We start from the raw sequence: 66,391 nt of genomic DNA on the forward strand, positions 1-66,391 counted from the left end.
TGTCTGTTATCTTTCTTCAATGTCTATATTTGTCTGCAGTCTCCATGAATGGAAGCTTTTTTTTTTTCTTTAAAAAGAAATATATATTTATGGTACTATATAGTAATGGTTACTTCAGGACTATTGCACTGGGCTGGCTGATGCCTGAACCTTTTACAGGACTATTCTTTTTAACATCCTCTTGATAAGGGGGTATTTTTCATACTCATCTTACCATTCCTACCTACTTCACTTAGATAAAGATCCTATGGTTCAACTGTACAGTCGACAGGAAAAAAAGTGGTGGGTCTACATGATAAATGCATATATAGATAGGAAATTGAGCAGTGCTTGATGTAAGATTTGAAGTCTTTCCAGAAAATCTTCATTTCAAGGGCTTCTTGTACCTTCAAGGCAATAAGTATACCTAATTCCATTGTGAGCAAACTCTACCTATAGACAAAGTTACTCAGATGACTTAACTGACCTGATTGCAAATTAATAGACAGGTATTGACTGAGGTTTAGTTTTTTAAATCTTAGTTCATAATTCATGAAAACGAATTCTCTATTTACACATTTGTACAATTTGTCCAGCATATTGATTCTAGCTCCAATCTTGTATGTGTCAGAAAAAAGGATACTGGAGTAAATTAATAATTTAAAAAATAATAAATCATCAGGCTGAGATGGTATCCATCCATGACTTCAGAAGCATCTGAAGCATGAAGTGGCTGATTTGCTAGGAAAAATATGCAAACTCATTTAAAAACACACACCGTTTCAAAGGATTGGAGGGCAGTAAATGTTCCTGTATTTTAAAAAAAGTGTTTCTAAGTGGTGATATGGGGAATTAGAGATTGTCACAATTCAGGGCAACTGCACCTGTATTTCTCCTCAGTGGTCCAGCAAGGGCACCCACTGTCATGCTTCCTGCTCCTCAGCCATTGTCTTTTTGGGCCGAGACCCGTGTCTCACTCCCTTCGGGACAGTTCCCTTCTTTCACTCAGTTAGTCCCAGCAAAAACAGTCTGCTTAAACAGATCTGCCTTCTCTCTTCAGATGATTAAGGGGTGTAAGTGCTATAGTTATACCATACCACATAACATTTCCTATGCAAGCTTACTTTTTTCTTAAGGTAAAAAATATTACAGGCAAAACATATTAAAAACAAAAGAACATACACACATGCTAGTAAGTTTACCAGAATCCACCCCAATCCTAACATGGATTCTGGCAGGTGCAGTCCTCCAAGCCCCAACCCCAGGGGATTCCTTGTGATTATAAATTCATCACCACTTCAGTTTATAACAAGCACACTCATGACAAGTTTAGTCCACGCTTATACAATTCAGGGCTCTTTGATCTGGAGTTTCCAAAAACTGGTAATTAGTATACAGTGAGTCTATCTCCTCCTGCATATCTTCAAAAAGTTGGCTTATAGAGAAGAGCATTTGCATTCCCCTCACTCCAAGGTACTGCCTAGGAATCCACTTCACAAATATTGTTCCAGAAGGCTCTTAGAAGTTCCTAATGCCATCCAGAGATTGCATTAATTCTGTCTTCATGCTGGAGAAGTTCCATACAATCTCACACTTGCATTTTTAATACAATGAACTCCAAAGATGTTAAATTTAATTTAACTTTACTGAATTAAATTAAACTTCATCTTAATTCCATAGGTTTGTTCACCATATTACGAATCCATATTACAGGATATTGTCAGTCTGTCAGAGATCAAGAAGACAAAAATAAAACATAATACCTGGAAGATCATGATATGATATGGTCTAATCAGCATGGTTTCTGCCAAGGAAAATCATGTCTCACAAAATTCTTGGAATTATTTGAACAGGGCTTTGGAGCGGAGCTGGAGTGCAGAGCAGCTCCGGAGCAGTGGAGCTGCAGGTTTTTGCCTGGAGCTGGAATGGAGCCGGAGCACAGCTTCAAAGCTCTGTATTTGAAGTAATGTAGTAGGTAAATTAAAAGCAGTTGAGATTTATCTGGACTTCCAAAAAGGGCTTTGACAAGGTGCCTCACAAGAGGCAGTTAAAGAGATTGAGTAGTAGTAATATGAGAGGCAGGCAGAGTGTTGTCATGGATCAAATACTGGCTAGCAGGCAAAAAGCAAAGAGTAGGATTAAGTGGCTAATTTTCATCATGGCAAAAGGTGAGTAGTGGGGTGCCTCCAGGTTCCATACTAGGTTCCAGGTGGTTAAACATATTTATTATGATCTGGAAAGGAGCATGCATTAGTGAGGTAGCAAAATTTGCAGATGACACACAGTTATTTAAGTTAGTGGGTACCAAAAAGAACTGTGAAGAACTTCAGAGAAACCTAAGCAAGAAAGGTGACTGGACATCATAATGGCAAATGAAGTTCGGTGTCACTATATGCCGAGTAATGAACACTGGGGAGAAAAATTTAGATTACTCATACCCCTTAAAGGGTTCAAAATTAACTGTATTAGCTCCGGAAAAGGACTTTGGTGTCTCTGTCATTCATCATTCATGCCCGTCACCCCAACCGGGGTATGGGCCGCCAACAACAGATCTCCATAGTCTTCTATCCTGGGCCATTCGCTCTAGCTGGTTCCAGGTATAGCCCATTTTTTTGCTATCAACCTGAAGGTCCAGGTATTTCTTGGGCCTCTTTTCCGCTTGCCTTGGGGGTTCCACTGCAGTGCCTGTCTGGTGATGTTGGTTGGCTGCTTGCATAGTGTATGTCCTATCCAGCCCCACCTTCTCCTTCTAATTTCTTCCTCTGCTGGGAGTTGATGGGTCCTCTCCAAGAGGTGGATGTTACTGATGGTGTCTGGCCAGCGGATCTGGAGAATCCTTCTGAGGCAGCTATTAATGAAGGTCTGGATCTTCCTGGTGGTTGTTTTGGTTGTCCTCCATGTTTCAGCTCCATACAGTAAGACTGATTTCACGTTGGAGTTGAACAGTCGAATCTTATTGCCAAAGACAGCTCTCTGGAGCTCCAGATGTTCTTGAGCTGTAAGAAGGCTGCTCTTGCCTTACCAATCCTTACTTTGATGTCTGCGTCTGTGCCACCCTGCTGGTCGATGATGCTACCTAGGTAGGTGAAGGACTGCACTTCTTCCAGGGGGCTTCCATTCAGTGTGACTGGGTCGTTGCTGATGGAATTGATCCTAAGAATCTTGGTCTTGTCCTTGTGGATGTTGAGGCCAACCTGTGATGACGTGGCTGCCACTATGTTGGTCTTCTCTTGCATCTGCTGTTTACTGTGCGAAAGGAGTGCAAGGTCGTCGGCAAAGTCCAGGTCATCAAGCTGGGTCCACAATGACCATTGGATTCCATTCAGTGGATGTCTTCATAATCCAATCGATGAGAAAGAGAAGTGGTGACAACAAGCATCCTTGTCTGACTCGGTTCGCACCTGGAAGCTGTTTGTGAGCTGCCCTCCATGGATCACTCTACAGTGTATGCCGTCGTATGAATTCTTGATCAGGTTGACCACCTTTGCTGGGATGCCATAGTGCCGAAGGAGCTTCCAGAGGGTCTCTCGATCCACGCTATCGAATGCTTTCTCATAGTCAACAAAGTTGATGTACAACGAGGAGTTCCACTCCATAGACTGCTCGACTATGATGCGGAGCGTTGCTATCTGGTCCGTGCATGATCTGTTCTGCCGGAAACCTGCCTGTTCATCTCGTAGCTGTGGATCGGCATCCTTCATTCTCTCTAAGAGGACTCGGTTGAAGACCTTCCTGGCACCGACAGGAGTGTGATTCCTCTATAGTTGGCACAGTTGCTGAGGTCTCCTTTCTTGGGGATTTTGATGAGATATCCCTCTTTCCAGTCAGCCGGAATCACTTCTTCTTCCCATATTTTCTCAAAGAGGGGGTACAGCATTTCCACTGAAGCATCCAGGTCTGCTTTCAGGGCCTCTGCTGGGATATCGTCAGGTCCAGCTGCCTTCCTGTTCTTCATCATGGTGATGGCTTTTCTGATCTCGTCTCTGGTTGGTTTATCGCAATTGATTGGGAGGTCCTCGTTGGCTGGGTCGATGTCTGGTGGATTTGGTGGTGCTGGTCTGTTCAGGAGTTCCTCAAAGTGCTCCGCCCATCTGTTCATCTGTAGTTCTATTCCTGTTATAGACTTTCCCTGCTTGTCTTTAACGGGACGTTCTGGCTTGCTGAACTTTCCAGACAGTCGCGTATCGTACAGCTGTTTCATGTTACCGCTGTATGCTGCCTGCTCTGCTTCTGCTGCCAGTCCATCCACATAATCTCTCTTGTCCTTCCTAATATTCCTCTTCACTGCTCTGTGGGCTTCAGCATACTCTTTTTGAGCTTTGGCCTTTGCTGCTCTAGTCCTGCTGTTGTTGACTGCTGCCTTCTTCTTCTTTCTGTCTTCTATCTTTGTCAAGGACTCTGCTGTGATCCACTCTTTCTGCTGGTGTTTCTTAATTCCAAGCACTTCCTGGCATGCTGACCTAAGTGTGTCTCTCACTTTCTGCCATCTGTTGAGTACACTGTCTTCCTCAGACCGATCCTGTAGTACTGAAAACTTATTCTTCAGCGTCAATCCAAAATCTTCCTTGGTCTTATGGTCCTTCAGAAGGTTGACGTTGTACCTTCTGTCTGCTATCCAGTTCTTCTTCAGCTTCAGCTTCAATCTGGCCACCACTAAGTGATGGTCGGACGCCACGTCTGCTCCTCTTCTAACTCTAACGTCCTGCAAGGATCTTCTGAACTTCTTGCTAATGCAGACATGGTCGATCTGGTTTTCTGTCATGCCTGCTGGCGATACCCAGGTACTCTTGTGGATCCGCTTGTGAGGAAAGATGCTGCCTCCTATGACCAGATTGTTAAGTGCACACAGATCCACAAATCTCTCTCCATTCTCATTCATCTCTCCCAGAGCATGGGTCCCCATGACTTGTTCGTATCCTGTGTTATCAGGTCCAATTTTGGCATTAAAGTCTCCCATTAGGATGGTAATGTCTTTGTCTGGGAGAGTCTCTAATATTTTCTGGAGTCTGTTGTAAAAGTAGTCTTTGTCCTCCTCTTCACTGTCATTGGTTGGAGCGTAGCACTGAACAACATTCATCTTAATCCTCTTCATTTTAGTTCTGAAGGATGCTGTGATGATCCTGGGACCATGTGCCTCCCAACCAATCAGTGCTCTCTGTGCCTGCTTGGACAACATGAAGCCTACTCCCTGTGTGTGGTGTGCGTCGCTCTCTTCATGTCCTGAATACAGCAACAGCTCTCCTGTCAACAGTCGTCTCTGTCCAGCTTGCGTCCATCTTGTCTCGCTAATGCCTAGTAGGGTCAGGTTGTTGCTCCTCATCTCTGCTGCAACCTGGTCCTCACGTTCCATGTGCCGATGGTAATCCTCCTGGCTGCAAGAAGGGTGATCGGCTTAGTGGCTTCCTCGCGGCTTTCACCACCCAGCGTCATGCATCTTCGAGTTGAAGACCCTTCTTTTTCTAGGCTAAAAGTCTCTGTTAACTCTATTGTTGGCGTTTCTGTAGCAAGCTGATTTTTACAGGGTGGAGTTGCTAGCCCCACGCCCAACCCTCCTCCTTTACCCTGACTTGGGACAGGCAGATGGCCCCAAAGGACCTCTCTGGTGGAGTTGGTGTCTCTGTAGACAGGTCAATTAAGACCTCTGTTCAGTGCATAACTGTGGTCAAAAAAGTAAACAGGATATTGGGACACATAAGAAATAGGATAGTGAATAATATGCAGAATATTATGTCATTATGCAAATCATTGATGTGGCTTTACCTAGAATATTGTGTGCAGTACCGGTCGCCCCATCTCAAGAATATTGCAAAATTAGATACAGTTCAAGGAAGGGCAATGAGACTGATCAAGGGCATGGAAAAGCTCCTAGGAAGAGATTGAAAAGATTGGGATTAGAAAGGAGATGAATAACAGGTGATATAATAAAAATATATAAAGTAATGAATGGCATAGATCAAGAAGTTCTGTTCTCCTGTTCTTCTTTAATGTCCTCATAACACAAGAACATGAGGACATTGAATTAAAAGGTAGCAAGTTCAAACTTTAAAAAAAACAACACTTCCACATACATTGGTAATTAAACAGTGGAACTCATCGTCACAGGAAGTCAGTAAGATCTAGAATTTAATAAGATTAAAAAAGGAATTGGACATTTACATAGACATGAAGAATATCCAGTGTTGTTATAAATAATGCTAACAAATCTTTTAGAGAACAGGATGATACCTAATGTTGGGGGAAGATTATTCCATGTGTTTTCCTTGTGGGGTTCTTACACCTTCCTCTGAAACTTCTGGTGCTGGCCAGTGTTGGAGATAAGATACAGGACTAGGTGGGCTTTGGGTCTGATCCAGTATGGTAACTCCTGTGCTCCTAATTGTGCCTTCCAAGTAGCTCCCATCAAAATCAATAGGACTTCTGCATGTGGGCCCCTTGCAAGATTGGACCTTGTGCTATTTTTTATGGGTTAATCAGTCTAGTGGAATTATGTTTGATCTTTGATATCTGAGAATACTTAGTGTCTGATTACCAGAATTCTAATACTGAAGAACAGTTCACCCATGAACTTTCTGAGGGAATAATTATAAATTTTCAGCATAGCATGATCGTCTCAGGCCGAACAATAAAAAAGCACATCCTCAAAATGTGAACAGAAAGTTACTTGGCCTTTGAGTCTATTTCAGTGTGACCATAAAAGCAAGAATACATTCTCACAGCCTCATATATTGATTCAGATGTTCCTCTGTTCTGCCTCAAATTCATTACAAAGCAAAGGATTATAAAAATAAAAATGGGTGTACTTGCCTCTTCCAGGAATTACCATCAGAACAGACTCTTTCCTATGGAAATGATATTGGTTATACACTTCTCCTTTTTAGTACCATGCCTTGACAGAACTCAGGACTACTGCCGTGATGAGCTATGTGTCTGAGCCTACCCCCATCTCCAGAGTCAGAGAGAGAAGGTCTGTAACCACCAAAACCCAAACTGGTGCCTCACACTGAGAGGAAAAGTATGTTTTTTAGCCCACCCTACTCACAAAACTCCAGCCTCAGACTCTGAAGTTAGGGGCCATAGAACTGCTTTTCTATAAACCCTAAACTGCTTCCTCAGCATCACTTCCTTCCCCCACGTATGCTGAGAAGCAAATATGTTTTAGGTGACAAATCTGAGGAACTGTCTCAGATTAAGATATCAGAGGAGGTTTTGGAACAAACTGATAAATTAAACAATAAGAAGTCATCAGGACCAGGTGGTATTCATCCAAAAGTTATGAAATAACTCAAATATGAAATTGCAGAACTGACTGTGGTATGTAACCCATCACTTAAATCAGACTCTGTACCAAATGACTGGAGGATAGCTAATGTAAGGCCAATTTTTTTTTAAATGCCTCCAGAGATGATCCTGGCAATTACAGGCTGGTAAGCCTAACTTCAGTACCAGGCATATTGGTTGAAATTATAGTAAAGAACAGAATTGTCAGACACATAAGTGAATACAATATGTTGGGGAAGAGTCACCATGGCAATTAGACCTCATCAATCTATTTGAGGATGTCAACAAGCATGTGAACAAGGGTGATCCAGTTGATATAGTGTACATGGACTTTCAGAGAGCCTTTGACAAGGTCCCACACCAAAAGCTCTTAAACAAAGTAAAGCAGTCTTGGGATAAGAGGGATGGTCCTCTTATGGATCTGTAACTGTTTAAAACATAGGAAAGAAAGAGTAGGAATAAATGATCAGTTTTCAAAATGGAAAAAGGTAAATAGTGAGGTCTTCAAAGGATTTGTATTGGGACCAGTGCTGTTCAACATATTCATAAGTGATCTGGAAAATCCCTACCATTGTGGTGCCCAGTCATCCAGTTTTGTGAGATCCCTTTGCAACTCTTTGCAGTCAGCTTTAGATTTAACTATCTTGAGTAATTTTGTATCGGCTGCAAGTTTAGCCATCTCACCGTTTACACCTTTTTCCAGATAAAACCTGCAGATGGTACAAAATTACTCAAGATAGTTAAGTCCAAAGCTGACTGCAAAGAGTTGCAAAGGGATCTCACAAAACTGGATGACTGGGCAACAGAATGTTACATGAAATTCAGTGTTGATAAATGTGAAGTACTGCACATTGGCCAACATGTAAACAGACAAAATGATGGGGGTGTAAATTAGCTGCTATCACTCAAGAAAGATCTTGGAGTCATTGTAGATGAAAATGCCTGCTCAGGGTGCAGCAGCAGTGGAAAAAAAGCTAGCAATGTTAGGAACCACTAGGCAATGGATAGATAATGAGACTGTAAAAACCATAATGCCACTATATAAATCCATGGTACACCCACACCTTGAATACTGCATGCTGTTCTGGTTGCCCAATCTCAAAAAAGAGATATTAGAATTAGGAAAAGCACAGAGAAGGACAACAAAAGTGATGCATATGGAACAACTTCCATGTGAGAAGAGATTGAAAAGACTGGGATTGTTCAATTTAAAAAAGAGATGACCCAGGGATATGATAGAGGTCTACAAAATCATGAATGATGTGGAAAAAAGTGAATAAGGAAGTGTTATTTATCCGTTCACATAATACAAGAACTAGGGGTCACCCAATAAAATTAATGGGAGGCAGGTTTAAAACAAACATAAGGAAGTTCATCTTCACACAACTCACATTCCAGGGGATGTTGTGAAGGCAAAAAGTATAGCTGGGTTCAAAAAAGAATTAGATAAATTAGTGAAGGAAAGAGCCATCAATAACTATTAGCCAGGATGGTCAGGGACACAGTCCCATGGTCTCGGTGTACCTAAACCTCTAACTGCCAGAAGATGGGACTGGACAACCGGGGATGGATCACTCGATAAATTGCTCTGTTCTGTTCATTCCCTCTGAAGCATCTGGCACCAGCCTCTGTCAGAAGACTGGGCAAGATGGACCATTGTCTGACCCAGTATGGCCATTCTTATGTTTTAGAAATGTAGATTCATAGATTTTAAGGCCAGAAGAGAACATTATGATAATCAAGTCTGATCTCCTGTATAACATAGACCATACAACTTCTCAGTTTTGTGGGACATCTGAACTGAAGTGAATTTCACACTTTGTTGTCCTTGGGGACTAAAAAAAAGTTACTACTAACAGTAGCAACGGAACTTCTTTGTGAAGTACTTCAATAATTTTGATTATCAATACTATACATATTTGTTTACATGTGAAATTTGTTTTATGTATGGCAGGTTGGATCTGGTCCAGAGAGTCTCAGAAAGAGATAGAAAAAGAAAAAAAAGAATATTACAGAAGACTAACATCTGTACAAAGAGATCTTGAATCAAAATATCGTGACATAATCACACAAAATCGTCGCACAGTCGCTCACTTGGAGTTGGAGCTTGAAAAGGAACACAACAGAACCCTGAGTTATCGTGAAGCCCTAATCTCCCAGAGTCGCAAATTAGTAGAAGAAAGAAGAGTTCTAGAACAGGAACGTGAAAAGTTAGAGCAAGAAAAACAGGTTCTGCAGCACTCAGGGGCAGCAGGTGCCTTGTACCAGAGTTGTCTTGCAAAGGAAACACAATGGCAAAAGAGAGCTAATATTGTAATAAAAGAATTTGAAGAAGCACTTTTAGAAAGACAAGATATCTACTGCAGTTTTGTGCTGCCCAGAAACCAGCGGCTAGAAATAGAGAAAAATTTGCTAGTTAGAGCAGCAACTGATCCTGTTGCTATGGATATAGAAATGGAAAATGGTTTAAAAGATATTTTTAAATATGATACACATTGTGGTAATGTGCTGAACACAAACAAACGTCAAAATGGAAGACTAATGTGGCTTTATCTCAGATATTGGGAACTAACTGTTGAATTAAAAAAGTTCAAGAGAGTAGAGAAGGCCCTGTTGGAAAAATAATGTGTGGGGAAAGTGGTAGCATTTCATGCACTATGGCACATGTAGTATATAATGACTCACTGGTATTCTAAAGCTTCTAATTCCCTGTAGTACATTCATCTATTTTTCCCCTCCTCATTGCAACCACATTTGCAGTACTCCCCCATCCATGAGAGTGTCTCCACTGTTGGTGCCTTTCCATTGATGGGCCAACAACAAATGCTCACTAAGCAGTACAGTTTACTCTGAGACTATGTCAACTGAAAGACACGCTTTGTGTTCACAGCCAGGCTAGCAGAGAATGCTCCCAACTCCTGATTTCCTGCATGGCAGTGCATCCTCATCTTTTTGTGCAACAAAACTCTCAGGAAAGTACTCGGAAGTGACTGTAATAGTGAGATTTCTTGGTATATTATTTAGGCGTGAGATGCTTTCTCTGTACCAATGAAAAAAGTGTGCAATCATGTTTTCAAATTAGATTTGAATTGTTTTCCATGGTTGATGTGCAAATGTCACTTTATACTACATTATACATAAAAATATTTGCTTGAAATACAAAGACAGAATGTTATTTAAAATAATACAGAAGGAAAATAAAAACAAAGACTTTGATGTTTACTGATGTTAATGATAATGAGGGCATGATTGGTCTTAAATCAGGATTACATTTGAGTTATAATCTAAAAGTTGCCATTTAAGGGGAATTCATACAATGAGAAAGTAAAACATTTAATCACTTACTTTTCCTTTCAGGTCTCAGTTACCAGTTTGGATTTTGCCCACATTGGTATTGCCCTATTGCATTGACTGACTGATCTCTAATGGGTTGATTATTTTAAGCCCATCTCTAGTAGACAGATAGCCACATCATAAAAGCCATCGTCACACGCAGCAGAGATTTCAAGAATTGATTGGCTGTAGAGACTAAGCAACTCCCTTATCCTTATAAGTAGTCCCCCCAGATCAAGTGGGGGATTATTTTACCTTGGCTCATGCACAGTGAGGAGTTGGGCAGGGAGCAAAACCATCCCCTGGATTGATTTTGGGGAAATAACTGACCAAAAGAAATTATGGAATTTTCCTCCTTGACTTTCCTCATCTGGGTATTTCAGTCATGGGGTAATCAGCCCAGGATTCTGACCTCACTGTAGAATTAAATAGAAGAAATTACTTATTCACAAATAAAAATAACAGTAGAGGAGTGCAGAAAATAAAATATATAGGCTTTTGTTTTTCAAGTCTGTCCTATTTAAAGTGCCTCTTGAAATGTTTGTTCTCTTCTGCAAAAGGAGAAAACATTAATCACTTACATAAAAAATGAGCAAAAGGAAAATTGATATACAGTAACTGAGAAGTAAAGTAACTGTTTAAATTGATTTTGTAGATGTGTTTATATCATTGTCAATTTCTATTAAATATTATTTACATTGCAGCAAGATGAGCAGTAACTGATTATTTCAGAATTAATTGTATTGATCTCTAGCATTAATGTCTAACATTAGGTAGAAAATGAAATATGCTGAAGTGACAAACTTGGGCTAAATTTGACCTATAATAAATGTTTTATAACAACTGTCATTTACAGAAACTAAGACCAACAGAAACATATCCATGGATATTTTCCAAATGCCAATGGTTCTGTCTATCTGTGTTCTTATAACTGCACACTACTATAATAGCTGGCTGCCTCCCAAGGAATAGAGAAAATACAAAAGGCTAATGCACTATACCAGGGTTTCCTTTGTACTTCCCCTGAGGTACTCAGGCAGTGGGTTTTTCATTTGTGTTTTAATTTGATTTGATTTTCTACTGTAGATTAACAGCATTGTCCTACTTCATAAGAACCTGAAAGTTAAACTACTAACATCCAGATTGGATGTGATTTGGGCTTCTGTCCTACATCAGGACCCACTATCCCAGACCCCTTGCATCCACACAGAGCATCACTGGCACAGGCTGAGGGATCCATTCTGGTAGATCTCCATGTAAGACAGGGCCCATTTTTTGTCAAATCTGAGATAAATACAAAGATAAAAAATGAGCACCCATTTCTATTTTGATAGGCTGCCATTTGGTATGAATTAAGACACAATCATACCATACCTGCGGAGTTTAAAATTAAGTTAAAAAAATCTTTGTTTTAATAATATGTTATTTGTAACTTAAGTAAGGATATCAGTTTTCAATATTTTTATCCTGTCAATGACCCTTATATTAATTGTAGGTACCTCTCCTCTTAAGGTTAAAAATAATTCTGTTTTGATAAAAATGAGAAATATATACCCAATACACACACTAAAGCTTTGTAAATCTGTATTACCTTTTTTAAAAAGGCCAAAATGTTTATCATCTTGGTTTACATTTTTCTCTAGTTTTATCACTGATACCAACTCAAACACATTTACAAAGAGGACAGAGCTGAGAGGGCAAAAGATTGTTCAGTTTATATTAGTATTTAAATTGTGTCATTGTTTGGTTTATTCCTAATACAATGTTGTGAGGTAATCAGTGTATCAAAATGCCAATTAGTAAAGTAGAGCTATTTTTGTAAATACAAGATTCTTCAAAGTTACATTTGTTTAACATTAGGTTAGTTAATGAAGGCAGGACGGTGACTCAGAGGGAAAGTCCAAAAGCACATAATAGGTTTAGGAGCACAAGTCCCACTGTCTTTTAATGGGACTTGTGCTCCTAAATCTCTTAGGCACTTTTGTAACTCTCGCTCGCAATAGATAAGGTTGTGTTGGAAGTTCCACTGTAAGCTTTATTTTGTCCCTTACGCTTCAAATTTTGATCTGGGGAAGTAATTGATTTGCAATGTCCATATATAATGTAGGGTATAAGGATCTTTTTCAGAACATTTCATACTATGTCTCTAAACTTCAGTTTTCAATTAACAGTTAATAAAAATATCAACATTTTGCTGCACTGTTTCATGGTGTTGGTTGGTTGTTTGTGGGACAATGGGTGGGGGGTTGATCTCTTGATATAGGACAGGCCATACTTTGAAAACCCTTTGGAATTTTTTTCTTTTAACAAAAAGAGAAGCAACAAATAATCATCACCAAATTGATCCCTGGCAGTTTGATCCCTGGCAATAGATGACATCCACTGGCATGAAAAAGAAACACTTCAGCCAGTCAGTGTACTATTTGTTACAGAAGGCCACTTGCCTTCCACCATGTTTCCTCAAACATCCCATTCCCGGGGCCGGCTCCAGGTACCAGCAAAGGAAGCAGGTGCTTGGGGCGGCGAATAGAAAGGGGCGGCAAGTCCCTCAGACTTGCCGCCGAAGACTGAAGCAGCGCGGTAGAGCTGCCGCAGAAGTGCCGCCGATCGTGGCTTTATCTTTTTTTTTTTCCCGCTTCACCATTTGGAGTGGCAAAAAAGCTGGAGCTGGCCCTGCCCATTCCCCTCCTCCACACACCTGGGCTCCCGTCATGCAATCTCCAATACTCCAGACTCATTCCCATGGATCCCCACATCACCCCAACCCACCCCCAGTGTTCAGCGGCTCTTTGGGGGGCCCCATTCCCTCTATGAGCCTAGTTAATGTCAGACTCAGTGAGCCAAAATAGTCTAACTGAGAAGCCTACTAAGCCACTTTGGGGTGGCAGAGAGGACTGCCAAATACTCTCTGTTCCTTGGCTCTCACCATGTCCCATCCCACACAAAGTGCCCATAGCCTCTCAATATACCAGTTCCTCACAATATACCAGTTCCTCCGTCTTGCTGCCCTCTTTTTGTATCTTGCCCCATCCCCTCTCTCCCTGCCCCACAATGCCTCCTAACACCTTTCCTCTCTCATGCAACCTAACTAGACTGACCAGATCCTCTGAGCCTTCACCCTTAGGCTTCCAGCTGTCCATAGCTCCAGCACCACTCCATCACTTACTCAGTATTGTGACAATTACATAATAGTAGCTAAACAAAGAAACTGAGAGAATAATCTGTATATTGCATACATCATAGAGATGCTGGTTGCAGCTTCATTGTTAACGATGCATTGAGAGTTCATTTGTAAATCATGTTTTGACACCCCGCCTACTCTCATCCCTAAAATGTTATAGGAAGAAGCTATTACTGTAAAATATTGGAAATGAATCTAAGAGAGGAGCAGAATTTTTCTGTTAAATTTGGTATCAGAATTGTTAATGTAACCCCAGCTTGTGATTTTTCTGGGTGGGGGGAGGTGGTTATTTGTTTTATGTCAATGAACTGGTTCTTGTATTGCACTCAGGAACCTTATCTGAAACTTAATAAAGTTTTATGTTTTGTGATATTTAGAGGTGAAGTTACTATCAACATTAACCTAATCCTTCTGTATCTCTATAATAAATAGTTTCTAGATCAGTGTAGGTAGATTGAAATAAAGTGCCTGTGGGTGTGTGGTGGGCTAATATTTTACAATATGATACAGAACACTCCGCTGATTTCTAGAGGAAGTGCGCCCATGTAACTTGGAGCAGAATTTGGCCCAAAGAGTTCAGAGACCAGAATGCATCATGTGCTGAAAGTTGATGTCACTGAATGTGCAGGCAGTACGATGAGCCTGAGGCGTAGGGAGAGCAAGTGTAAACACACATCTTGTCATACATGGTTGCTTGGTTAAAATATTAATCAGTATTTGTGATAGGTTAGTTATCTGTAAGTAAGACAATTAGCCACATTGTCAGGTAGTTCAAGCTCAAAAAAGTGTCTATTTCTTAAATATTAATGGAAATGTATTAAATAACATGGGGAAGGAGGTGCTTTCTTTTCAAAATTAAATGGCAAGTATATTGTTTGGATTTAAATTCCTTCCTCAATCGTCATTGTCTGGTGCTGTCTCCCCCTGCAGCATATATAGTTGTGATCAGTGTAGAGTCAAACATTTCTTCATTTACTGTGCACATTACCATGCACACCTGTGATTCTGTATATACTCATTAAATAAAAATTAAAGGGATGTGCTGCAGCAAACAGGTTATTCATGACCCACACAAATAAGCAAAAAAGACAGGCAGACAGTAAACATGGTTTCTGAGGAAATTTGGGGATCTGATATTGGCAGGTGCCATCTCTGCATTATCTGTCCTAAGTATGTGCTTTCATGAAACACTGAGTCTCTGAAAACAATCTGTGCACCTTCTGGCTCCATATTTACCTATCAAAATACCATATTATAATTAAGTCACAGGTAGCCTACTAACAGCTAACAAAAAAAAAGTACTGCCCAATGCCACAACAGAACTTTGCATTGTATTGTAATTAGAAAAATGTTAGTTTTCCATGTGCATACTGAAAATATACTCAGTTTGTAAAATGCTGTCCCAAACGTCTGCCTGTCTGGTACCTACCTATGTCTGCATCTATTAAATGTAAATAAAGACTTGGAAAATCAAAATAGTTGTTGTGCTTTTGATCAGAAGGGCACTGATATACATAAAAGGCTACATTCTGAAAGGTATCTCAAATGGGTCATTTTTAAGGGTATACCTTTCCAGGTTTGGTATTGTTCTTGAGCATTGCAGTTGGCATTCATCTCTGTGGCAGACAAACCATGGGAAGGTGAAACCAGTGCTCCAAACTGCAGGTTAGAACTGCCAAAGTTGAAGTTACATCTTCCCTGCAAGGAGTAGGGGTCAGTGGCTTTGCAGAGGAGGATGCTAGAAATGGCTGAAACATTTTCAACAAAATGGTTTTTGTTGAAAATGCTGTTTTGTCTAAGCTAAAACGTTTAATGGCGATGTACTGATTTGATGGGAAGGATCCAGGGAGAAGTCTCTGGTCATTTCCAGAAAGACAGGGAGACCTCTGAATTGAAAACCTGACCTTTTCAACACAATTTCATTCTACTAAAATGTTTGAAAGGGTTTGTTTTCGTTACAATGTGGAATGAAAAATTTTAAAACCTTGAAAGTTATAGTGAATGGAATTACTGTTCTCCAGCTAGCTCTAGAGAATGCAGTTTGTGAGGGGAGTGGATCTGGGGAACTCAGTGGCTGCCTCTGTAGACACTTTAACCTTTTAAAAAGTAGACTTTTAACCTAGTCCAAAGGGTAGTATGCCACACATAATGGCTGCTTCCCAGCTTCACCTCTTTCTAACCCCAGCTTCCAAAGCAACAGAGTCCAAGTCATGTGCAGTTGAAGCTGTGGGGCTTTGGTGGGGCCTGGGAAAAAGGAAGTATTAGTAAAGGTACAGCACTGCACTCTTCCTCCTGCCCCTGTGTATTTTGTTCCCCTCCACAGGGTGTAATAGAGGTGACCGTGTAGTCCAAAATATTGACACAGCCTTATCTTCAAAAGTAGCAACTAATTTGAGATTCTTCAGTTTCTGGATGTCCAGCTTGAGGCACCTTGTGCCTGATTTAGAGAAGTGCAGAGCATATGCAGTTCCTACTGACTTCATTCAGATCTGTGTTTGCTCAGCACTTCTGAAAATCAGTCCAAGGTGTCGCATGCTGGGCAGCCAAAGTTGGTGGCTGCTTTTGAAAATATTGTTAACATTTCTTGAAGTATACTGTACGTATACCATCAGGGAGCAGATGCGTAACCTTGTGCAGACAATTAATTATTTTTCGTTTTCCAAGGAGAGACTATCAGTAGCTGAGCAGCTACTAGCAGATAAGAGATTAATTCGCCATTTCCTTTTTGTGTGACCATTTCTGCTAGAAAACCCCAGAAGAATTACCAGGCAATTGTTTGGTAATAAATATCCAACAATTTGTGATGTTTGGTTACCAATCTCATCCCAGTACACTCTAATGAGCTGACATGTCCACCTTATGTGCATAAAATCACTTCTTTCACCATAATTTCTCCAACATTTATCCCCGTTAAATCTCCCTCTATTTTTCAACCTGACTGGTGTAAGGCACCATTCTTAAAGAAATATTCTCTTATTGTGCTACAGCTATTGGTGGTTCTCTTTTCCAGATCAAGCCTCATTCTTCTGGGGTAATGTGTCTGTGCAGGTCCTTTTCCCAGTGTATCTAGCATATATGGACATATTTGGGTTAGAAAAGTCATCTGTAAAGATTGATATAAATTGGTTATATAGTTTTTTGTTTCCTAATTGACCAGACACCTTTGCTTCGATTAAATTTAGCTTTCTGTATTTTTTTCTGTATTTCAGTTTTTCTAGAAATTTGAGAAACATACTGCCTAAATTTAAAGTACTTGTATCATGGGAGAGCAGGCCAATAAAAATGAGCTTTGATCTCTAAATAAGTTAGAAAAAATTCTTTACTGAATAGCTGACCAACCATATATATTCCATTTTTAAAGCTTTCTGGGTCATGAATAGGAGTCAGATCTGGATTATTTGCAATGGATGTTCTTAGCAAGAGAAAAGCATGTACATTATCTCTAGTTCTATCCCAAACCCATAGAATAGCCTTTGCTAAATGATATGTATACATTTCTGGAGGGTGTGATTTTTGTTTTTTCTTTTTTTTATTACTCCATGGTAGCCTAGCAATATTTACACTGTCACAATTTTCATGTTCAATAAACACGAAGCGCTTGGCTGAGTCAGTGTGCCTGCAATCCATTAGTGCTTTGAGGTGGCTGGCTTGACAGTACCATAGAATATTTGTAACAGCTAATCCCCACCCTGTTTCACAGGTCTGCACAAAGTACTACACTCACTCTTTCTTGGTCTTTTCTTATTCCATATAAATTCTAACAACATCCTCTGTAATCCTGCTAGGATTTTATCTGGGATGATCACAGAAAGATTTTGGAACAAGAAAGGTAACTTTGCTAAAATGTTCATTTCGAATGGTGGCTATTCTTCCCAGCCAAGCACTCCAGATCTTTTTTCATTTGCAGAAGTAGTGGTTTGACATTTAAGTCATAGAGCTCTCCTAGGTTGTTTGAGATTTGAATTCCCAAGTATTTTATGTTTGCAATATAGTTGTAGCCGTGTTGGTCCCACGATATTAGAAAGATAAGGCTGGTAAGGTAATATCTTTTATTAGTTCTGTTGGTGAAAGACAAGCTGAAGCAGACTGTGTAAGCTCAAAAGCTTGTCTCTTTCACCAATAAAAGCTATCATACCCACCTTGTCTTTCAAATATTTTATATTGTACTCAAATGTTTTCTAGAGGAATGACTTTTCAGTGTCTGGCAAATATATAGCCAGCATTTTAGATTTTGCATAATTTACTTTTTAATCCTGATCCTTTCCGAAAGTCATGGATTTCTTTAGAAATTAATTTTAAGGCCTGTGGCAGAATTTTATTAATAACCCTGGCCAAGTTGAGATTTTGTAAGAGATAAGCAATTAGAGTGAAATTTTCAACCCCCTGCACAATGACTAAGCATATGGACTTTGTATATAGGAATACTAGACTCTGGGGGACAGAAAATTCCCCTTACAAACTCAGCAGCAGTTTTACAGGTGTACAAGGGTTGGGGAGACCCACTGCAAGGCCTCTTTGGGCATGTCTACACAGCAAAGAAACAAACAAAACAAAACATGGCTGAAAGTCTCAGAGACCTGGTCTACAGAGTTGGGCTCATGCTACAGTGCTGAAAATAGCTGTGTAGATGTTCAGGCTCAGGCTAGAGCTCTGGCTCTGAAGCCCAAGTTGGGGGATGGGTTTCAGCGTTCAAGCCCAAATATCTATACAGCTATTTTTATCCCTTCGAGTCCTACATTGCTGTGACTTTATGACTATGGTGCAGCTTTAAGTTTGTGTTAGAGTTAATTTAATGTCCCTGGTTTGGAGCCTCTAGGCATGCACTTCAGATGCAGACCTTGTATCTGACACCCCTCTTGGCAGTGGGGACCCCACAGTCCAATAACATGGGCTCTGAAACTATACTATGTCCCCCAAGCCTCCCCAGCACCTCTTGCTCCTGCCCCAGAATCCCATGGAGGGCAGGGCGTTACTGCTTTGGAGGTACATGATAGTGAAAGCAAATAGACCCAGGCTTTGCAAAAGGTTTCTAACTCAGTTACTCTTTACTTAAAGCACAACAGAGTACATGTCAGTTAGAAAACAAAAAACATCCTGAATGTAATGCCCCTTACTTTGGCTCACCCTTCACTTGGGCATTCCTGAGGGGGTCCATCAGAGTTCAGGTAGGCAGAGTTTTCTTCAGCCTCATCAGACTCCTGCAGCAGCTCTCCTCACCTTGAGCTGGTAAAAATGACCAAAAAGCCAAGGAAGCGCAACTTCTGCCCTTTTATAACCTTCCACTCTCCTCTGTCATGTGACCTCCTGGTCAGCCTCTGCCTGTAACCACAGACCCCTACCAGACAGCTTTGTTGCCAGGCAACTTCTCTCCTGACAAATCAGTTCTCCTGGGTAGGCGCCAGCCTTTTGGCTAAGGGTGGTTCCATTTCAACTGGAGAGCACTTAAGTTAACCACACTTTATTGTTAGCCCTGTGCCACTACCTACTGGAATTACAGTCCAACATGTATGTAAAAGGACAACAGAGAAGGAAAAAAAAATTCAAAATGGATTCTGCAGTCTGACATATTTAAAAATAAAGAGCCCCCAGTATCAAACAGAATTCATAAACTGAATATTGATAGATTTCCCAAATTTACACATACTCTTTTGACATTTTTTCACTGGATTATTTCACTTTTCTTTATAGATGATCTGTTGATAGAATTGATGTGAAAGCATATGAGGCACCTATTGAGATTTTGCAATAGAGTGATGAAGCTGGGATATGTATTGCTTTTTAGTATCTGTTGGAGATGGAAATGAAAGCTTTGTGGAGCGTGGGCATATGTTCTTGACAGTGTTGCGTGTAGACAATGTGAAAGTGGAAAAGAACACTAATCTTTCCTTTTAACTTATTTCCATTCTTCTAAGATTTTGAGTGAATGAATTCTATCCAGCCGCAACCTTAATTGCCACTACAGTAATTTAAAAAAAAAACCAAAAAACGTTTTATTTTGTCTCCCCTGGGTGATAGGGTTGTTTGATTTTCAGCTTTTTAAATATTTGCAGAATGACTGACTTTCAGAAACACTAACTTGATGCCAAATCCTACTTGCCTTAAACACATGGGAAATGCCATTGAGGTCAATGATAATACTCACATGTAGATAAGGTGAATAGGACTTGACCAAGGTAATTGGCCAAATTTGAACAGTCAGATTTCCAGCATGTAGTAAGTCCAGTTCCATCGGGTGGCAGACTGGTATATTAATGTAGTGTGAGTTTGAGTTTTCTTGGCATATCAGCCACTTCTAAAACTGAAACAAATGTTCTAGATTTGTTCAGTATGGGTTTGGGTTTTGAAAGTAGTAATAGATGTTTTGTACAGTAAAATGTATTTATTTAATTTATTTGTGGTTTAATTCATTTTTATTTTTTAATCAGTTTGTAATGCTGTCATTGGAAAGTTACAATGTTAGTTTTGAGGGCAGCAAAAAAGGAATGCATAACTTTGAGTTATAATGGTTCCATTTTCAGCTGCTGAATTAAATTATTTTATTTTATTTACATGGTTTGAAAATAATTAGAAGTTAATCTCTGATCAGTTTTACACCTTTGTCTACACAGAGGGAGTGAGTCCTGATTAGTTTATTTATCACAAATTTATGTAATTTCAATCTGTTATCAGTAGGCTCAGTTAGTACCAATCTGTATTCCTACCATGCCCCTTTAAGATTTATAAAATGGGTTCCACTCCAAATAATTCTGTTGAAGGAATTGTGGATTGTCAAAGGCTGTGGTATGTATATATATATGGTGGAAATCCCCTAAATTAAAAGCTTTGGGGTAGAACTAACTAAAATACAAAATCTAATTATAAATTAATTTTTGAGTTATCTCTTACTTTAGCATTGCTAGGAGTAGATTTTTTAAAAAAATCCAAGGCAGCATATACTGATATGCTGTCATAATTTACACTGAAATAAAAAGATGAACCAGGAAGTGTACCCCTCTATCAAACTTCTCATGTTACTGAAATTGTATTGGGTTTTATGATGTTTCTTCTCTTTATGTATTTTATCTTTTAAAATGCTTTTAATTGGATACATGTCACTTACTCTGACTTTGCATTTTAAACCCCTGTGAAAATACATCTTTAAGCAGAAGTGCTGCTGCAAGTACACAGTGTTGCCAACTCATATGATTTTATTGTAAATCTTGCAAGATTTGGTGTTTTTCCAAAAGCTTCAACTCTTGGAATCACATGATTATAAGAGATCCTCAGTTTTCATTTAAAAAAAACCCAGTAGTTTCCTAGCACTCATGGTTTCAGAGAAAAACTTGAAAATGAGAAATGAGTGTTCCCTAAATGCTCACACAAGGGAAATAAAAAGAAAAATACATTTATTATTTTTAAAGCTCTCATGATTTGGGGGGCCTGACTCATGATTTTTGAATGGCTGGGGTTGGCAATACTTAAGGATATGATTTAGTCAAGGAGGTCATGGAGTCTGTGACTTTGATGAACCTCCGTGATTTCTTTGGCTTCAGCCTGCGCAGCGTCATAGCTGAGGCTATCTTCCTCCATGGCTGCATCAGGGACTGGAGTTGTCATTCCCCAAGGCTCTGGCAGGGGCTGGAGCTGTCATCCCCTGCAGCTGTGGCGGAGCTGGACCCCCCTCCCCTCCGCCTGCCTGCTCACCACCCCCTCCTCCACCTCCCCCTCTCAGGCGGCAGGGTTTGGACTTTTGTTCCTCTTAGTAGTCAGCGCCTCTCCTCCCCCAGTTATTTTTGGTAAAAGTCAAGGGCAGGTCACGGATTTCCATGAATTGATGTTTATTGCCTGCAACCTGTATGTGACTTTTATTAAAAATAACTGTGACAAAATCTTAACCTTAGCAATACTGATTATGGTATAGTTGGGTGCTGCCCATCTTTCGTTGGGAGCTAAATCAGGCCCTGGGTGTGCTCACAGAGTGCATATTGACCCAACAGTAGGTAGAGTGGTGGTGGCACCAAAGCTTCTATTCTTCACCAGCCTGCAGAGTGGGCTTTCCCCCGTGGGGAATCAAACAGCTTGTACAGTCCCCCTGCACAATGGCCTACTGTGGCAAAGAGGCACAATCTCTTGTACAGCTCCTCACTGCTCCAACTCAGACCCATGACTAAAGCCATAATTTATCCCTACCTACATTTAGTAAAAAACATAATTTAAGTCAAGAAAAGGACATTTCATCACAGACATGTAATCCTTCCCAAACCTCCCCTCTCATCCTGTGTATCCCACTTACCATTTAACTCACCAATCTCTCCTGTCCTCCCTGGCAAAGGAGTGAAAGGGAAGAGGAGAAAGGTGGCTTGAAGTTTTACTTGAAGTCAAGTGCAGTTTGCATACCCAGATCTGAGCCCTAGTTGCTCATGCTTCTGTTGGAGAAGACCACTACAGACAAAGGCAGCAACTGTGAAGACTAAGGACTCAAATCTTCCCCCAATTACACAGGAGCAATGCTCCCTGACATGACAGCAATGGAAGTGGAACATATATAACTGAGGATATAATTGGGCCCTAAAATTTTAAGTCTGAAATAGACTGAACTCCTTCTTTAGATAACCATTTTTTAACAATTAATACTAAAGCTGTGTGGGAACTCTATTTACTGTTTTGCAAAAATTCATTATTTCAATTTATTTTCCATTCTGAAACATAACAAAACCCACCAAAATTGTGAAATTTTCTGTGAAATCAAAAGAATTTGTGATCCAACTTTGACAAAAAAAAATCCCTAGTGGGCTGAGACTAACATGACAACTTCCATGATAGAAGATATATTTTTCAGTGAGTTATAATTCCCTAAAAATAGGTGTCAAGTATCAGAGGGGTTGCTGCGTTAGTCTGGATCTGTAAAAAGTGATAAAAAGGTGGTTTCAAGTGGAAGTCCCCTCTCAACGTTGACTGCAGTACAGCACTGCTATAACACAACCTATCTAAAAAAAATCACTTTAAAAATGCCAAGTTAGAAAAATAATGATTCTGCCATGTAATGTGATAGCTGTAAACAGCAGCTATGTTGGAATAGTTTCAACATTTGAAAGGTCAAGTTAAACAAGATACAACTGGTGGCAAGTTGATCATCTTGCTAATATTAATAAACTCAAATCTGAATTGAAACTGTATTCAAGCACTTTGTTTTAAATAGTATTTTTGTACATATTTTAAAAAGAAAAAGCATTTCACACTTTATCCTTAAAGCAAAAAGGGGGCTATATGAGTAAGTGAGGCAGAGAGTTCAATGGATACAGCACAGCGGTGGACTGAGAGTCATAAGCTTGGGTTCTGTTCCCAGCTCAGGCGGTAACCTATTGTATGATCTTGGGCATTTAACTACTCTGTAGCTCAGAATATGTCTACACTGCACATTAATTGTGGGCTCTCCCTCTGCCCCCACCCCTTCTGTCCACATACAAATCAGTCTGACTCAGGTCCAAACCTTGTAATTTTGCAGTGTGGACACAGCTCAAGCCGCAGACCCAAATCAAAGGTCTGCTCAGTGCAGTATGGACACTTTAGCACAGCTGTGAGACTCGGGTCCAGCAACTGTAAGCCCAGGTTTACAATGAAGTGTGAACACTCAAGCATGGGCTTGGAAACACTGAGTCCACAAGCCAGGGTCCCACAGACCTGGGTTTACAATGTAGTGTAGACGTACCCTCAGTTTCCCAGTCTTTCTAATAATGCTGCTCACTTATCTTTGTAAAGCACTTAATGAGCTGTGGCTAAAAAGTGCTTTACAAATTCTATCTATTATTGTTTTATTTGCAGTTATTTAGTACTTCCATATATACCCGAAACAAGTCCATCAAACTTCACAGAAGCTTGTAAAGCTCTTACTTTTATTTGGGGTTTATTGCAGTTCCAGATATATCTAGAGAAAGAACTAATCAGGCCTATAAAAACTCTGCACAAGGGAACATCTGAAATAGATAAAGCAGAGTTAGCATATGATTCCTTTTCGTTGAGGTAATGCTATCCAATGAGGACAACTGAAGAATTCTCCATCTGTGTAAGTTTTGTTTAGTAAAGTCTATTATTTTGTGGAAATCTGAGCATATGTAAATTCCTAGAGTTATTTTGGAAAGTGGCAAAGCAATTATATCCTCATCTGGAGTTCCTTGACTTCACTCATTCAGGTTTTAGGCCTGGGGATGGTGAAGAAACTTTGCTGGTGGTACTGGTCAGTGATCTCCTTCAGGAAATGGATAAAGAGGCACCATCTTGATTTTTTCAGACCTGGCAGCTGCCTTTGAGAGGTCTATGGTCACTAGCAGGGTGGACAAAGTCCATTTCTTCCTTTGTGAGATGTCTCCATGTTGTGGAATATATTCATTTGCTTTATTTGATCTTTGGTTGATCTGGGATACTCAGATAGTAGCTGTGGCCAAGAGTGCTTTTTTTTCTATCTACTACTGGCAGGAGAGAGTAACTGTTCTTTTGGATGCAGGCCTGTTTACAACTGTACAAGCTTTTGTCACCTCAACACTAGATTATTCTAATGCATTGGGCTAGACATAGAGACCCCACAAAATTACTTAGATTTCCAGAAAGCCTTTGACAAGGTCCCTCACCAAAGGCTCTTACGTAAATTAAGCTGTCATGGGATAAAAGGGAAGGTCCTTTCATGGATTGAGAACTGGTTAAAGGACAGGGAACAAAGGGTAGGAATTAATGGTAAATTCTCAGAATGGAGAGGGGTAACTAGTGGTGTTCCCCAAGGGTCAGTCCTAGGACCAATCCTATTCAATTTATTCATAAATGATCTGGAGAAAGGGGTAAACAGTGAGGTGGCAAAGTTTGCAGATGACACTAAACTACTCAAGATAGTTAAGACCAAAGCAGATTGTGAAGAACTTCAAAAAGATCTCACAAAACTAAGTGATTGGGCAACAAAATGGCAAATGAAATTTAATGTGGATAAATGTAAAGTAATGCACATTGGAAAAAATAACCCCAACTATACATACAACATGATGGGGTAATTTAGCTACAACGAGTCAGGAAAAAGATCTTGGAGTTATCGTGGATAGTTCTCTGAAGATGTCACGCAGTGTGCAGAGGCGGTCAAAAAGCAAACAGGATGTTAGGAATAATTAAAAGGGGATAGAGAATAAGACTGAGAATATATTATTGCCCTTATATAAATCCATGGTACGCCCACATCTCAAATACTGTGTACAGATGTGGTCTCTCACCTCAAAAAGATATTCTAGCACTAGAAAAGGTTCAGAAAAGAGCAACTAAAATGATTAGGGGTTTAGAGAGGGTCCCATATGAGGAAAGATTAAAGAGGCTAGGACTCTTCAGTTTGGAAAAGAGGAGACTAAGGGGGGACATGATAGAGGTATATAAAATCATGAGTGATGTTGAGAAAGTGGATAAGGAAAAGTTATTTACTTATTCCCATAATACAAGAACTAGGGGTCACCAAATGAAATTAATAGGCAGCAGATTTAAAACAAATAAAAGGAAGTTCTTCTTCACGCAGCGCACAGTCAACTTGTGGAACTCCTTACCTGAGGAGGTTGTGAAGGCTAGGACTATAACAATGTTTAAAAGGGGACTGGATAAATTCATGGTGGCTAAGTCCATAAATGACTATTAGCCAGGATGGGTAAGAATGGTGTCCCTAGCCTCTGTTCGTCAGAGGATGGAGATGGATGGCAGGAGAGAGATCACTTGATCATTGCCTGTTAGGTTCACTCCCTCAGGGGCACCTGGCATTGGCCACTGTCGGTAGACAGATACTGGGCTAGATGGACCTTTGGTCTGACCCGGTACGGCCTTTCTTATGTTCTTATGTTCTTAAAAGCTGAAATTGCTTAATAAGCAGGTAGCCGTATTCTAGAGCAGATGCCTCCAAACTGTGGGGCGGGGCGCACCCCCCTAAGGGGGAATGATGCCATAGGGGGCAGGTAGGGAGTGTCACCCAGCCCCGTTACACTCCCAGCTCTGCTTCAGCCCTGCTCCCAGCCTCAGCCTGTGACCACAGCCTGGCTGTGGCTTCACACCTGCTCCTGCCCTCAGCCTTGCCCCTGGCCATGACACTATTCCCAAGCCTACACCCGTCCCCAGCCTTGGCTTCCTTATCCCTGTCTCCCCCCACAGTTGCCAATTTTCAGGCAGTACATAAGCATCCCGACTTTCACAATAAGCCAAAAATCAAGCTAATCCCATTTCAAAACAAGGCCAAAACAAGCCAATCCCTAAGAACCCCAACACTCTATGTGACTAGATCCCTCTGACGTGCAGTCTGGGACTGTGGTGGGCCCGCTGTGCACCCCGACTCTCTCCCCCCTTGCCCCTGCTGGCCCCCCCTTGCCGGGAGCCAATCAAAAAAAAGAAGCAACAAGCCAAAAACTAGCCAACAAGCAACTTACAAGCCAATTCAGCCAAAAACAAGCCCAATTTCAGCATTCTTTCCACGGGTTTGGTGTGTCTGCACCCCCCTTCCCCCACTGCTGGCCCCAGCTCGGGGGCATGGACAGGGATAAGGAGGGGTATGACCCTGAAAAATTTGGGGACCATTGTTCTAAAGTAATGTGCCATGCAGAAAGTACATTGCACTTGCACTGGAGCTTCACAGTCTGCTGTAGCTTCTGGGTGGAGTATAAGCCATGGGGTGGGAGAGGAGTGAGTTGAAATATATAGATAATCATTTGTGGTGCTGTTGGGGTTATTATTTTGATGGTGGACAGGTATTATTGTAATAATAATAATATATGGAGATATACCTATCTCATAGAACTGGAAGGGAAAGGTCATTGAGTCTAGTCCCCTGCCTTCACAGCAGGACCAAGTACAGTCCCTGATAGATTTTGCCCCAGATCCCTAAATGGCCCCCTCAAGGATTGAGCTCAAAACCCTGGGTTTAGCTAGCCAATGCTTCCCTGCCAAATTGTAGTTGTCTCTTCCCAGGATCACCTAAGATAGTAATCAACAGAGATCCTAGTTTTCTGTGATAAGAAAAACCAAAATCCTCTAATTAAAAAACATAATTTGTGTTTTTCCACGATTAAAATGAAACATTGAACTTTAGTTTCTCTAGCCACAATATATGTAGGTTTCGGTTGAAGCCAATGTTTTATTGATATAGTTATTATTTTTAAGCAAGTTCAAAGCCTACCAGTCCCATCAATCATTATAATAAAATAAATAGAATTCCAAATTTGTGTTTTTTACATATACCAAAAACATCTATATTTTCAGAAAATTGGTTTGTTTGTTTTTTAGATGCACAAAAACACTGTAATGGTCCATTCACAGTGTATTGTTTCTTTACGTTTACTCTGTCGATGGCCCTGCTGTTTCAGCCTCATTTTTGTTTCTTCTCAGTTTATGTTTAGCACTTTTTAGGTGTCCTACAATTGTCTGCCTTTGAACATAATCTACAGTCTTGCTACATACAATACAGAACAGCACATTGCCAACAACATGAAATTTGTCCTTGCCTAGGGGTGATTTTTAAAGTGTGCAGCATCTTTTCATAACTTTAATTACTCACATCTGGAGGCTGAAGTGAAATTTGAGATGCATTAAAAACATGAACCCCTATGTGCCATTGAGTAACCTCTACACACCAGAAACAGTTTATTGGAGTAAATTTAGCTTTGTAAATTTAAAGTGTGTTCAAAAATCAGCCACAAGAGGGAGAGGTTGTGTGCATTGAATAAATGATACTGATACTTTCAGTAAAATTCAGTTAATAGTTAATATATGTTTTTATTTTTTCACAGAACGTAAAAACTAGAGAGTTGCTGTAAATATGCAAATTCTGTGTTTGTCCATGGCAAATGGATTTCTAGGATCCCTGGTAATCAGTGGAAATTACAGAAGTGATCTTCGGAGGGAAATGGAAACACTTTTCATTTGTGAAATGTGCTTTACAGCTTTAATTCACAAAGTAGTCCATTAATGGAAACACCAATCTGAGAGCACATTCCTAAGACTTTGAAATACACAGCAATTCTGTTTCAGTATAAAGAGAGAGTCACTACTTGTGGCAGCTGATTTTGATGCCATTTATTTCCTTAGAGCTGTTCACCTTTGATCAAATCATGTAGAAAAGGAGATGATGTATATTCCTCTCATTTCACTCTACATAAATTGGACATATTGACAGTCCACTAGTACATCCTGAAGTCAAAGCATGAAGAAAGGTGACAAATTACCTCTATCCCAGAGCCATTTGTTCACCAATCTCTACTCACTGTCAATGGCTTGTGTGCTCACTACAATCCCAGTCTGAGCTTTATGTACCAACTGTAAGAGCATGACATGAGCCTCAAAGGGATGTAAAGCAAAACATTGGCTGGTGGGAAATCCTTAAGCCTGTCACAATTCAGAAGAAAAACTCCAGGAAATAAAACTAGAATTCATAAACAGTAGTATTTTAGGAGACAAAATATTCTTCATTATGGATAATACATTTAGACAGGAGTACAAGGCACATCAACATAGTATATGCATAGTTCCGTGTACAATTAATTTGTGCATAAAGGGTTCCATCCTGCGTGGAGCTAAGGACTCTGGCCTGAGGCCCCCAAAAAATGAAGCATGTGTTTATATGTTTTACCGGTTCTGTGCCAGAAGGGTCAGTGACTTGTAGGATCAAGCCCAGAGCATTAAGACATGCTGCAATGTAAGATAATGCAAGCCTTAAAATGCTCCTTTCAGCAGTGCACATGGTATGGTGGCTTTTATACAGCATCTTGTTAAGTTATTCCACTTTAGCCGTGCAATTTCAAATAACAGTGAATGGTTTTAAATTATCTTTGTAGTAATTTACCTGCTGAACCAATTTGCTTTAGGAAAAAGGTACAAAGGATGCATTAAACAAAGCATATTAATAAAAAAAACGGAAAATATTGCATGTTTACCAAACGTTATTCCTTTCCTTGCATATTCACATCTAAGGCCCAGCTGCCCATCTATAACGTATAGCCTACATTTCCACTGTGTCTTCCATATACATTCAATATAATTTTTGTTTTCTAGTACTATAAATATTGCTTGCTTTCAACTAAGTATCATCTCTTGTAATATCATCTTGTTACACTATGTCAAAATAATTTACTTCCCTCTTCTTGCACATTAAAGTACTGAATGTCAGTGATTTAAATTTATCATTATTCTTTTCATCTACACTACCGTCACTCGATTGAAATTGCAGATTGTTATTTGTTTATACTTGGAATGCTTACAGTTCATCTATTTGAAACCTGAAGTGTTCATGTCAGAATAAATGTAAGATTGTCAGCATAACATACATTTATAATTACTACATAATATAAATACAAATTTAACTTGCAAATACATAGGTTAATGGACAAAAATACTACAAAAGACTTTCCTTTCAAAACGTAACTTGAAGAAAGTCATATGTATTGTCTAAATCAGAACAAATATAAGTTTAAAATAAAAGATATATGCAATATAAGTAGTCGCTTATTTTATATTTGCAGGTATAGCAGTTGATTTGGGCCTTGATCCTGCAAATACATGCTTTGCTTTAAGCAGGAGAGCAGTTCCATTGACTTTAATAAAACTTCTCAGGTGCTTAAAGTTAAGCACAAGGGGACCTGGGACCCAGGTTTCCAAATGAGTTTTTCCCAATAAATAGATTCCACACACTCATTATCACAGCCAGTGATATTTTATGGGGACTTTACAGATGGTTTAATTTATTTTTATCCATAAGGCCCCCAACTCAAAGCACTTAGGATTACTGTTAAATACAAACCTATCAAAACCAATGGAACTACTCACATGTTTAAAAATAAGCATGTGCTTAATTAAGTGCTCTGCTGAACTGTGACCTCAGTTGATATAATCTACAATTTTAAATCCAGTCACAAAATCTTGCTAAGATTAGTGCAAACTTTAAACCTTTGCAACAGATGTCATACTTGGTTGCCACAGAGGGACACTGTCATGTCACATTTGGCCCCAAATTCAGATTGTGTAAAAATACATTTTTACAAAACCTAAAAATCAATGGAAATGGCTCCATGATTTTGTTAAATATTACAGTGGAAACAGTTTTTAAATAAAGACCCCCTGCTTTATCTCATTGTGCTAGTAGTACCTGAGAATCTGAAGGTAAAATGGATTAGAAAAAATGACTATAAACAATAATGAAACTGGTTAACCTAGTTTCATTGTCCAAAAGTAAACAAAACAGCGGTAACAATGAAATGTATAGTAGCTTTTAAAGATTATTTCAGTTTTAAGAATATCAAATTCTATTTTGTAACATAGGCAAGGAAAACTTAAAAAAAAAAAGTTTAGGCAGAGCTGGTGATGCTGCCTAAAATTAAGGTTGTCTGACACTTTTCATTATATATCCAGTTTACAATTGCTTATAATTTTAATCAAACTTTAATTGATTTTCCATGCCAGATGTCTACCTGATGAATTTATTTGAAAAGTTCCAGATAAAATGGTTCACTGTTTCTAAGAACAAGATTATGGAAAAATATACTGTTTTACCAATGCTAACAGAATTCTTACAAGTTGAGACCCTGGGTGATGCCATGATTTGGAGCAGTGTCTTGTTAGGAATGTGCCTTTTGCCATCCCTGCCTTGTTCCTGTGGTCATCTAGGCACCAGATTCATCCCCAGTGTATATTAAATCAGTTTGAAAGCTGCTGTAATTTAAACTGGCTGCTAACTGCCCCCAGAGATTGGCAAGTGAAACGGTGTTCCTAGCAACACCTCCTTTTCTTTGGCTAGACCCCCAAAACAAGAAGTTGGGAGGAGAAATGGTACTGGAGCCATTATCATGGTGCAACACCTCCCAAGCATTCCTGTCTGTTAGGTGAAGTGTCAGTGGCGGCTAGACCTGCTTTGTGTTTAGGTTGTGTTTCAGGACCTCTCTTCTGGATCTATATATCCTGTTGGCCCTTTTAACCATCAGATTTTTCTCTTGTATTATGTTCTCCAGGTTGGGCCAGTTTAAGGTAAATTGTTCCTGGCATTTTGTAATCCTGAAGCATTACAAGGTATGGTACAGGGCAGAAAGTTATGTTTACTTTTCTCAGGAAGGCCAAGGTACTTCCAGGTTAGAGTTCAGATTTTAAGCAAAGATGGGTCCCAATTCTGAAGTCTGAATCTGGATGCAAGTATCCACAAATTTCAGGTTTGGCTCCTGAGTTTTAGTTCAGGCCTAGCTCTGGTGTTGAGTAAGTGCAATATTTCACAAAGCAGATTACTTTTAAAGAGTGTTAGATTAATTTAGTGTTTACAATGAACTTCAGTATGGAGCTCTAGCACTATAAAACTATTAGCGTTTAAAATGACAGCAAAATTAATCAGTCAAGAGTAAACACAGCAGAGGTGCAATAATAGTTAAAGCATAGACTGGTACCCCATATTTGAATGAGATATTTTGGAAATCCAGTTTGACTGGCTGAATCACCGTAGGAAGATTCTTTGTGATTTCCCCAACCCCTTGTTGTTCAGTAGCTGTGCCATTTGAGTTAGCTGGTTGACCATCTGTTAGGGGTTTCCATTCTTCACTTGTACAATGTGGAATGGGGAGTCTGTTTGGCATAAATAAAGATACAAGAATGTGCTCTCTGTAAAGCAGAAGTGTCACAGCATGCTAGTACTAGAAAATTGCTTACTTTCTCATTTTTACCGTACAATTATAAAATAAATCAATTGTAATATAAATATTGTACTTACATTCAGTGAATAGTATATAGAGCAGTATAAACAAGTCATTGTATGTATGAAATTTTAGTTTGGACTGACTTTGCTAGTGCCTTTTAATGTAGCCTGTTGTAAAACTAGGCAAATATCTAGATTAGTTGATGTACCCCACGGAAGACCTCTGGTACCCCCAGGGGTATACATACCCCTGGTGAGGACCGCTGACTTAAAGGCTTCATTTGTACCTTTCTCATTGTCCAGTTTCCACTGTCAGATCCTCCCAGAGCAAAGTGCAAGACTCCATATTTGCTATATTTTTTTTATTCTACATCACAGTTAAAAATAGTGAGATGCACAGTATATAGACTTTTTAGAGCTGGTAAGAACATAATATAAGAAGATTTTTTTTAATGCCTTTGTGGTGAAGAGCTGAATCTGATAATCTTTTATCTCTGTTTTGTTGTGAACATTTAGTTCAGATTACAGCTGCTTAAGTATTTTGGTTTATCTATTTTTATGTTTGTGAATCACTCTGTATGTTATGCTGAATAAGCTGGCAAGTTGAATACTCTGGAGTATTTAGAAGTTAAAGTCTTTGAATGACTAATTGAAGCAGAACTTTTGCTGAGTGACCACCTGATTGACACATACATTCTGGTACATGACACAGAGCCTTCAGGACTCTGAACTGCCTCCATACCGTCTTTAAGCTGTAGACAAAACATAAACAAGAAGTGGTAATTGATGGAACTATTTTTTCTAAGTACAATCTTTCAACATATACAAAGAAATATCTAAGAAAATTACTAGTTTTGATAAAGAACAAATAAACTCTTTATTAAGACAGTCCCTAGTTATAAAGAAGTCCCATTAGTCCTTTTTCTTCCCATAAAAATTGGTTTATAGAATCACAGAAATGGAGGACTGGAAGGAACCTCCGTAGGCCATCTAGTTTAGTACCTGCCTGAGGCAGGACTAAGTACACCTCTACCTCGAAATAACGCTGTCCTCGGTAGCCAAAAAATCTTACCACGTTATAGGTGAAATCGTGTTATATTGAACTTGCTTTGATCCACCGGAGTAGGCAGCCCCGCCCCCGCAGAGCACTGCTTTACCGCATTATATCCGAATTTGTGTTATATCGGGTCACGTTATATCGAGTTAGAGGTGTATTATCTAGACCAGAAGTTCTCAACTTTTTCTTATTGTGAACTCCCTTCCAGATCTATGAGCTTCCAGAGTACCTGTACCTTTCTTATCACTGATACTTTATGTGCTCTTCTTATCACTACCTGTCTTTAGCCATCTGTCCATATTTCACTGTTATGTACTATCGTTACAACCAAAAAAAACCCTTATGTTCTGAGCTAAGTTAGACTGGACAGTTGCTGGGCAACTACAGTTTGGAAACCCTTGATCTAGACCAGTGGTTCTCACACTTCTGTACTGGTGACCCCTTTCACACAGCAAGCCTCTGAGTGTGACCCCCATCCTTATAAATTAAAAACACTTTTTAAATATTTAACACTATTATAAATGCTGGAGGCAAAGCGGGGTTTGAGGTGGAGCTGACAGCTTGTGACCCCACAGATAATAACCTCACGACCCCCTGAGGGGTCACGACCCCCAGTTTGAGAACCCCTGATCTAGACCAAGCCTGACAGGTGTTTGTCTAAACTGTTCTTAAAAACCCCCAATGGCAGGGATTCCACAGCCTCCACAAGTAATTTGTTTCAGTGCTTAATTACCCTAACAGTTAGGAAGTTTTTACCGATGTCTAACCTAAGTCTCCCTTGCTGCAATTTAAGCCCATTGCTTCTTGTCCTTTCCTCAGTGGATAAGGAGAACAATTTATCACCTTCCTCTTTATAACAAACTTTTATGTACTTGAAGACTTATGTCCTCCCCTGCCCCTCCTCCCCCCCGTCTTCTCTTCTCCAGACTAAACAAACCCAGCTTTTTCAAACTTTCCTCATAGGTCATGTTTTCTAGTCCTATAATCGTCTTTAGGCAACAATTTGATTATCACCAGCTCTTGGAAAGTCCAGCACAACAAAAAAATCAAATATCTTTTAAAAGTAATCTGGGAGATTCAGCAAGGTTTTTTGTTCTCAATTTGGAAAGGAACGGAATTACTCCAGGTCAGATTGGCCACAGTGCACCCCATTCCCTCCTATTCTCTACCTGAGGCACATAATAGTTTAATCTTCTGTGGGCTGCAATACTTTGGTTTAATTTTGGTTGTTAGATTTAACGTGTGAGTGCTGGGTAGTGTTGGTGGCCCATGACGCACAGGAGGTCAGACTGGATAGTCTGGTGGTCCGTTTGGGCCTTAAACTCTAGGAAAATATAGGGATAAATGGAAGATTGAAGACATGATCTAAGCTAGCTCAAATAACATGTAGCAGTGAAGTTGCAGCGGCATGAGTAGCTGCTGCTAGAGTATATATCCAGGCCCTGGGTTGATAATATAGGCAGAGCTGGTAGTGCTGCCTTGTTAAGGTTGTCCAACACTTCCCAGTATAGGACCCTGTTTTCATTTGCTTATAAGTTTTCTAAAATTTAACTGTTTGAGCTGAAATTTCCCATGTTGGTGCCTGGTTCAGGCTGAATTGTTTTGGAAAGTTTCAGCTAAAACTCTTAAGCCATTTCCAAGAATGAGATAGGGAAATTATTTTTTGGCCCTTGTTAAAAACATTCTTACAATAATTTTGTTAACATTATCTGATTAAAATATGACCATGTAGAACATTGTTGCTACCATTGTTATATAATTGCAACAAATCTTGTACAAAGTATGTCATGTAAGGTGTCCATGGAAAAGTTGTGATTTACTGAACATGATTATCCTGTTTGTATGCATGTGTCATTTTTGTATCTGAAGTTATGAATATTGACCATGTACCTGTATTTCAAAATGTGTTTGCTCATGTGGTAATACCCACTAGAGTATGGGTAATGGCCCCTGCTATGACTCAGCAGAGCATGCAAAGGCATGTGACAAGACCATGTGACACTAAACTCCATCTTGTTACCTGTATTCTTCCACAAGCTGAGGGCTTTGTTTGAAACAATGGGTTTCCCTCCACATGGCAGAAGCTATAAAAGGCCTTGGAAGCAACTCCATTTTGCCTCTTTCCTGCTCAAATTTCTGGGCTATGGACTTATACTAATGGGATCATTCTAACCAAGGGACTGAGGACTTCCAATGATTTGGAAGCAACCAGAGACTTAACATTATTCCATCATTGCTACAAGCCTGATCCAAGAACTTTGCTATTATTGTATGTATTTGATTCCTTTAACCAATTTTAACTTTCACTTCGCTTTCTTTTTATAAATAAGCCTTTAAGTATTAGATACTAAAGGATTGTCAGCAGCGTGATTATTAGGTAAGATCTGAATTATATATTGACCTGGATATGTGGCTGGTCCTTTGAGATCAGAAAAACCATTTGGTTGATGGAACTGATTTTAAATAACCACTCATCATTAAGTCCAGTGTCTGGGTATTGGAACAAGGGCTGGGATACCTAAGGAGGGCTGCATTTCTGACATCTTGTTAGCCAATGTGGTGAGGCTTTTGTTGTTGGATTGGTATAGCTTAGGGAAGAATAAACACCAGTTTTGGGGTGTGTCTGCCCTATTTCTCAGAGCTTGTCCTGAATTTGGTATTCTTAGTTGTGACCCACTGAGGCATGGTGACAAAAGACCTACTGCATCCCCTTGTTTTGCAGCAGGGATTTGAAACATGGCAGGGTGGTCGCCCTGCTACCAGAAATGAGCCTTTTGGTATCACCATGAAACTTCAGCCAAATTTGGCCAAGTTATGAGCTTCTGGGAAAAAAAAGAGAGAGTTTGCACACACTCAGTAGAGATTTGCTAGAATTTAACAGTTAAAATCTCCAAAAAATGTGTGTATTGAGCATGCTCCATCCCTTCACAGCTCCTGTGTGTGACCAGGCTGTGCATGCGCCATCCCCACAGTGTAAATGGGCATGCTCCATTTTGGGGCTGAGCAGGAGTTTCCTTCAGTTGCTGCTCTTGGCTGCTGCTGGGCACCAGACCTGAGAGCAGGGAGCCTGTGTCTCTTGTGATCTCCGTGCTCTCCTTGTGGTTCCCAGGCAGCCTGGAGGAGAAGGGGAAAGCTATCTGACTGAAATGCGGAGACCTATGTGTGGCTGGGCAAGTGGCAATAAACAAAAATTTGCACAGGTAATAACTGTGTTCCTCAGTTTTAAGTACCCAGCTTGAGACACAGGGGTTTGATTTGTAGAAGTGCTGAACAGTCACAGTTGCAACAGAGGTTAATGGAGCCCTGCTCTAAACATATGAAATGCTATAAATTGCCAAGATCTCTGAAAAATCAGGCTCAAAGTGTCTTAAACTCAGAGAACATGTCTTAAAGCTTTGGCCTTACATCAATTCCCCCTCTGTGAAATGGGGATAATACTACCTCATCTCGCAGGGGTGATGTGAAGATAAATTAATTAACATTTGCAAAGAAGTAAGATATGACAATGAGAGCACCATAGGAAAAACGGTGAAGAACAAATAATTCTGTTTTCAGTGCAGGGTATGCTTATTGTGCAACAAAAGCACAGGGTCTGGCTATTACGCACCATAAGGAGTGCGGCCACACAAATGATGAGGATTAAAAAAAAATATTGAATAGTTTCTCAGTTTACTCAGTTTCTGACAACAGGTGGCAGCAATGTGGGTGGCTGAACTGGTGCTGATGAAAGTTCAAATAGAAGCACGGACAAGACTGAACTGTGTTCAGTACCATTTCAAAAACCACGATTGAGACTTTTTTCTGAATGGCTATGTCAGCACTAAAGACTTTTGCATGCATGGATCAAAGAGGATTTTATCTATGGAAGATAAGGTTTGAGAGCTTAGAATTATTCTAATTGTCAAGCTTTTTTATGATACAAAGGTTTTTGCCAGCTTTAGTAATTAACAGCATTAAAGACTATCCAGTAGGTGTAAAAGGAAAATTCCAGTGATTAACTACTGGTATAGTATCTTTGTTAGCTAAACACACAGGCCAAGATTTTCAAAAGTGACTAGTGATTTTGGGTGCCTAATATTAAACATCTTACAGGGGCCTGATTTTCAGAGGCATGGGTGCTTTGTACTTTCTAGAAATCTGATTCTTTTAGGTTGTCTCAAGTTAGCCTTCCCCACCCCCACCCCAAACATTAAAAAAAATCTTAGCCATATTTACTAAATAAACAAACACTTAAAATAATGAACTTTGAAAGCAGATTTTTAGAAATACTAATCAGTGTTTCAGTATTTCCATTCCTTGCAGGGGCTACTAACATTACGTGCCATCAGAGCCACAATGTGATGATGTGAATCAATGCTAAACATGTGGCTTTATCATTACAAAGAAAATCTAAAAATTTCAGTCCTTATGGGGAAAGTTGTGTTATGAACATTGATGTTAACCAGTTAAATAAATAAATAAATAAATAAATGGAGTCTAATTCAAAACAACTTCCAAAAAATTCCTGAAAAGTGTTTGGAAAACTGCAGCCAAACTATCATGAAATTGTAGATATTAGTTATGGAATGAAACTAACCTTGTATAACATAACTTCCTACTATATCTTTGTGCTGGTGATTTTCCTGCTCCTCTTTTCTTTTTCTGTCCTTCAATTTTTGTTCTGAATCTTGATGAGTTTCTCTTTTAAAAAATATTTTCTCTCTCTGCTCCCCTCTCCCTCTGCCTGTTGGGTCCCATCTCACCCAGTTCTCTCTATCTTGTTTCTTTCTCTTTTTTCTATTAACTTTTTATTAAATTTATCAAAAATATATACAAAAAAATCAAACTATACATACACTTCTCATAATATATTAACTATTTGCTACCTCTCCTTAGCTATACTTGAAACATTAATTACTCCTCTACCCCGATATAACATGAATTTGTATATAACGCAGTAAAGCAGTGCTCCGGGGGGGCGGGGCTGCGCACTCTGGAGGATCAAAGCAAGTTCGATATAATGCGGTTTCACCAATAACGTGGTAAGATTTTTTGGTTCCCAAGGACAGCATTATATTGGGATAGAGGCGTATATATAATCTGAATGGTTAAAATGTAATTCAATTATTTGTATTACATAATTTACAAACCAATGAAATTTGTTTATAAAAAATCCAACTAACTAAAAAAATTATTAAAGTAAGATAAACAATGGAAGCAAAATTTGGAACAGGGGAATAGAAGTGAGGAGAGAAGGAAGTGGTTAGAGAGGAGAAGGAGATGAGTGGAGACTCATCTGTTTAATAGGATCATTCAGATACTTCCAGGAAAGCGTCCCATATCTCTCAGAATTTTTTTGGGGTATGTCTGTTCCAATATATAATTCTGTTCCAGTATATGATTCTTGGCCAAGCTTATGATGTCTGTGTGCCAGTCTTCAATTGCTAGTCGGTTTTGGACTTCAAATTTTGTAGTATTAGGTTGGTTTTTTTAGCAATTATTAGTCCTCTGTTGAGCTAAACTGTTTCATACTTAGTCAGTTTTCAGTTAATATTGATTAGGTTTAAAATTACATGTTTAGCTTGTAATACAAATTTTATTTGATAGGGAAAATGAACTGCAATTAATGTCTTCCCAAAGCATACGGGTATAGGAGCAGTCCCAGAGCATAAGGATTAAAAGTTAGCACCTGCTAAATCAGAGCACCAACATTTGTCTGATTTAGCAGCACCAGTTTTGAACAGTCAGAAAGGGGTCCAATGCATCCGCCATATGATTTTCTGCAGGATTAATCATAAATGGAGGGCCAAGGAACATTTTGGAGCATTGGTTAAAATTTGTTTGCATTGGTTAGCAGAAAATAGTTGGCCTAGTTCCTTCCCCGCCCTACATTTCTTTTTTGGGGAATTTATTTAATTCAAATTTGCTGGCCAAGTGTGCATATCCTGTTGCCATAGGTACTGGCAAACTGAGTAATATTTGGAGAAACTAAATCAGTTCAGGTGGGTCAGGTAGTGCACACATTAGGCCAAACAGATGGGAGATGGCACATTTAAGTTAGATCTATTGCCAATGAGTCTCTAGATCAGGAGTGGGCAAACTTTTTGGGCCGAGGGCCACATCTGGGTGGGGAAATTGTATGCAGGGCTGGGGCAGGGGGTTGGGGTGCGGGAGGGAGTGTGAGGTGTGGGAGGGGGTGCGGTGTGCAGGAAGGGGCTCAGGGCAAGGGATTGGGCAGAGGAGGGGTGCGGAGTGTATGAGGGGGCTCAGGGCAGGGGGTTGGGGTGCCGAAGGGGTGTGGAGTGTGGGAGGGGGCTCAGGGCAGGGGGTTGGGGTGCAGAAGGGGTGCGGGGTGTGGCAGGGGACTTAGGGGAGGGAGTTGGGGGGCGGGAGTGCAGGAGAGGTTTGGGCTCCGGCCTGGCACCGCTTACTTAAAATGGCTCTGGGGTGGCAGTGGCACCACGTGCGCTACCCTAGCCGCGCCTCCAGGTACCTCCCCGAAGCTCACATTGGCCACTGTTCCCCATTCCCAGCCAATGGGAGCTGCAGGGGGCGGTGCCTGGAGGCAAGGGCACCGCATAGAGACCTCTATCCCCTCCCACCCGGGGGCCACAGGGACGTGGTGCTGGCCGCATCTGAGAGCGGTGCAGGGCCCCGGTGCCACAGGCAATCTTGCAGGCCAGATCCAAAGCCCTGAGGGGCCAGATCTGGCCTGTGGGCTGTAGTTTGCCCACCCCTGCTCTAGATTAAACCTTTCTTTTAATATTGCAAAAGGGAGGAAGGTATTTTTTTCAATAAACTGACTGATGCTTAAAATGCCTGTACTAATCCAATCTGGCCAAATAATTGCGTTTCCTGCTATACAGAGTTTTGAGTTACCCTCGTGATACAGGCCTAGGTATCTAGAAGGAAGTGATTTTTTTAAAATTTGGTAGACGTTGTGACATTCTGTACCTCAGGGGAATACCCTGCACCCCCATGTTCATCCTTAATATGATTGTGTGGTATCCAATGCAAAGTTTGTCATGTCGGTGTCTTCGGAAGGCTCATGATGCACTGAGCATTGTTGTTATAATAATTGTTGTTATAGTAATGTTACAGGTTATAATGTCATGTATATAGGTATGAGGCTGAAAATGTGTTTTCATGACTTAAAACAAAGCCCAGGCAAAAACTCTCCAAGCGCAGAGGGCAGTTCACACCTCATCAGGGTATGTATGGGACAAACCCAGCCCAGCCTCACAGGAACAAAGACACTGGCTTAGGCAGCAACAAAAGCTCTGTTGGACTCTTGAGTGAGTCACCCCATTTCCTTTGGTCAGTTTGGGACTATAATGAGATAATGCTTATCTGACTCTATGGGGGGGGGGAACCCAAGAGGGAAGAAAGAACATGATAAAAGGGAGAGATGTTTGCCATGCTCTTCCTCTCTCTTCCACCTCCATCTGCAGACATCACCACCAAGCAACTGAAGTGCTGATCAAAGGGGAGAGCCTGGCTGAAGGGCAACCAAACAGCCCATGGTGAGAAGCATCTGAGTTTGTAATGGCATTGAAAGGGTTAAGATCAGCTTAGAATGCATTTTGCTTTTATTTCATTTGACCAAATCTGACTTGTTATGCTTTGACTTATAATCACTTAAAATCTATCTTTGTAGTTAATAAATTTGTTGTTTATTCTACCTGAAGCAGTGTGTTTGGTTTGCAGTGTGTCAGAGACTCCCCTTGCGATAACAAGCCTGGTACATATCAATTTCTTTGTTAAATTGAGGAACTCATATAAGCTTGCTGCGTCCAGCAGGCATAACTGGACACTGCAAGACAGAGGTTCCTAGGGTTGTGTCCGGGACCGGAGATATTGGCTAGTGTAATTCGGTTGCACAATCCAAGGAACAGCTGACATGCCAGAGGCTGTGCATGAACAGCCCAGGAATGGGGGTTCTCACAGCAGAGCAGGGTAAGGCTGGCTCCCAGAGACGAGGATCAGAGTGACCTAGCAGATCACTGGTCCAGATAACACCAGAGGGGAACATCACAATTGTACACCAAGTATTTCTGGCTGCCACAATAGTTGGTAATCATTCTTTAATGATCAGAGGGGTAGCCGTGTTAGTCTGGATCTGTAAAAGCAACAAAGAATCCTGTGGCACCTTATAGACTAACAGACGTTCTGCAGCATGAGCTTTCGTGGGTGAATACCCACTTCTTCAGATGCAAGACTTGCATGCTGCAGAACGTCTGTTAGTCTATAAGGTGCCACAGGATTCTTTGTTGCTTTTACATTCTTTAATGAATTGATAGTAATCCAAGTGCAGTATATTGGAAAGGAAGCAACCAATTCTGCTTCCAGCTGGAGCCAGTCCGGGGCTTTACAGCACAAGGGATGAGCCACTATGCTGCTTGGCTAAGAATTATTGCCTGATAAAGTTTAAAGCTGGGAAATCTGAAGCCACCTGCTTTGACAGAGAAATGTACTCTTCATAAGGAGAGTGGGTTTGTTACCAGCACTCCACAAGAGGGACCTGAACATGTTGTTGATTTTGGTAAAATAAAAGGGAAGAATATGGATAGGGAGGAACTTCAGAATATAAATGATCCTGGGAAGAGCATTCATGTTTATTTTTCCCTAAAGGGAAAGAGGTAGTGTCTGGCAGCTAGTTAAACAGTTTGCTAACTGCACGATTAATGCAGCTAGGTTAACGTTGACTATGTTTTTAGCTTCCTTAGGAAACAGGAGGCCAAGATATCTGAGGTTTGTCTGTTGCCAGCTAAATGTCCCTATAGGAGATGCACTTCCAACTAAATACAGTGAGATTATTGCTTCTGATTTATCCCAGTTTATCTTGTAACCAGGGAATTTATCAAAGTTATCTATTGTTTGTAGGATATTTGGAATAGATTGAGCTGACTTTTTAATAAATAGGAGGCTGTCATCTCCCTATACGAGGATTTTTGTCTCCTGAGTCCCTGATTTGATGCCTTGAATACCTTGGTGTTCCCTAATTAATACTGCAAGTGGTTCTAATGCTAGACTGAATAGGAGTGGGGGCGATGGGGCATCCCTGTCTAGCTCCCTGAAATAGATCAAAGGGGGATGATATTGTGCTATATGTTAGGATATGAGAATTGGGTTTGGAATTGTGATGGGGTGGGACTCACTATTCTAGTGTCTCCTGCCGGCTGTCATAGGAATTAGCTCTACTCACCAGGGCACCCTCTTCTGGTGGTGCCTCACTTCCATTCCAGGACCTGAACCACTCACAGGACTGCAGAGTCCTCTTCAGTAACACTGCCCGCCTACTGTGCCACACTCGGTGTTCCCCCTTCTGGAGGACCTGCAATCTCTGTCCAGCTGCTACCACAGTGGCAATTACAGTCCTTTGTCCCAGGGCCACTTCCCATGTGGCTTCAACACCCTTTTCTGCCCTTACCTCAGGGCCTCAGCTGTGTGCTAATTGGGCTGCAGGTTGAGAACTGCTGAGCTAGTCTGACCTCCTGCACATTGCAGGCCACAGAATCTCATCCACCTACTCCTGTAATAGACCTCTAACCGAGATACTGCTGTCCTCAAATCATGACTTAAAGCTTTCAAGTTACAGAAAATCCATCCAGTATTGATTAAAGAGCTGGGTCTACAACTGTTAATCTTTTGCACATCCTTACTTGGTTTTAGTAGTACAGTAATTAGAGCATTGCTCATAGTAGGAGGTAGCGTACCCTTCTTTAAGGCATCTTTGTAAATGCCTAAAAACTTAGGGCTCTGAATTTCTTTGAAACGTTGATAGAATTCTATCTGGAGATGAAATAGTAGAGATAAATAGAGAGGTAGCTATGATGGGCCAGGGAGCTGAAGAGAGGGATTCTGTAGTAGGCACAAACATGGCGAGCTGGGGCGTCACTTGGGGCCTTTGGCGCCCTGAAGACGATCTGATGTGTGCACATGGGCGTGGAAGCAGCATGCTGAACAGATGCGAGTAGTACATGTGACAGATATTGCAGCCCCATGTTTTATTTTTGGGGAACCATTGTGTTACATTTATGAATAGTTTATGTGTGATTGTGTTCTATTTCTGGGGGGGATTACAACAGCTCCCTCAGGAACTAAAAACAGTGGAGGTGACTAAGGTGAGTCACTGAGGCTATGTCTTCAGTACAATCTACTCCTGGGGAATTTCTGCGCCACAAAATTAAAAATTCTGTGCACAATATTTTAAAATTATGCATATTTACTTGTCAAAACAACAATATAATCATGCCAATTTCAATTGTTTTGGTAATTTATTTCAAAATACCTGTCAACAAGTATGTCTGTCACAACACAGACAGCAAAAAAGATTCAGGAAATTTTTTTGTTCCAAACAGATTCCTTTCTAGGCATATAATACAGAACTTGAGCAATAATTCATTAAAACTACAATGCAGAAATGTATTTCCCACACCCTTCAGAAGCAGTGCAAAGGCTTTGGGGAGTCAGGGGTAACAGAGGAGCTGCGGGAGAGGGAATTAATTGCTGGGAAGGAGGCTGGGTGTGACCTTGGAGGGTTGTTGGATGTGGGTGGGAGAAGTAAGGAACAGGCTTTTTTGGGGTGGAGGAGCAATTGTTACAGAGTTGGGGAGCCTCCCCCCATGCAGATCCTGGCTGAACCCCTAGCCTCTCCCATTCAGTCAGGCACATCTGCCCCTGTTCTTGTGTGGCTCAGCCCCCCTCCTCCCTCTGCCCCATGCATCCCTTCCCCCCTCACTCAGCCACCTCCACCTTCTGTCCCTATGAGTCCCTGCACCTCCCACTCAGTGGAGGAAGACATGGAGGGGGCTACTTCTCCTGTTTGGGGTGAGGAACCACACAGTTTTTATTTTCTTCTTTTTATTTTGATTTGCATGTATGGTGGATTTGAATGAATTAATACACAGACCATGGATAAAAATTATTTTTATTTGTTATTTATGTGCATGCAAGAAGGGCCAGAGACCCGTAAATCTCAAAGAAATGGAATTATTGAGAATAGATGCCCCTCTGATTTTTATAGTTGCATTTAATTATTCTGTATTATCATCATACAGAGGAAAAGCAGAAAAAACTAGCTTAACTTGAACACACCCTGCACTTCTCATCTGAGGGCTGCTCTGCAGATCTCAGCATTGCTTGTATGAAGATGATGATGGTTGCAGAATGCAATCATGCACTTACTGTATTAAGGGCCTTTTCATCCTCCAGGATCAAGGCATGGAGGGGACACTGTGGGAATCTCTTGCATCCACATATGAAAGGAGGGTCAGCTCTATCGGTAGCATCCTGCCTCCCATGCCTCCAAACCTCAAGGAGATTTACCTATGGGTTCTGGAGTCCATACATGGAAAGAAATAGGGCTACAGGGTGCATATCATCTCCACCCCGATGATGATGCCTCCTCGAGCCCGCTGGAACATACACTCAGGAGTTAATATGGATTGGAGTTGTATTATCTTTTGATTGGAGTCAACTCTGCATTGTGGAACTTCTCCTTAAAGGTGGGATCCAGGGGCTGCTACCAGTTAGGCTGCTCATCTCTATAGTCGCACTACCATGGATCTTGAGTGGACAGGGCAGTGTGGCTACAATGGAGATAGCTAATGCAGAGAAGGACCTATGCAGGGATGGCCCTGTGCCTCCATCATGTCTCCTGAGAGCCTCACGATTCATGGGGGTGTGTAGGATTTGGGGATTGGACTCCCTATCTCTGCCATAGGGGGCAAATCCACAGCCAAATTTAGATAAAACTTTGTCAGAGGAAATTAGTGGAGTTTAGTCACTCCTAAGGTCTCTCTCAATGTGTTTATTTGCAGAAGGGCACAAATTGGCCCAAAGTTATTAGGTAAATTAAAAAATATGGCTAGGTCATACTGCAGGTGAAATACAATCATATCTTGTTTTACTGCAGTAACTGGAACCAAAGCTGTGCTTTGTGTAGAGTATGCAGTGATTAAAGGGGTTCTCAAAAAGTGGCCTTTACATTAATACTTGCCAATTCATAGCATGATTAAAAATGCATATGCTATACTATAGCACCAAAAATAAAACCAAATACAGTCGAGAAAGCAGAAATGGAGGTGCAGTGTTTTCCTAGTGTATATTGAATTTACTCTCTGTTAGGCAGAGCAGTCATCCCCACTACATATTAATTCATTTCTTGAAGAGCTTTGTTAAAGTTTTCTAAAGTATCTTTGAAAGATTTCAGTAAGTAAGCTCCCAGTTCATTGCCAGTCTCTTGAATGGCTGCATCGTAGCCTCCGAAGAGTGGTGTTGAAGCCTTTATGTCCTCTCGGTTTGCATGAAGTAAAATATTGTTAAGTTCCTCTGATACACTCTCATATTTTTGGTGATCAAATTTTGAAAGATCAGCATCATCAATTGGGTAGGTGACATTGTTAGGATAGCAGTCCCTAGGAACTGGGAACTCAATGTATTTCAGCTTTGGCAAGTCACTAAAAACATTAAAGAGGCATTTAAGTGCTCGGGATGACAGGGGATTTCCAAGGAACTTGAATTCTTGTAGCTTCCGGCAGGGGATCAAACCCAAAATCAACATATTTACATGAATGTCTTGAATGTTACATTCCTCGAGGATGAGAATCTTCAGAGTATGAGAGCAGTGGCTGAGAAGTTTAAAGAAGGTTGATGGGTAAAGGTCAGCCACATTGTGCCCACTAAGGTCCAGTACTTCCAGGTGGTTAGAATGGAGGCTATTGGCTAAATAGGCCATGTCAGCATGGTTCAAGGCGCAGTTAGAAACATCCAGTAGTTTCAGAGGGGTTTTCAGTGGGCTGCAGATTTAAATAAAAGGCAAAATATTTACAGCATAAAGTGGTATTAGAAAAATTGTAAGAATTTTTTTAAAAACATTGAAATAGCTGTTCATCATTAATGTAACCTGTCTGCTCTGTTCTTTAATAATGTTGTAATCTAGTTCAATTAACTGAAAGGTATATAACATACATCAGAATTAATGTCTTAAATGGATGCACTAAACTGATTCTATTGATGGTTTCTTTGGTTTACACCAGGGATAAATCTGATCCATTGCATTTATGCCACAAGTACATTTCACATTCCACTATATGTTGGTCTTACGTTTCTATTACTTTGTCATAGTAATAGCTAATAATTTGGGCCACTGACAGTGCAGATGGAAAAGCAGAAAAGGAAGGGGGTGCTGCATTTTAGTTGGGCCCAGCAGTTGAACAGGAAGGCAGTGGCAGCATCTCCAACTCCAGCCTTTATTGTCCGCTGAGCATACAAGCTTCCCCAAAAAGACATTGTCCAGCACCCAAGAGCTTCTGGATCAAGAGAGCCAAGGAACCCTGCAAGTGACCCACATCAGGGAGGAGAGCGAGCCAGGCTCTGGGCTCATCAAAATACATCTCAGGTACCTCAGTAACACCAAAAAGGTGGCTGTACTGAGGACACAGTGGGTGTTCTCAAGAGTTAAGTCCAATGTAAGAGCCTTCAAAGGGATTATTGGCCTTTGGGGAAAGGATCACACTTGAATCTGAGCCCAGAGTTGAAGTGGGCAACAACCTCACCCCAAAGCACTGACATGGGTACTGTGAGGATTGTCCTTTTCTGTAGGTCTGTATAGCACCTAACACAATGGAGCCTCTAGGCGAGGCCACATTACAAATGTTTAACAATAATCAATTCTGTCTATGGGACTTCTAATAATGTGCCTGAAGAGACAGCTTGGAAGTATTTGGTTCTTATTTTGTATAAATGTCTGTGTGTGCACCTACTGCTAGTATTTGTCAGGTGAGGTATGTAAGGCTGGCTGCTAGTACCACATAACCTAAACCAACCTGCTACACCTTGGCAGCTCAGTGACTAAACTGGGAACCCTGCCACTCATTGTGTGGTGGGGGGTATGCCCAGCACCCATTGGAATGAAAAACAATGTCCACAAAGGAGTAACTACATCTGGTGCTGATCCTTGCAGCTAGTTCCTGGTTGAACAAAGGCTAGAAGAGAAAACCCGGAACCTAATCTGCTGTGTAAAAAATGTCAGGCAGTTTGCACTGCAACTCAGCTTTGCCCTCTGGCATCTCCTGCAGCTGTGCTCACTTCCAAACATCTTGGTCTCCAAGCCTTTGGTCCCAGTCAGTACCACAGAGAGAGGGGCTTTGGTCTTAAGGCAAGCTTCTTCCCCTGTATTTTTTTCTGCCAACGTATATGCACTGAAGGTTCGAGTATGGTGGTTGCCCTCTTCAAACTTGCTTGTTGGAATGTGAGGATAATATGCACTGCTATGTTAAATGAACTAGAGGAGGTCAATGGAAAGACCACCATCATTGACAGAGAACTGGAGATGCTTGACATCGATGTAGAATTTGAACGCAGGGTGGGGTTTGCAGTCAAAAACTCATTAACACCCAGAGTTGAATGTCCTGTTGAAATATCAGAACATTTCCTATCACCAAGGATATCTACCACAGGTGGCTTTTCCGGTATCATCAGTACATATCCCCCAACACTTTCTTCCATCTCTGAAGAGAAGGACCTATTCTATCAGTAACTCAACAGCATCATCAGTAAGCTACCATCAGGTGAGCAACTACCTGCTGGAAAACTTCAGTATTACAGCTGCCCTGGATCACGAGATGTGACTGCTATGCATTGGTCACAGTGGAGTGGGAAAAATGAATGACAATGGGATTACTGGAACTCTGTACTCACTGAGGACTGTGCATTACAAACACCTACTTCCAAGGTGGTCACTGCTGGAAGATCTTGTGGAGACACCTGTCACAGATTTTGGGGTACCATCCAGAGCAGTGAGGAGTTGTGTCACCATGTGCCCTACAAACCCTGTTTGACAGAAGCTGGGAATGAGCAACAGGGGATAACATAAGAACATAAGAATGGCCGTACTGGGTCAGACCAAAGGTCCATCTAGCCCAGTATCTGTCTACCGACAGTGGCCAATGCCAGGTGCCCCAGAGGGAGTGAACCTAACAGGCAATGATCAAGTGATCTCTCTCCTGCCATCCATCTCCATCCTCTGACAAACAGAGGCTAGGGACACCATTCCTTAGCCATCCTGGCTAATAGCCGTTTATGGACTTAACCACCATGAATTTACCCAGTTATCTTTTAAACACTGTTATAGTCCTAGCCTTCACAACCTCCTCAGGTAAGGAGTAAGGATGGATCACTTGATGATTACCTGTTCTGTTCATTCCCTCTGGGGCACCTGTTATTGGCCATTGTCGGCAGACAGGGTACTGGGCTAGATGGACCTTTGGTCTGACCGAGTATGGCCATTCTTATGTTAACGCTGGGTGCCTTACAGTGCTTTGCTGTTGTTGCTCCAAACCTGGGACACTTGCAACCAGCTTACAAGCATGCAGGTCATACCCTCAGTGTCTCTGTGATAGAGAGCTCTAGTTCAGCAACTCTGACCCCAACAGCCTGTCTATAGCCCCACTACCCCACTCTGGCTTCCACTAGTCTTGGTTACTATTTGCAGGGTAATCCCAACACCATAGGTGCTGACTCCATGGGGGCTCCATAAAAAAAATTAGTGGGTGCTTAGCACCCACCAGCAGCCAAGCTCCCCTCTCTCCCTCCTACGCCTGCCTGCCTGAGGCCCCTGCCAATCAACTCCTCCCCCTCCCTTTCAGCGCTTTCTGCATGCCATGGAACAGCTGTTCAGCGGCGTGCAGAAGGCGCTGGGAGGGAGCGGGAAGAGCGGGGGACAGGGCACGCTCAGGGGAAGAGGCGGAATGGGGTGGGGAAGAGGTGGGGCAGGGGTGGAGCGGGGATGGGAATAGGCAGAGTGGGGGTGGGACCTTGGGGGAGAGGTGGAGTGGGGGCAGGGTCTGGGGCTGAGCGGGGGTTGAGCATCCCTGGGGAAAATTAGAAGCTGGCGCCTGTGCCCAACACACTCCCAGTCCCAAATTTTCCCAAAACTGTGTGCTTTGCTATGTCCAGCCCTTTCCTGGACAGTTCAGAGAAATAATAAGGTTCATTTGTTCTTTTAAAGGACACAGAAGCACATCATTGTTTATTAACCGTGGTAAATACACCCTTCTCTTTAAACACAGCATTTAGTTGGTTTATAGTAAAAATAAAACAAATGTATTAACAATAGGACATAGATTAAGTGATGCCAAGTAAAATGAATAAAGTTAGAAATGGTTACAAGCAAATAAAAGTGAAAACACACGTCTAAAAGTTAATCTATCAAGGTACAGGCTTTGTTCAAGATGATTTCTCACCTATAGCCTTCAATCTTGCCTTGGTTGAAGGATCCATCTGTCTCAGCTTGCAAGAGCTCTGTTCCCTTGTGTCTGTCTAATGATGGATGCCAAAGATGGCTTCTGTCTTCCAAAGTTCAATGACCTTGTTTCAAGAGGCAGGATGACCTCCTGCTGGTTTTGCCTTCCTGTGGGCTTCCCATCCCCCTGTATGTGACTACACCTCCCAGGTAGGGGAATACAGATAGGGAACACATCTTGAAGAACCCCCAGGTACAGGTAGGTACCCTCCCCTCCTTCAAGTGCTGGTCCCTGTGTGTATTCCACATGTGGGTGACTGTTAAGTAGTATTCAAATTGGAGCAGGCGTGAGGATGCAGTTGGTATGCTGGGTATGAGGATGCGGTCTGTAATACTGCTGTCCCAACTGCTGCATCTGCAGAAGAGTCTGGACGAATGCTTCATGAAAGTATGGATGGAACTGCAGGTTGTTGCCTTACAAATGTCCAGTCTAGGTACTTCCTGAAGAGATGCTATTGAAGCTGCCTGTGCTTTAGTGGAGCGGGCCCTCAATCTGTTGGGGGGAGGAAGACATGCCAACTGATGAAGAGTAATACATCCAGAGATCCACTTAAAGAGTCTCTGAGCAGATAACACTTGTCCCCGTGAACAATGCTGTAGAGACAAATAGTTTATGCCTTTTCTTAATTGGTTTTGTTCTTTGGAAGTAAAACTCTAGAGCCCATCTGATGTCAAGGGAATGAAGTCTTCTCATGCTTCCAATGAGGAGAGAGAGGTTTTGGGAAGAATACCGATAAGTGAATAGATTGATTTATGTGAAACTCAGAAATTACCTTAGGGATGAATTTTGGTTGAAGGTGAAATGTGATATACAGTGAATTGGCCAGCAGTGCTTTCAGCTCACTCACCCTCCTGGCTGATATGATGGCGATAAGGAAGGCGCCCTTCATACAGAGGTGATCACATTGAGCACACGGCCAACAGTTCAAAGAGTGGCCTGGTAAGTATTGCGTGTATGGGATTGAGGTCCCATTGCAATATTGGTTTTATTACTGATGGGATGGTCCTATTGAGCCTCTTCAGGAAGCTGTTTGTTATTGGGTGAGTAAAAATGTGTCAGGGCCAGGGCACGAGTGGCCTGGCTTACAGGAGTGAGCATCACACACAGGCTGAGGGGCCAGGAGCCAATTACTAGGACTCAGGTCAGGTTGGAATACCAGGAGATCAGAATCGAAGGAAACTGTAGGGCAGGGATGAAGAGTCAGTTACCAGGAATCAGGCCAAGTCAGGATGCCAGAAGGTCTGGATCGGGTGACAGAATCAAAAGGCAGGAACCAGAAGGCAGTTACCAAGAGTCAGGCAGTGTCAGGATACCAGGATGTCAGGATCAGAAGACAAAAAGGTAAACACCAGGCAAGCTGTCTGTGCCAGGGTGGAGCTCAGCTATACAGACAACTTCCTGTTTGTTCTTCTGGCCTAAATAGGGGCTTGAGGAGATTTAAAGCTCTCCCAGTCAGAGTGGAGGGGCGGTGCTTGTGCTGCTGTCTGTGAGCTGCCATGTGGAAGACTGGAGTGTGATCACAGGCACCGGCTTCTGATTGTCTCCAGGGCTGCTCAACTCCTGCTCTGCCGCAAGCCCTGCCCTCTTCCCCCAAGCTCCCATCCCTACCCTGCCTCTTCCCACCCACGCTCCACTCCAGCCCCGCCCCCATTCCACCCCTTCCCCCAAGGCCCCACCCCACCCTGCCTCTTCCTGCCCCACCACTTCCTGCTGCCTCCCCGGAGCGCACCCCGTCCCCGCTCCTTCCCCTCCCTCCCAATGCCTCCTTATGGCGCTGAACAGCTCTTACGCAGGTTTCAGGAGGCTTTGGGAGGGAGAGGGAGGAGTTGATCAGCAGGGGCTGCAGGCAGGCAAGAGGAAGGGAGCTTGGCTGCTGGTGAGTGCTAAGCACTTGCTAATTTTTTTCCATGGGTGCTCCAGGGCTGGAGCACCCACGGAGTTGGCACCTATGAGTGTGATGATCCCCAGAACTCCCATGGACCCATGGGGACTGACATCACCCCCTCCCCAAGGGGTGTCCTCTGGTGATATGGGTCCAGGGTTCTAGAGGTGATTTTCGTAGAAGGCTTGTATTTGGGCAGGAGCATGAAAGTTTTCTGCTAGTTCCCACATACACTCCAAAGGGCCATAGCCTTCCCAGTTAATCAGGTATAAAAGTTTACCCCACTGGCATTTAGAATCCAAGATCTCGTGGCCTTGTGCGTGAAGTGGCTGGGTCCTGTGGGGAGCTGAATTTTTGGTATACGGTTTTAGGAGGGATATGTGGAATACTAGGTGGATTTTGAGAGATTGGAGTAGGTGTAGTTCAACAGTGACCAGGTTAACTTGGTAACAGATTCGATAACGGCAAGGAACTGAAAGTCTAACTTACACATGGGTCTGTTCATGCTGAGGTGCTGTGTCAAGGGCCACACTTTTTGTCCCACTGAATAGGGGTTCCTGGTTGGCAATATTGATTTGCATATTGCTTGTAGTTGTGCAGGGATATTAAAAGGATTATGTAGGGATATTAAAAAAGGTACTAACAGTGATTCCCCCAAGTGACAGTGACCCCCCCAGTTTCACCAAGTACAAAAATCTTTTAGTTCTTCTGTTAAAACTTGCAAGCTCCTGTCTGAAGAAACCATTGATCCTATCTGTCCTGTGAGATACTCTATTACTATGTAAAACTTACAAACAAGTTAATTAACGTTGTTCTTGAAGTGAACGCTGTGAGCCTTAAGCTGTAATTGATACAATGTAAACAAATGCTATAGGCCCTTAAGTGACTTTCACTTCATTGTAACAGCAACAGCTCCTAGAAACAGACCCCCACCCTCTGTTATTAAAGGGCCAAGAGTCTCAAATAAATTAGCACACACTCCGAAAGTGGTGGAAACAGTAAATTAAAATATGGTTAAGATATGGAATGTATGTTGATGAATGCTTAATGTACATGAATGGTTGGGGAGGTGCCAGCCTAGAGAGGGAGTATCCATCGGCCAAAGAATGTGTCAAGTGGACCACCAGACAACCCCCGGAGGGTAAACTGGGATCCACCCCATCACCTGGAAGGTTGAGAAACACAAACTTTGGACAGTGTGGAGCCACCAGGAATGTGCCATCTGCTGATTCATCCTGCTGTTCCTGACTCAAACAGCTCCCATAGACTAACGTAGGAATTAATTCCTATAAGAATGAACTCCAAAGACTGAGGACTTTGAGTTTCTGGTTCTGCTTTCAACCTCCAGGAGCATCAGGTGCATCTGACACAGACTCGGCTCCATCCTCATGACCAAGATACCTGGCCAGTAACTTGGCATGAGCAACTTCTAGGCTGGTAACTATAACACCTATACAGAATTTGAATGAATGATTGTGTGAATGAAAATTATATATATATATATATATATATATATATATATATATATATATATATATATATATAGTGGCAAAGTTCCTCCTCTCCTCTAGTAGGTCCTGCGCTTATTGGCGGATTTCTTCCCCTCAGTGGTTTTCCCCTTGGATGAAACCCATAGATTGGATCAACTACTCCTATGTCTGATTAGGAGTAGCGGGGCTAGGGGGGAACCTGGGCCCACCCTCTACTCCGGGTTCCAGCCCAGGGCCCTGTGAATTGCAGCAGTCTCTATAGTGCTATTTGTAACCACTGCTTGACCGCTACAGCTCCCTGGGCTACTTCCCCATAGCCTCCTTCAAACACCTTCTTTATCCTCACCACAGGATCCTCCTGGTGTCTGATGCTGCTTGATTGTATGGTGTTTTCCTCAATCCTCCAGTAGTACACCCTCTCAGTTCTTAGTTCCTTGTGTCTCTTGCTCCTCATGCGCACTTCTTTCCTCTGGCTCCTCCTCCCTAGACTGGAGTGAGCTCCCCTTTTTATACCAGGTGCCTTGATTAGCCTGTCCTGATTGGCTGCAGGTGCTCCAATCAATGTAGCTCTCTCCGGTGCCTTCTAGAAAGTTCTTAATTGGCCCCAGGTGCCTTGATTAGCCTGGAGCAACTGCCATTTTGGTTCCCATGGTACTAGGGATTTGCTTAGCCTGGAGCTAACATACCTGCTCCTCAATACTTTCCTGTAGCCATCCGGCCTTGCTCCATCACACATTATATATATATATAAGGAATAAGTAGTGATAGGAATAAGTAGTTAAACAACGTTGTTTACTTTTATCTTTTGCTTTATTATTATATTTACAATAAATGTGGCATCTTTGCCTTATCCCTCTTAATAAGATCCTGCTGGTTTTTATTCTATTGATATAACATTTGGCTCTCACTTTTTTCAGGTTTCCCCTTACTTCTTTCTGGATTTGATGAATTCGCTGCACTAAATCCAAGGTGGGTGGGTTAGAAGAAGCTCATAGGTAGCTGTGGTTCCCATAGCTGGTAAAGAAAGGGGCTTTTACCCATGGAGGCGCAATCTGGGTTATTGTATGCAAACTCTATGTAGGGTAATAGCAAGGACCAATCATCTTGGTGGTGATTAATGTAACAATCTAAAATCTGATTGACCCTTTCTGTCTGTCCACTGGACTGAGGATGGTAGGCAGAGGCACAGCTGGACCCACAGGAGACGTAAGGCCTTGTGCCAGAATCAGGCTGTAAATTGTGACCCTTGCTTGGAAGTGACTTGATCCAGTAGTCCATGGAGATGGACCACATGGCTAATCCATAGCTGGGCTGTTTCTTCAGCAGAGGGTAGACCAATGCAGGACATGAAGTGGGCCATTTTGGTGGTCTGCTACCATCAAGATTATTATAAACCTGTTAAGACTCTGGGAGTTCCACAAGAAAATCCAGTGCAATAGCAGCCTAGGGTCAGGACAGTGTGTCTAGAGGATGAAGTAGACTGCAGGGCATGTGATGTGGTGTTTTGGCTCTAGCACACATATTGCAGGACACGATGAAGGCCTGTATTATGGTGTACATTCGGGGCAACCAGAAAAGATGGGACGTCAATCGCTGAGCTTTAAAGCAAGCCAAGTGTTCTTCCAGGGGGGAGTTGTGGCATAGCTGTAAGGCTGCCACTCTTGCCTGACCCGGGGGAATGTAAATGCAGTTATTCACAAACATGATCCCATCCCGGATATCGTGTGGTTCCCTGTTGATGGCAGCTAGTTTGTCAGGCAGAATTCCTGAGGCAGAGAAAGATCAGGACCAGACAATAGGCACAACGGTCTATGACAGGGTGGAGCCCAGCTGTATGAACAATGCCCTGTTCCGTCTCTGGCTTAAATAAGGGCTGTGGCCCAGTGAGGAGCCTTGGACCTCTCCCAATCAGAGTAGAGGGGCAGGGCTGATGCCCCAGTTGGGCTTCATGAACACTGTTCCCAGCTGCTGTGAACTGCTGTATGATGGACTGGGGTGTGATGACTCACAGTACATCTATGGATCCAGGGTTCAAAACCCATGGGGCCTGACAGAACATCAAAGCCCAAGAAGGCTGTACTATGTATATGAAACACATCTTATCTATATGGGATGGAATTTCTAACTGATATGATCCCTCAGTGTAATGCTGCTTCACTGCTTTTTTTGGCAGCATAAAGGCCACAGTGAAACACAAATGTTAATGAATGAGGACTACAAAATGGTGCAGATTTTCTCAATTTTCAATAAAAAAAGATAGTGGCCCATATTTTCAAAACTAGGAGCCTAAAGTTAGGCTCCTAAGTCCCTGTTTAGATGCCTAAGGGTGGGATTTTTCAGACGTGCCTTAGGGTATGCAAACACTGAAGAAAAAAAAAATCCCACGGCAACAAGTCTCAGAGCTCAGATCAACTAACTCGGGTTTGCAGGGCTCACACTATGAGGCTAAAAATAGTGTAGATGTTCTCACTCAGGCTGGAGCCTGGGCTCTGAGACTTACTCTCCTTGCTGTGTTTCAGAGACTGAGCTCCAGCCTGAGTTGGAATGTCTACATGGCACAAGGGACTGGAGCGTAGATGGTCTGGCCTAGTGGTCACAGCTGGGCTGGGGGCCGCACATTATCTCATTGACATTAGAATAGTTCAGCATGTCACTAGGTTATTTGCTCCACTGTGAAATTAGCTCTTCAAAGAGAACACAGTAAACTGTTGTTTCAGGTCATTCAAAAATAACAGTGCTCTTTATTGACAGCTTTTCCCCCTGACATTCAGAATTGCTGGATTTTTCTGTGTATTCAGTGTGGCTAGTTGTGTTAACCCAAATTCCATTTTAGATGCAGCATTGGATCTCCCTGGCCTTAAGATATGCAGACCCATGAGAAGCATTAGATGGTCTCAGACTACATCTTAGGGCTTGTCTCCACTTACCGGTGGACCAATGCTGTGGCAATCGATCCACCGGGGGTCGATTTAACGGGTCTAGCGAAGACCCACTAAATCGACTGCCGATTGCTCTCCCATCGATTCTGGTACTCCACCGGAACAAGAAACATAAGGTAAGTTGACGGGAGAGTTTCTCCTGTCGACCCAGCGTGGTGTAGACACCACAATAAGTCGACCTAAAGTACGTCGACTCCAGCTAGGTTATTCACATAGCTGGAGTTGCGTAACTTAGGTCGACTTAACCCCATAGTGCAGAACTGCCTTTAGTGTCCCTCTCTCCACATAAAATCACCATAGACATGGGAGTGTAGTAAATTTACAGTCTGTGCATTCGATACCAATGCCTCAGCACTGATGAACTGCAGCGACTTCATTGTTGCCTTTGATTTCTTTCCGGCATTGAGGGTGGCTTCTGTGTTTAACTAAGGTTCTGGTTGCTTATCACTCTTTATTTTTAGCTGCAGCAGCTTTAGAGTCTGAGTTAGACATCATTAGCTTCCTGCCAAATCAATATTTCTGATGGAGTGCTGCAAACATCTCAATGGATTTACCAATGAAAACATTTCCATTATTCACCCTGCCCCTTTTCGTTAGCCTTGGCAGCCCTTAATTCAGTGCCACTGCGCTGACGAGTGGCTCATCACACTTTCAGTCACTGTTGGGAACAACTTACCTGAGCAGTTTCCGTATTTTTCCTGTGAGGGTAGAAAATGCCAGGCTCAGCTCAGTCAGCTGCGTCATTTGGCTCATCTTTTCTCCAATAGTCATAAGGATTGGTTCATCCTCGGCTGCAAACCGCTGCACATTGAATGCTCTGGCTGGCAGGGTAAGCGATGTCAGTAGAGGAAAGTGGATGTTATTAAATAGCACTTCCAAGTGCTCCATTTCCAAACGAATATTGTGAACCACTTCAAGTTTGCGCAGCGAAGAGGGATCTGTGAGCTTTATGATGTAGAAAAGCTTTCGTAAAGTGAGACTGTCAGCTCTGAATGCCACACAACGAATCTTTAGTGGACAGTGGCACCTCATCAGTAAGGCTTGAACCACAAGTTCATAGTTCCGCTCTGTAACAAACAGGTCAATGAGAATGTCAATAGCAATATCAAAGATACATGGATTGAACTGCAACCTTTGCATTTCAACAAGCAGCTCAAAACAGAGCTTTGATAGTAGCTCTGTCCTGGCCCACCTTCCCAGAGTCTTCTTACACTTGCAGAGCTGAACTTCAACATCTTTTATGCCTGTCAGGTCCACCACTTTCAGTCTTTTCAAGTATGGAGAAGAGCAATTCAGCACATAATCTCTCAGCCCAACTAGACAACTTTCCAAACAAACACAGCATGCTCTGCTGCTGATGTCTTCCTGGTAATCCACTGTTGTCCCTAACAGTTTTCCTATATTAAAGTCTGCCAGGGGCCAGTTTTCCACCAAGTCATGAATCACTTCCCCCTGCTCCAGTAAATAACTAGCTTTAAAAAGAAGAGGAAAAAGGTTATGTGCAACACTGCTGAGACTTTTCCTGGCAAGCTGTGCATTCGATACCAATGCCTCAGCACTGATGAACCGCAGCGACTTCATTGTTGCCTTTGATTTCTTTCCGGCATTGAGGGTGGCTTCTGTGTTTAACTAAGGTTCTGGTTGCTTATCAGGCTTTATTTTTAGCTGCAGCTGCTGTCTGGTACTAAGTGAAATGTCTTTGGGAAGGTAAAGTGAGTAGTCACATGCTGAGCCCTGACTTCTATTTTGGTACTAGAGATAGTCTGCACAAGTCACATATTTTGATTCATTTATTCAGGGACCATTTTGTTTATTTAACCTTCATTTTTATAATAAAGGTTAGTTTTTGATAAGTTCAGGCTAGCAGAATTGTAAAAAGTACTTGTACATGGGAATAGTTCTCTATCTGCAATTAACCATTTTATTGTTTTCAGATTTTTTTTTAAAATAAAAACACTTTCGCTTTTTCTTGAAAGGTGATTAAACTAATTTAGATTTTAAGAAATATTAAATGTTAGCGTTCAGTGTTTACCACTAACTGGAGTTTCCATAGGTCTCCACTTTTGGGATTCTAAACAGTGTGGACCTGAAACCCTTGAGACAGCAGGTCAAAGGTAGGACCATGTGTTTTAAAACATGCATCTTAAGGCATTGTGCCTCTGTTGATGAAGAGAGATACACTGCTCCAGCTCCTTTGGTTTCTCACTAGAGCAGCTACTCCAAAGACAAGCAGGGATGCAGAATGTGGATCTGTGGGGGCAATCTTTTTAAGAACTCCAGTTACTGAGAAGTCTTTCTCCATGCAGAATATGCATCCCCACTTCTGAGGTCTATGTATTGAGTGCAATGTATTGAGTGCTCCTGCAAGACATCAAGTCTGAGGCTGTTCAGCATCTTGCAGGACTAGCTGGGCATACAGAACCTAATACTCAATAGGTGGCCTGCGGGCCAAATGTGGCCCACCAAGGCATACTGTGTGCCTGCCAGCTCACCTTAAAAACTGCTTATAATTAAATTCACAAATTGTGATACGTTGCCTAGCATTTGCCTATGACTTCCTTCATAAGTAACTGGCAGTGCTTAATTTGTAATGAAAGAGGTGTCATTGTTGCTACAGATGACACATTGATGAAAACAATGCAAGCATTCCTAAACATTCTGACTGAACATTTTAAAATGCGATTTGAGAATTTTAACATTCAAAAGGATTTGCTTTTATTTTTGTGATCCATTTGTTGTCTCTGCCAGTGGACCTTGCCCTTCTGAAGCAAATCAACATTTTTTATTCAATTGATAAAGATGCCATTCAATTAGAAATTGTAAGGCTCCAGATTTCAGATGCCAGATTTCAGGAAAAATTCAGAGAAGTGGGACTTTGTGATTTCTGGACTCAATATGCTGACTAGTTTCAGAATAGCCAAAATCTACCCATCTATCTTTTAACATGCTCAGATCAACATACCTCTGCGAATATGCATTTTCTACCACGAACATTATAAAAAAACAATACAATCACCTGACAGATGAGCATCTTCACCAGTGCATGCACCTTGCCCTGACCTCCTACAAACCACGCTTCACAAAGCTTGCTAGAGGTCATTGAGGTCGCCGCTCCCATTAGAGAGTGCCACCAACAAGGTGGTCATGTCGATTTATAAACTTTGTTAAAAGGTAGAAACACTAATACTTATGGTGCAATCAAGGTCTTTATTTATCAGCAGCTGAAGTTTTTTTAGTTTTCTGGTTTTTTTGGTCAGCCTTCTGAGCAAATGGCCCGTCTCTTGTGATAAAATTCTCAAATCAGCCTGCTGGTAGATCTAATGAAGTATCACTGGTCTAGAGAATACTACAGTTTAAAGTACACTGGCGTGCTGCTGCACTGAGGTGAGCATCCAACCACTCCTCTGATCTACTTGAATATAGTAGCTGTCTTACATATATTAGATAACTGGATATGAATCCAACAAGCTTTAGCGGCAGCCGTGGCTATAGTGGAAAGGGCTTTGAGACTCTCTTGAAAAAGGCACAATTAAGAGGTGCAATCTCTCTCTCTCTGACTTTGACACATGCAATCTTTCCCTGCTTATCTCCATTCAGAAAGCTGCTGCAAAGATCATTTTCCTATCCCGTTGCTTTGACCATGTCACCCTCTCTTTGAATCCCTCCACTGGCTCATTCTGCACTGTCAAATACGCGGATTGCCTTCTCTTTCAAGGCATTCTCATTCGCTATTGAGCTGTCGATACTCACCTCTGATTGGCCCATGATGCCAGCCTCACTGCCCACTTGTTAAATTTTCAAACACACACCTTCATGCTCTCTCCCATGCTGCACTTCACTTCCCATAAATATCCACAAAACTACCTCACCCTCCTCCTGTGAAGCCTTCCCCAAATCCTTCCTTGCAGTGTTGCCCACAAAAAAATTGGCAACGGTGAGGCTGCAGAGATCACTACCTATCATGCTGACCAACACTGTCTCATTGTTTCCTTGTACTCTCCTATCCCTCTGGATTCATCTATTGTCTCTTGTCTTATACTGAGATTGTAAGCTCTGCGGGGCAAGGACCATCTTTTTTGTTCTGTTTGTCCAGTGCCTAGCACAATGGGGTCCTGGACCATGACTAAGGTTAGGCTAGTACAAATACTAAATAAATAACAAGGGATGATCTATTGCACAATCTTTTTCAATAGTTATTGGCTAGATAGCAGATCCTCATTGACTTTCTTGTAGATGATGAAAATATATGGAAATTTTAAAAATACGATTTCTCAGTATTAAAACTAAGCTCAACTTCTGGTTTGTAGAATACAACCTCTCCTTGATGAATCCAGCATTCTGAAAAAATCGTCGGCAAAAATCCAGTGTGAGGGCAAAGCATTTTATCTTTAGAGATTAGAATTTTGTGGATTACCTGTAAAGACTTGGAGCTAGTTCCCTCATCTAGCAGAGGGTGATAGCTACTAAAAAGTCTTCTTTTCAGGAAAAGAAAGCCTGGGGGAATCCACTCAGACTCAAAACGTTTATTCACCTAGATTCCAGAGATCTCAAGGACAGCCACAAATTCATGAAACCTTGTGATGGCAACCAGATGGCGCATTAGGTGAGAGATTTTGAATCCTGATTTAGACAACAAGGAAGTGACTTGAGAACAGTCAACAATTAATAGGACATGGTGGCTTGTGCTTTGCTCACAGGCCAGATCCTAAAGTCTTTACTCAAACTATCACTTGAAGTGAATGGGTGTTTTGCTTGAGTAAGGACGAAGTACAAACCAAACAAGAACCTTAGGTTTTGACCCATATATCTTAGTACATGGGCTGATAGGAGTGATGATAGGGTAAAGTGGAATAGCGCGTGTCCCTTCAAAAGTAAGGAGCAAGGGGGAATCTATAAAAGCAACAAAGAATCCTGTGGCACCTTATAGACTAACAGACGTTTTGCAGCATGAGCTTTCGTGGGTGAATACCCACTTCTTCAGATGCAAGTCTGGAATCTAGGGGAATCTAGATGTTGCAGGGCCAACTCACTGCTAGGGTACCTCCTCCTGGCAGCTCTGGGGTGTAGCTCCTTCCAGGTCCGATACCCCCTTCCATCGCTCATTTGTGCATCCTGCTGCCTCGCTCTTACTCTGCAACTCAGCATGCTCTCCCTTCATGGCTTGGCCCTCCAGCCAAGTCACTATGTTTTCCCCTTCCAGGGGTTATCAAAGTGTCTCCATCCAAACTGTCTCCAGCAGTCTTCCAATTCACTGCCCAGACTGTGGCACTTCTCCAGTGGCTATCAGGGGAAACCAGGCCCAACCTGTACTTCAGGTTCTGGCACAGGTTCCAGCAGCCAAGGTCCACAATGTCCCACCTTGCTACCATTTTCCTGAACCTTTTTCTACTCTATACCTCTCTCAGGCTTTCGCTCCACCACCATTCTGGGTAAACCCTTCCTTCATGGCCTGGAGCCCTGGGCTTTCTAACTCTTCCCCGGGTTTCCTTTCCTTGCTAACAGTCAGAGAGTGGCCACAGGATTCTTCACTGCAGTCCCTTTCTGCTGCCAGCTTCCTGGTGTATTGTAGCGCTGCCTGTTCTTTCTCAGCTGGGCGCCATCGGCAATCTGGGGCTACTTAGCCACCTAATTCTGCTCTGAGGTGGCCTAGCCAGTTAACTGACCCCTGATCAGCCTCATTAACCCCTTCTAAGATAGCAAGGGGTGAACATCCCATCACCGTAGGGAATAAGGAAGATTGGGTTAGATATTTAGTCCACAAGGTTAGGACAATAAGATGGAGGGAAATGTCCTTTAAATTACATTTGGTTTCTTAACTAAACGTTTATAAAGTAACAGATGTACAGTGTGACACTGCACCCCATATTCATCATAGTGATATGATTATAGCATAATTATGATGCATTTTGTACAAGATGGGTCATGTGAGGTGTTACTGGAAAACTTATGATTTGCCAAATATGATTACACTAGTTGTGTATATGTATCATTTTTGTATCAGAAGTTATGAATATTGACTATGTATCTGTATTTCAAATATGCTTACTGTGGGTAACACCCACAACTAGCCTTTCAGGTACAACACAAGACGCTAGAGCAGCGGCACAGGAGGCAGCAAACAGGGCTGCCAACAGGGGAGTTAGCGTGGGAGTTGCCATTGGAGGAGCAGGTGAGTGTCTTTGCGTCTGTTTGTGTAGTGTTTGTATCTCGCTGTAGAGGCCCAGAGGGGCAGGCTGCTGAAGGGGCAGCTGAGCCAGGATTGGCCGAGCCCTGAGTAGGGGGAGGAGCCAGGCTAGGAGGGGCCTATAAAAGCGGCCGCCCAGCCAGGCAGCAGCAAACAGGGCTGCCAACAGGGAGTTAGCGTGGGAGTTGCCATTGGAGGAGCAGGTGAGTGTCTTTGCCTGTTTGTGTAGTGTTTGTATCTCGCTGTAGAGGCCCAGAGGGGCAGGCTGCTGAAGGGGCAGCTGAGCCAGGATTGGCCGAGCCCTGAGTAGGGGGAGGAGCCAGGCTAGGAGGGGCCTATAAAAGCGGCCGCCCAGCCAGGCAGCAGCAAACAGGGCTGCCAACAGGGGAGTTAGCGTGGGAGTTGCCATTGGAGGAGCAGGTGAGTGTCTTTGCGTCTGTTTGTGTAGTGTTTGTATCTCGCTGTAGAGGCCCAGAGGGGCAGGCTGCTGAAGGGGCAGCTGAGCCAGGATTGGCCGAGCCCTGAGTAGGGGGAGGAGCCAGGCTAGGAGGGGCCTATAAAAGCGGCCGCCCAGCCAGGCAGCAGCAAACAGGGCTGCCAACAGGGGAGTTAGCGTGGGAGTTGGCAGGGGGAGGTGGAAGGGGAGGCCCTGCGCCCCCCAGGGAAGAACGCCAAGCGAGGCCGAGACAGCAGCAGCCAGCAGCCATGAGCCAAGCAGCAGAGGACACACCGAGGATGAGAGCATGCAGCAGCTGTGGTATGTACCTGGTCCTAGCGGGGGACCCTGAACAGTACTATATATGCATGAAGTGTCGCCTAATAGAGCTGCTGGAGGAAAAGATCCAGGGCCTAGAGCTGCAGGTGGAAACCCTGATAGAGAATAGAAGGGGGTTTGAGAGGCTGATGGAGCAATGGCAAGCAGTAACCGAGGGGGAACGCCCAGGGGCACAGGGGGGAGCAGGGGCTGAGGCCAAGGAAGGGGGACCACCAGAGGAGGAAGATGGGCGGTGGAAGCATGTGACCGTGAGAAGCAGGCCAAGGAAAAGGAGAGCCAGTGAGGGGGAAATTGAGCTAAGGAACAGGTTTGAAGGTTTGGAGAATGAGGAAGGGGTACAGCAAGTGGTAGCTGACGGTGAGAGGCCAAAGAAAAAGAGGCGAGCGGCCAGTCCCATAGATAAAGGGGAGGAGTCGATGGAAGTAGCACCAAGTTTGGGCCCAGGGACGATACAGGATGGCTTAAGGGGAACCACAAGGGATGATAGGAATGGAAGGAGCTTGCGACCAGGGGGAACGGGGGATAGGTTAGAGGACCGTGCTGTCCCCAGGCGAAGGCAGGTCTATGTGATTGGGGATTCCATACTGCGAAGGTTGGACAGGCCTGTGACCAGGGCCGATCCGGAGAACAGAAGGGTGTGCTGTCTACCGGGTGCTAAAATACGGGATGTGGACCTGAGGTTGAAAAGGATCCTAAGAGGAGCGGGTAAGAACCCTTTGATCATCCTTCATGTGGGAACGAATGACACGGCTAGATTCTCGCTAGAAAGGATCAAGGGAGACTATGCCAGGTTGGGTAAGACGCTCAAGGAAATTGAGGCTCAGGTGATCTTCAGTGGGATTCTACCTGTCCCTAGGGAAGGGCGCCAAAGGGGTGAGAGGATCGTGATGATTAATAATTGGCTGAGGGAGTGGTGTTACAAGGAGGGCTTTGGGATGTATGGGCACTGGGAGGCTTTTGGGGACAGACAACTGTTCTCAAGGGATGGGCTCCACCTAAGTAGGGAAGGAAGTAGACTTCTAGGAGGGAGGCTGGCTCATCTGATTAAAAGAGCTTTAAACTAGACACTGGGGGGAGACGGTCGGGAGAGGTCCTGGTGCTCTCCACACCAAATTTTCACATTGGGAGTGAGGACAACAAGATAACAACAGATATAGCCAGAGGGGGGCAGTTACGTGTAAGGAAGAGGGGGGGGGACAGATTCTAGATCTACAAGTCATACTGGAAGTACTGTGTCCCTACCGAGTTGGGTGAAAAGAGTGAGAGGAGCCCAACGGGAAAAATTAGGATGTTTGTTCACCAATGCGAGAAGCTTAGGTAACAAAATGGAGGAACTGGAGCTCCTGGTCCGGAAATTGAAACCGGATATCGTAGGAATAACAGAAACATGGTGGAACGGTAGCCATGACTGGAGTACAGGTATGGAAGGGTATGTGCTGTTTAGGAAAGACCGATGCAAAGGTAAAGGTGGGGGAGTAGCACTGTATATCAATAATGAGGTGAAATGTAATGAGATAACTAGCGCTGCAATGGACAATACAGAGTCTGTTTGGGCAATGGTCACATTGGGGAAGAAAACTACCAGAGCCTCATCCAGGATAGTGATTGGGGTGTGCTATAGACCGCCAGGATCTAGCTTAGAGATGGATAGAGAGCTCTTTAATGTTTTTAAGGAGGTAAACACTAATAGGAACTGCTTGATCATGGGGGACTTTAACTTCCCGGATATAGATTGGGAAACAAATGCAAGTAATAATAATAGGGCTCAGCTTTTCCTAGACGTGATAGCTAATGAATTCCTTCATCAAGTGGTTGCTGAACCGACGAGGGGGGATGCCATTTTAGATTTGATTTTGGTGAGTAACGAGGACCTTGTTGAGGACATTGTTGTAGGGGACAACCTTGGCTCGAGTGATCATGAGCTAATTCGTTTCCAAATAAATGGGAGGATAATCAATAGTGCATCTGAGACTAGGGTGTATGATTTCAAAAGGGCTAATTTTACTAAATTAAGGCGACTAGTTAGGGAAGTGGACTGGGCTAACATATTTAGGGATCTAAGGGCAGATGACGCCTGGGGTTACTTCAGGTTGAAGTTGCAGGAGTTGTCAGAGGCATGTATCCCGAGAAGGGGGAAACGGCTCGTAGGTAGCAGTTTTAGACCGAGCTGGATGAGCAAGCGTCTTAGAGGGTCATTAAGAAAAAGCAGAAAGCGTACCAGGAGTGGAAAATGGGAGGGATCAGCAAGGAAACCTACCTTATTGAGGTCAGAGGGTGCAGGAAGCTGTGAGAAAGGCAAAGCGACGAGTGGAGATGGATCTAGCGAAGGGGATTAAAACCAATAGCAAACGGTTTTTTAGCCATATAAATAGGAAGAAAACCAAGAAAGAAGAAGTGGGACCGCTTAAAACTTTAAATGGAGTGGAGATTAGGGATAATCTTGGAATGGCACAATATCTGAACGAATACTTTGCCTCGGTCTTTAATGAGGCTAATGAAGGGCTAAGGAATAGTGATAGAGGACCGATGGGAATGAAGATATGGGGGTAGACATTACGGTAGCTGAGGTAGAAGCCAAACTGGAACAGCTTAACGGAAGTAAATCGGGGGCGGATAATCTTCATCCTAGAATATTAAGGGAATTGGCGAGGATATTGCTAGCCCGTTAGCGATAATCTTTAATAAATCCTAAATTCGGGATTGTACCGACTGACTGGAGATTAGCTAATGTAGTTCCTATATTCAAGAAGGGGAAAAAAGTGACCGGGAATTATAGGCCTGTTAGTCTAACATCTGTAGTATGCAAAGTCATGGAAAAAATCTTAAAAGAGAGAGTGGTTCGGAGCATGAGGCCGATGGCAACTGGGATAGATTACAGCATGGATTTACGAAAGGTAGATCGTGCCAAACCAACTTGATCTCCTTCTTTGAGAGAGTAACAGATTTTTAGACAAGGGAAATGCGGTGGATCTCATATATCTGGATTTCAGTAAGGCGTTTGATACGGTACCGCATGAAGAATTACTGGTTAAATTGGAAAAGATGGGGATTGAAATGAAAATCCGGAGGTGGATAAGGAGCTGGTTAAAGGGAGACTGCAGAGGGTAGTATTGAAGGGGAACTGTCCGGTTGGAGGTTACCAGTGGAGTTCCTCAAGGCTCGGTTTTGGGTCGATTTTATTCAATCTATTTATTGCTGACCTGGGAACCAAGAGTAGGAGTGGGCTGATAAAGTTTGCGGATGACACCAAGTTGGGGGTATTGTCAATTCGGAAGAGGATCGGGATATTCTCCAGGAGATTTAGATGACCTTGTAAACTGGAGTATTAGTAACAGGATGAAATTCAATAGTGAGAAGTGTAAGGTTATGCATTTAGGGATGTCTAACAAGAACTTTAGTTATAAGCTGGGACGCACCAGTTGGAAGTAACGGAGGAGGAGAAGGACCTAGGAGTCCTGGTTGATCGCAAGATGACTATGAGTAGGCAATGTGATGTGGCCGTTAAAAAAGCTAATGCGGTCTTGGGTTGCATTAGGCGAGGTATTTCTAGTAGGGATAAGGAGGTGCTAGTCCCGTTATATAAGGCGCTGGTGAGACCTCATTTGGAGTATTGTGTGCAGTTTTGGTCTCCCATGTTTAAGAAGGATGAATTCAAACTAGAACAGGTACAAAGAAGGGCCACTAGAATGATCCGAGGAATGGAAGGCCTTTCGTATGAAAGGAGACTTGAGGAGCTCGGTTTGTTTTCCTTAACCAAAAGAAGGATAAGAGGAGATATGATTACACTCTTTAAATATATCAGAGGATAAATACCAGGAAGGAGAAGAATTATTTCAGCTCAGTGCTAATGTGGACACAAGGACGAACGGATATAAACTGTCAGTCAGGAAATTCAGGCTTGAAATTAGACGAAGGTTTCTAACCATCAGGGGAGTGCAATACTGGAACAGTCTACCGAGGGAAACAGTGGGGGCGAAGGACCTCCATGATTTTAAGATTAAGCTAGATAAGTTTATGGAGGGGATGGTATGATAGGATAACGGGCTTAGTCGATAGGTCAATTATGTGCCTGGTATGATGTAACCTTTTCCAGAGGGTTTGGCTGGAGAGTCTTGCCCGCATGCTCGGGGTTCAGCTGACCGCCATATTTGGGGTCGGGAAGGAATTTTCCTCCAGGGAAGATTGGCAATGGCCCTGGAGGTTTTTCGCCTTCCTCCGAAGCATGGGGCAGGGGTCACTTGCTAAGGAGTGGGTGGATCGGCTTATGTGGCCTGCATCTTGCAGGAGGTCAGACTAGATGATCATAATGGTCCCTTCTGATCTTGAATTCTATGATTCTATGCTAATGGCTCATCAACAT

General features: G+C 42.3%; 2 protein-coding genes across 4 annotated transcripts in view; one reads left to right on the forward strand and one right to left on the reverse strand.

Annotated features, from left to right (window-relative positions):
• The window catches only part of CCDC127 (coiled-coil domain containing 127), a 24,998-nt gene extending 13,545 nt beyond the window's left edge, over positions 1–11,453 (forward strand). For 2 of the 3 annotated variants that reach the window (XM_039527659.1, XM_039527658.1), the window contains exon 5: positions 9,212–11,453. In XM_039527659.1, the coding sequence (XP_039383593.1) occupies positions 9,212–9,882 (671 nt within the window). In that variant the 3' untranslated portion in view covers positions 9,883–11,453. Of the gene's footprint in view, positions 1–6,857; positions 6,944–9,211 lie in introns of all 3 variants that reach the window. The other variant, XM_039527660.1, reaches the window with a different exon arrangement.
• Positions 11,454–43,426: 31,973 nt separating this feature from the next.
• Positions 43,427–56,696, reverse strand: LRRC14B (leucine rich repeat containing 14B). The gene is made up of 2 exons (XM_039525524.1): positions 55,749–56,696; positions 43,427–45,254 (listed from the first exon to the last, which is right to left on the reverse strand). Exons 1-2 carry the CDS (start codon positions 56,651–56,653, stop codon positions 44,609–44,611), a joined length of 1,551 nt encoding a protein of 516 aa, XP_039381458.1. The 5' UTR covers positions 56,654–56,696; the 3' UTR covers positions 43,427–44,608.
• Between the last annotated feature and the right edge of the window lie 9,695 nt (positions 56,697–66,391).

The sequence above is a fragment of the Mauremys reevesii genome, linkage group 2 (assembly GCF_016161935.1).
Source record: "Mauremys reevesii isolate NIE-2019 linkage group 2, ASM1616193v1, whole genome shotgun sequence".
Classification (NCBI taxonomy): Eukaryota; Metazoa; Chordata; order Testudines; family Geoemydidae; genus Mauremys; species Mauremys reevesii.

Bases quoted from the DNA above. Each gene is read 5' to 3' on its own strand.
- LRRC14B (XM_039525524.1), bottom strand. From the start codon at position 56,653: ATGAAGTCGCTGCGGTTCATCAGTGCTGAGGCATTGGTATCGAATGCA. The intron at 45,255-55,748 runs GTAAGTTGTTCC...TTAAATCTGCAG, and splicing joins AAAATACGGAAACTGCTCAG to CCCACTGAAAACCCCTCTGA.